Genomic DNA, 72089 nt, shown 5'->3' with positions numbered 1-72089 from the left:
CTGGGACTGAGTGGGGCAGTCAGGGAGCAGGAACCTCACAGGGTAAACAGCTCCCACTGACTTGTGCACCTGGCAGGGAGCAGGACAGCTCCCCCAGGTGTACACACCTGAGAATCAGCACAGCAGGCCCCTCCCCCAGAAAACCAGCTGGAAGGACAGGGCAAGACCAAGTTATTGACCCAGCAGCCCTGGAAAGATCCAGGGGAAGTCTAGGAACTTACAGTATATAAAATCAGAGGAAACCGTCTTTGTTTTTTGTTTGTCCCCGCCCCCCTTTTTTCCCCTTTTTCTCCTTTTTCCAGTACAACTTGTTTTTAGCCAGTCTGCACTGAGCAAAATGACTAAAAGGAAAAACTCACCACAAAAGAAATAATCACAGAAACAATACTCTCTTACACAGAGTTAACAAAATTTGGATTACAATTCAATGTCAGAAAGCCAATTCAGAAAAACAATATAAAACTACTAGTGGCTCTGGAAAAAAGCATAAGGATTCAAGAGACTTCATGACTGCAGAATTTAGATCTAATCAGGCCAAAATTAAAACTCAATTAAATGAGATGCAATCCAAACTGGAGGTCCTAACGATGAGGGTTGACAAGATAGAAGAACGAGTGAGTGACATAGAAGACAAGTTGATGGCAAAGAAGGAGGCTGAAGAAAAAAGAGAAAAACAATTAAAATATTACAAGGATAGATTAAAGGAAATAAATGACAGCCTCAGAAGGAAAAATCTACATTTAAATTGGGGTTCCAGAGGATGCCAAAAGGGACAGAGGACCAGAAAGTGTATTTGAACAAATCATAGCTGAGAACTTCCCTAACTTGGGAAGGGAAACAGGCATTCAGATCCAGGAGATAGAGAGATTCCCCACCCCCCCCAACTAAAATCAATAAAAACCATTCAATACCCCAACATTTAATAGTGAAACTTGCAAATTTCAAAGATAAAGTGAAGATCCTTAAAGCAGCATGAGACAAGAGATCCCTAACCTTTATGGTGAGAAGTATTAGGTTAACAGCAGACTTATCCACAGAGAACTGGCAGGCCAAAAAGGGCTGGCAGGATATATTCAGGGTCCTAAATGAGAAGAACATGCAGCCAAGAATACTTTATCCAGCAAGGCTCTCATTCAGAATAGATGGAGAGAAATAAAGAGCTTCCAAGATAGGCAGAAACTGAAAGTGTATGTGACCACCAAACCAGCTCTGCAAGAAATATTAAGGGGGACTCTGTAAAGAAAGAGGAAGTCCAAGGAAACAATCCACAGAAACAGGGACTGAATAGGATTCATATCTTTCAATAGTAACTCTGAATGTGAATGGGCTTCATGATCCCATCAAAAGGCGCGGGGTTTCAGACTGGATAAAAAAGCAAGACCCATCTATTTGCTGTCTACAAGAGACTCATTTTAGATGTAAGGACACCTACAGCCTGAAAATAAAAGGTTGGAGAACCATTTACCATTCAAATGGTCCTCAAAAGAAAGCAGGGGTAGCCATCCTCATATCAGATAAAGTGTATCCCAAAGACTGTAATAAGAGGTGAAGAGGGACACTATATCATACTTAAAGGATCTATCCAACAAGAGGACCTAAAATCATGAATATTTATGCCCTGAATGTGGGAGCTGCCAAGTATATCAATCAATTCATAACCAAAGTTAAGACATACTTAGATGATAATACACTTATACTTGGAGACTTGAACACAGTGCTTTCTACAATTGATAGCTATTCTAAGCACAACATCTCCAAGAAACAAGAGCTTTAAATGATACACTGGACCAGATGGATTTCACAGATATTTACAGAACTTTACATCCAAACGCAACTGAATACACATTCTTCTCAAGTGCACATGGAACTTTCTCCAGAATATACCACATACTGGGTCACAAATCAGGTCTTAAATGATACCAAAAGATTGGGATTGTCCCCTGCATATTTTCAGACCATAATGCTTTGAAACTAGAATTAAACTACAAGAAGTTTGGAACGATTTCAAACACGTGGAGGTTAAAGACCATCCTGCTAAAAGATGAAAGGGTCAACCAGGAAATTAGAGAAGAATTAAAAAGATTCATGGAAACTAATGAGAATGAAGATACAACCATTCAAAGTCTTTGGGATACAGCAAAAGCAATCCTGAGGGGGAAATACATTGCAATACAAGCATCCTTCCAAAAACTGGAAAGAACTCAAATACACAAGCTAACCTTGGACCTAAAGGAGCTGGAGAAGGAACAGCGAATAAAACCTTCATCCAGTAGAAGAAGACAGATAATAAAGACTCGAGCAAACTCAATGAAATAGAGACCAGAAGAACTCTGGAACAGATCAACAAAATCAGGAGTTGGTTTTTTTGAAAGAATTAAGACAGATAAACCATTAACCAGCCGTATTAAAAAGAAGAGAGAAAATTCTCAAATTAATAAAATCATGAATGAGAAAGGAGAGATCACCACCAATACCAAGGAAATACAAACGATTTTAAAACTTAGTATGAGCAGCTATGTGTCAATAATTATTAGGCAATCTAGAAGAAATGGGCACATTTCTGGAAAACCACAAACTACCAAAACTGGAACTGGAAGAAATAGAAAACCTGAACAGGCCAACAACCAGGGAGGAAATTGAAGCAGTCATCAAGAACCTCCCAAGACACAAAAGTCCAGGGCCTGATGGTTTCCCTGGGGAATTCTATCAAACGTTTAAAGAAGAAGCCATACTTATTCTACTAAAGCTGTTTGGAAAGATAGAAAGAGATGGAGTACTTCCAAACTTATTCTATGAGGCCAGCGTCACCTTAATTCCAAAACTAGACAAAGACCCCACCGAAAAGGAGAATTATAGACCAATATCCCTGATGAACACACATGCAAAAATTCTCAGCATAATACTAGCCAATAGGATCCAACAGTACATTAAGAAGATTATTCACTATGGCCAAGTGGGATTTATCCCCGGGATACAAGGCTGGTTTAACTCTTGTAAAGCAATCAACGTGATAGATCATAACAGCAAGAGAAAAACCAAGAACCATATGATCCTCTCAATAGATGCAGAGAAAGCATTTGACAAAATACAGCATCCATTCCTGATCAAAACTCTTCAGAGTGTAGGGATAGAGGGAACATTACTCAGCATCTTAAAAGCCATCTACGAAAAGTCCACAGCAAATATCATTCTTAATGGAGAAACACTGGGAGCCTTTCCCCTAAGCTCAGGAACATGACAGGGATGTTCACTCTCACCACTGCTATTCAACATAGTATTAGAAGTCCTAGCCTCAGCAATCAGACAACAAAAAGATATAAAAGGCATTCAAATTTGCAAAGAAGAAGTCAAACTCTCTCTCTTCACAGATGACATGATATTTTACATAGAAAACCCAGAAGACTCCATCCCAAGATTGTTAGAGCTCATACAGTGATTCGGCAGTATGGCAGGATACAAAATCAATGCCCAGAAATCAGTGGCATTTCTATACACTAACAATGAGACTGAAGAAAGAGAAATTAAGGAGTCAATCCCATTTTCAATTGTACCCCAAAGCATAAGATACTTAAGAACAAACTGAACCAAAGAGGTAAAAGATGTATACCCTAGGAACTACAGAACATTTCTGAAAGAAATTGAAGAAAACACAAAGAGATGGAGAAATATTCCATGCTCATGGATTGGAAGGATTAATATTGTGAAAATGTCAATGTTACCCAGGGCAATTTACACGTTTAATGCAATCCCTATCAAAATACCATGGACTTTCTTCAGAGACTTAGAACAAATTATTTTAAGATTTGTGTGGAATCAGAAAAGACCCCGAATAGCCAGGGGAATTTTAAAAAAGAAAACCATAGCTGGGGGCATCACAATGCCAGATTTCAGGTTGTACTACAAAGCTGTGGTCAAGACAGTGTGGTACTGGCACAAAAACAGACACATAGATCAATGGAACAGAAGAGAGAATCCAGAAGTGGACCCTCAACTTTAGGGTCAGCTAATATTCGACAAAGGAGAAAAGACTATCCACTGGAAAAAGGCAGTCTTCTCAATAAATGGTGCTGGGAACATTAGACATCCACATGCAGAAGAATGAAACTAGACCACTCTCTTGCACCATACACAAAGATAAACTCAAAATGGATAAAAGATCTAAATGTGAGACAAGAATCCACCAAAATCCTAGAGGAGAACACAGGCAACACCCTTTTTGAACTTGGCCACAGCAACTTCTTGCAGGATACATCCATGAAGGCAAGAGAAACAAAAGCAAAAATGAATTATTGGTACTTAAGTAGGATAAAAAGCTTCTGCACAGCAAAAGAAACAGTTAACAAAACTAAAAAAACAGCCTACAGAATGGGAGAAGATATCTGAAAATGACGTATCAGATAAAGGGCTAGTATCCAAGATCTATAAAGAACTTATTAAACTCAACAGCAAAGAAACAAACAATCCAATCATGAAATGGGCAAAAGACATGAACAGAAATCTCACAGAGGAAGACACAGACATGACCAGCAAACACATGAGAAAATGCTCCACATCACCAGCCATCAGGGAAATACAAATCAAAACCACAATGAGATCCCACCTCACACCTGTGAAAATGGGGAAATTTAACAAGGCAGGAAACAACAAATCTTGGAGAGGATGGAGAAAGGGGAACCCTCTTGCACTGTTGGGGAGAATGTGAATTGGTGCAGCCACTCTGGAAAACTGTGTGGAGGTTCCTCAAAGAGTTAAAAATAGATCTGCCCTACGACCCAGCAATTGCACTGCTGGGGATTTACCCCAAAGATACAGATGCAGTGAAATGCCAGAACACCTGCACCGCAATGTTTATAGCAGCAATGTCCATAAAGCCAAACTGTGGAAGGAGCCTCGGTGCCCATTGAAAGATGAATGGATAAAGCAGATGTGGTCTATGTATACAATGGAATATTCCTCAGCCATTAGACACGACAAATACCCACCATTTGCTTTTACGTGGATGGAACTGGAAGGTATTATGCTGAGTGAAATAAGTCCCATCAGAGAAGGACAAACATTATGGTCTCATTCATTTGGGGAATATAAAAGTTAGTGAAAGGGAATAAAGGTAAAGGAGAGAAAATGAGTGAAAATATCAGTGAGGGTGACAAAACATGAGAGACCTTAATTCTGGGAAAGGAACAAGGGGTAGTGGAAAGGGAGGTGGGCAGGGGGTTGGGGGTGACTGTGTGATGGGCACTGAGGGGGGCATTTGGCGGGATGAGCACTTGGTGTTATGCTATATGTTGGCAAATTGAACTCCAACAAAAAATAAATAAAAATAAATAAAAATATCCATTATTTTAAAAATTACTTATCTAAAACTAAAAAAGCCAGAGTATCAGCAAGATACTCAAGCATTGGGTACCCTCTTGAAATTTTTTCATTCACCTAAACTCTTTTTTAAAAAATAATGAAATTTTGAAAATTCACAAACAAATGTTTATAACAAACTGGTAAGGTATACATATGTCCACCATCTGTGCACCATCTGTACAGGATTTTCTCTGTATTATTGTACCAAGTAACCATTAGGTGAAATTTTGCCTTTCATTTTCTTGATGTTTTCTATGCAGTTTCAAAGGCATTTAGTATTTGTGTGCCTTTATATGTAAGGTATTATGCTACTTTAAAGGTAGCAGTATTGGTTAAATTCATGAATAACACTTTTAGGCATATCCTCTCTCTTTTTTAAAGATTTTATTTATTTATTCATGAGAGACACAGAGAAAGACAGAGACATAGGCAGAGGGAAAACCAGGCTCCTTGTGGGGAGCCTGATGCAGAACTCGATCCCAGGACCCCGGGATCACAACCTGAACCAAAGGCAGACTCTCAACCACTGAGACACCCATGCACTCCTATGGCATGTTCTCTATACAGTACATTTTATCTCATAACGCAAATCTTTGAAGATTAGAACCATTTTCGTGGATCTTCCTCTACTTCATAACGAAAGCCTCTTTTCTGCCCTATATTCATTGATTCTTAAAATTGTTTCTAGGAAAATAATTCAGGACAGCTAAACCAATTCTGGCATTTTGTAAGAGGCTGGCTATTCTTTACTAGAATTTGTCTTTTTTCACCTATACTTTACAAAAATAATTTATTAAGGTGTGTGATGTTTTTTATAATAAGAAATATGTATTTGATCTTTGTCTAGTTTCTGGCACAGAGTTCATAAAACCCTTAAAATTTCCTGAGTAAGGTGAGGGATAAAAAGTGTCTTTTGTTATGTCGATGAGGTGACGTTTGGAAAATACCTAAGTATGGAAGCAGGTTGCCAAGGGATGACCTTGAGATTAGAGGGTGGAACCTTCAATTCCATACCCAGCCCACCTTCAGAGAGAAAAGAAAGGATGGAGGTCGAAGCAAATAACAATGGCCAATTTTTTAATCAGTCATGCCCATGTAATGAAGCTTCCATAAAAACCCAATAGGATGGGGTTGGAGAGTTTCCAGATAGTGAATATGTGGAAGATAGGGAGAGTGTAGCCTTCAGATAGCATGGAAGCTCTGTGCCCCTTGCCTCATACCTTTCCCTCTGCATCTCTTCCATCTGGCTGTTCCTGAGTTTTACCCTTTTATAATAAACTGGATAATCTGCTAATTAAAATATTTCTCTGAGTTCTGTGAGGTGATTAAGCAAATTAATTAAGCCCAAGAAGGAGGCTGTTGGAGTATGTCAGGAGCATGTGTGAAAACATGGACCTGTGATTGACATCTACACTGGGCAATGGGGGAGGTTTGTAGGACTCAGCCCCTTAACCTGTGGAACCTAATGCTATCTCCAGGTAATTCCAGAATTGAGTTGAATCCTACGACACTAAACTGGTATTTCATAATTACTTGGTGCATGGGGCAAAGCCACATATATGATTGTGTCAAAATTGTAGTTTGTGTCAGTGAAGTGGGATTTGCAAGAATGGCCCTGGCTTATAGAGACATGTGCTTTGAGAAGAGAAAGGATGAAAAGATCAAGGATGTTTGATTGTTTTGATTTCTGGACGGTTATGTAGTCACCAGTGATACAGCATGATACAGCCTTTGCATTTTGTTGGTTTAATTTGTTTTATGATGACTGAATACACCCATTACTGAAGTTAGGGTAAATGCATGATTAAGGCAGCCCCTTTTGCATGGATACCCCATGTAACTTACTGCTGCAAAATCTAACATTTCTAGAAGCCTTCCAAAATTTGTTATCACAGATTTCTCACATAGGTCTTACTGATACCCAGAACATTAAGGCAATTAGCAAGAAAATGAGGAGAGATGAAGGGGAGAATCAAGAGACTGCGGGTGGAATTCTTTAGATAGTTCTTGAGAAATGGGATGAATAAAGCAAACATCAGTGGAGCTGAAACAAAGTGTTGATATGGCACTATCAAATATTGGGAGGGCCAATGGGACCCCCTTTGGGTCCCCTGACATCAAAGAGTCCAGAGTAATTTTTGCTATTTACTTCAGTTTGGAGCAATTTATAAGTAGGACGGCAAGGATTCCAATATGAAACCTGAACAGAAATCAACTGGTGTGATGGTTAAGCCAATGAATCAAGATAAAGACCTATGTAGAGGCCTAAAGCCATGTGCACATGTGTGGATAGAATAGCTAGGGTGGGGAGAAGAGATTTTTCTAGAGCTCTTTCACACAGAAGCCCGATGCACTGTGATTTTGAAGTCTCAGTGGGCAAAGGTTATACTGAGAATAAATAGAGATGCAATAGTTGATGGGATTAAGGTGAATATTTGGGTTAAAATTGGGATTTTTGAACAGATTTTGTGTGAGGTGGTCATATCTTTTTTTAGCAATAATATATTATTGAGGTGGAGATGATGTCTGTCTGGGTTGCTTCTCCTACCTAATACTGTAAAACAGAAGGCATGTGAGCCCACCCCCAGGCCAGTTTTAATTGGGCATGCTAAATGGAAAACTGCTCCGAAGCCCATATACGTGGTTAACTTGAAGAATTCTAGAATACCTGGTGGGCAAAAAGAAATGAACAATTAATGATATATTAGAAGCTGAAAATAGTGGTCTCGATGAATTTGTTGTCTTGTGTGGCCTATGGTAAAGATGATGGTTCATGGAGACTAACAACAGACTATCAGGGCTGAAATGAAATTGTACCACTCACAGCTGCAACAGCTTCGGGTGTGGTCTCAACAATACAGAAAACATAACTGGCTAACAGAGGCTGGTACTTAGTGATTGACCACATAAGTGCTTCCTTCTCTATCTCAGCCTCAGGAAAGGGACAGCTACAGTTTACCTTCACATGGGAAAGACCGTAGTTTACTTTTACAGTAGTCGGCCTATATCCATGGTTTTGCTTCCCACAGCTTCAGGTACCTTAGATCAACTGAGATTCAGAAGCAGATGATCCTCTTTCTGACACATTGTCAGAAGGTCAATGGTAGCCTAATGCTACATCATATGCCTATACCTCACCTTATCTCATCACATAGGCCTTTTATCCTCTTACATCATCATAAGGTGAAGAGTGAGTACAGTATAATAAGTTATTTTGGGTGATGGAGGGAAGACCACAATCACTTAAGTTTCACTATATTATTATAATTGTTTTATTTTATTACTAGTTCTTGTTAATTTTTTACTGTGCCTAATTTATAAGCTGAACTTTATCATATATATGTATGTACAAGAGGAAACTAGTATATATATATATGTATATATATAGTTATATAGTATATATATGTACATATATATACTAATTTCTTCTTGTACATATATATATGTATATGTTATACATATATATGTATATATGTATATATATATATATATATAGTGTTTGGTACTATGCATGGTTTCAGGGCTCTATTGGAGGTCTAGGATTATAGCCCCCATAATAAGGGGACACTATTGTATTGTGTGCCATAGTGTTATCTCAGCTTAGCAGTTTATTGTCATAAATTGGTCAAAAGGGATTTGAGTTTCATGCAGGTCTCAAGTGCAATAATATGCCATATTGGTGATAGCATGACAGTACCAGAAACTGAAGAACAAACCAGGACTGATTTGAATACAATGATGATACGCATGGTCAACTGGAATTAAGTAGTTACTGCAACCAGCAAGGGTGCAAGGACCTACCCAAATGGCAGCATTCTTAGGAATAACCTGGGCAGGAGCCACCCAGGATATTCCACAAGTGACAAAAAATAAACTGCTATTAACTAACCACCCCCAGGACCAAACAGGAAGCCCAGCATTTGTTTGTTGGATTTTGGAGAACAAATTTTCAACATTTGGGAATACAAATTAACAGAATGTTAGTTCCTATCTTTAAGATTACCTGAAAGAAAGTTGTGTTTAAGTGGGGGGCCTATATTTCAGGCCATGTCTGAATTACAAAAAATGGTAGCTGTCTCAAGCCATCTTGACCCCCATGCAGATATGATTTTGGAATTGTCTGCTGCGTTCTCATGCAGACTAGAGCTGCTTATGGTGAAAACCCATGAATGCTTCCCAGCAGCAGCTGTTGGGTTTTGGATGAGAAAATTCCCAGATGCTGCTGTGTAACATCATTTGAGAAACAATAACTGGATTTAATGGAGACTGCTTTGATGACTCATAAAATAATTGTGAGACCTGAGATAACTTTAATGTCTTGTTGGGAGATGTCAGAGAAACATTCTAATACAGAAGGTGGTACTCAGAAGAATTCCATAATACAATGGAAACGGTTCATACAGAAGCATGCTGCCAGGGAAATGCAAGGAGGCATCCACCACATCCAAGAGCAGGCAGCTATTTTCCCTCTAGGACCAACATTAGAGCTACTTGAGGAATTGCCAGAACTGAATGTGCTATGAATGGCTCTCAGTTGAACAACAAAGAGGTGTTTGTTTACTGAAGGCAGTTCCAAGGTGAATGAGCAGTATTCTGTTTGCATTAAGATCAGTGTATGGGTATGTGGGGGAGCACCTGGGTGGCTCAGTAAATTAAGCTTCTGCCTGTGGCTCAGGTCATGATCCTGGGGTCCTGGGATTGAGCCCCACATTGGGCTCCCTGCTCAGTGGAGAGTCTGCTTCTACTTCTGCCCCTGTCCCCCACTCATATGTGCACTCTCTCTCTTTCTTTCTCTCTCAAATAAATAATTAAAATCTTTTTAAAAAGACCAGTGGATGGAAAGACTGATTAAAGAGGGTAAAACTAAATTAACTCGATAAGTTGAATTGCATGTTGTTTTCCTACTAGTGATGAAAGAATTGAACAATGATAAAACCCTTATGGTTAGGTTTTTACCAACTTATGGGCAGTAGCCAATGGCCAGGCTGTATGGTCAGGTAGACAAGTAGTAGAAATCTGAACTATTAAAGAGATGCCCATAAGGGGCTTTTGCACTGTGTGACCATAGCCATGCCACTTTTCTGGGCCTCAGGATTCTCATCTGTAAATAAGAAATTAAGACAAGATGATGACTAAGATTTTTTTCTAGATCCTTTGATCTGGATCCTGGAATCCAGTTTAACATACAACTTTTCAGCCTGCGTTAGAATGGATCTAAAGGCACTAAGTGGCTAGTTGTTTAGACATCGTAATGACTGATTAAATAGTAGACAGTAAATTCTCATTATTTGAAGTAGTTATGTTCTAAACACATAGTTGTGTTCTAGTTATGTTCTAATTACCACAAACACTAATTTAGTGGAGACAAAGCATAGCTTTTAGGGGAAATACAGGGTCAGGTTCCTGCAAGACTCTAGTCACAACATTTTATCAACTGGTTGATACATTAACTTGTTTTTTTTTTTTATTTTTTTTCATTAACTTGTTTTATACGTTCCCGTCTATTTTTTATTTTCTAATTTTTAAAATCTAAATTCAGTTAATTAGCGATAATGTATTGTTAGTTTCAGAGGTAGAGGTCAGTGATTCAACAGTCTTATATAATATCCAGTGCTCATTACATCACATGCCTTCCTTAAGGTCCATCACCTAGTTACCCCTTTCCCCAACCCTTCTCCCCTCCAGCAACCCTCAGTTTGTTTCCTATGATTACGAGCCTCTTATGGTTTGTCTCCCTCTCTGATTTCATCTTAATTTATTTTTTTCCCTCTTTTCCCCTATGATCTTCTGTTTTGTTTCTTAAATTCTATGTATGAGTGAGATCATATGATAAGTGTCTTTCCCTGATTGACTTATTTTGCTTAGCATAATGCCCTCTAGTCCCAACCACATTGTTCCAAATAGCGAGATTTCATTTTTCTTTTCTGATGGCTGAGTAGTATTTCATTGTATACATGTACCACATCACATCTTCTTTATCCATTCATCTGTCGATCAGTTCTTTCCATAGTTTGGCTATTGTGGACACTGCTGCTATAAACATTGTATATAGGTGCCCCTTCAGATCACCACATTTGTATTATTGGAGTAAATACCTAGCAGTGCATTTGCTAGGTCACAGGGTATCTATCTTCAACTCTTTGAGTAACCACCATGGTGTTTTCCAGAGTGGCTGCACCAGTTTGCATTCCCCTCAACAGTGTGAAAGAGTTCCTTTTTCTCTACATCCTCACCAACATCTGTTGTTTCCTGTCCCATTAATTTTAGCCATTCTGACCATTGTGAGATGGTGTCTCATTGTAGTTTTGATTTGTATTTCTCTGATACTGAGTGATGTGGAACATTTTTTCATGTGTCTGTTGAACATTTGTATGTCCTCTTTGGAGAAATGTCTGTTCATGTCTTTGGCCCATTTCTTGAATGGATTATTTGTTGTTTGGGTGTTGAGTTTGACAAGGTTTTTATAGATTTTGGATACTAGCCCTTTATCTGATAAGACATTTGAAAATATCTTCTCTCGTTTTGTTGGTTGTCTTTTGGTTTTGTCCACTGTTTACTTTGCTATGCAAAAGCTTTTCATCTTGATGAAGTCCTAATAATTCATTTTTGCTTTGTTTCACTTTGGAGGTGTGTCTAGTAAAAAGGTACTGTAGCTAAGGTCACAGAGATTGCTGCCTGTGTTCTCTTCCAGGATTTTGATCGATTTCTGTCTCACATTTAGGTCTTTCATCCATTTGGGTTTATTTTTGTGCATGGTGTAAGGAATTGGTTCAGTTTTACTCTTCTGCATGTGGCTGTCCAATTTTCTCAACATCATTTCTTGAAGAGACTGTCTTTGTTCCAGTCGATAGTCTTTCTTGCTTTGCTGAAGGTTAGTTGACCATAGTTGAGGTTCCATTTCTGGGTTCTTTGTTCTGTTCCCTTGATGTGTGTGTCTGTTTTTGTGCCAGTACCAAACTGCCTTGATCCTTATAACTTTGTAATAGTATATATTTTTGCTTAAAGATAATTTAATGGGGTTCCTGGGTGGCTCAGTCAGTTTAGCACCTGCCTTTGGCTCATGTCCTAGGATCAAGCCCTGCATCAGGCTCCCTGCTCAGTGGGGAGTCTTCTTCTCCCTTTGCCTCTTCCCTTTTCACTTCCCTCCCTGCTCATGCTCTCTGCTTGTCTTGTAAATAAATAAATAAAATATTTTTTAAAATAAAAACTTATTTAATGTATATTATTGATTTATTATCATTGAAATCACAGCCAACAGCACCATAACTCATGCCTAAACAAAGCTTATATATCATATATATTTTCTTCCTAAGCATACCACAGCCTTGTCCTGAGGGACACTAGAAAACACTTCAGCACTATGCACAGGGAATATTTTAAACAGGAAAATTAAAAGCACAAAAATGCAAAACAAAACAAAACAGAACATTTTAATAGACCATGAAGAAGACACTTATTTGGAGTATGAAATTTGAAACAAGAAGGCAGAGAGTCACCTTGTTTGACCTCATTGGGAAGGCACACATCAGGTAACTCAAATGATTTGCACCTCTATACGCATTCACAAATGACCATAAAAGTGCTATGACTATTGATTTGGGTGTTACAGATAAATTTAGTGAATAAATGCATTCACAAATATGGATTCCACTAATGAATATAATTGGCTGAATATCTTTATAAATATCAACTTTATCAAAGAAAAGAAAAATAAATAAAAAGGCAAGGAAAACAATACTACCTCATCTGAGGATGTAGGCAATAATTGACAACTATAATTTTATTTTTATAATATTGAAAATTGAATAACATTAAATACACTGGATTAATCTTAATCTATAGCTGATTCTTTGTATTTGTCAGACAATTGATTATTTCAAAGCATTAGGATCCATTTTGTATGTATGCATCTATTCTTGTTGAACACCTGTCAAGTGCTATCTTCTTTGCTAGAAATGAACAATATTGCCCTCACAAAGCTTACTGATGAGCTAGTGCGCTATAGGGAAGTTTCCTGAGGTTATTTCCTCTGCTGATAGCCACTTCAAAGTATTGTTTATTGGTCTCACAGAACACAGGATAGTCAAGATTTTTAGGTGTAAATAATAGAGGTCAACTAAGGTCACCTATATTAGCTTATGTTGTGTAATAAATCATCCTAAAACATAGTGCCTTAAAACAAGAGTCAGATATCTGGTTCATGATTTAGTGGCATGAAAATTTGTGCTAGGCTAATGTTGATGGGTTTCCTAGTTTCCACTAGACCACAGTCAACTTCCATGTCTAGGTTGCCTGATTGGGAGGCTCACCTCTGGATTGCATGACTGCTCCAGGGTAGTTGCCAAGACCCATTGAGATGATGGTTGGAAATAATTCTAAAATATTTAGTGGAAAACTTGTAAAGCTTCTTGCAAATAAATCTGTCTGCAAAGTGATAATTTCCTAATTTCTAAATATTATTTTTGCCTAAGCAAGTCAGAATGCCAGGTCAGATTCAAGGAATGGAAAATTAGATTCTACTTTATGATGGGAAGAATATATATTATATATATATTATATATATATATATATAATATATAATTCATATAGTGGAGACATAGATATGGGGAATGAGGTGTAGATAATGAAGCATAATGGGGTAGGATAAAAGATGACTTGACTGTCAAAGTCACAATTAAAATCACACCACAGAATCAGTTCAATGGCAGCATCGCTATTGCTGACCACTAGATGCTGAAGCCAGTGTATCTCTATTGATGGCATTAATTATTATTGCCACAGTTTGGTTTAAAACTGTAAGTTACTTTTACCTTGATTCTGCAACTCCCAGAATAGATGTTTCACTGGTCTTGCCACACTTGCTGGATTGAGACTACTTACCCTCGCTCTGGATGCAAGGGGAGTTGGGAAAGTAATTACCTATCTTTTTTGCTTCCATCATGGGAAATGGATGCTATATCCTAACAATACCATAGGTGGGAAGTTGCCAAACATAGACAAAAGGTTCAGGTTCAGGAAGGGCAAAGAAATTATAAATATCTACATATGTAGTCTTAGGATGAGTAGAAAGGGACTGAGGGAGTAACCTAAGATGTTCTGTCCTAAAGTTTTCTTTGTTTGTGACTTCCCTTTTCCTCTTAGAACCTAAGGCCTTACACCTACATGTTCATCAAGGTCCACAGTGGATTTTAAGGATGAGCATTTGAAATACAGTTAGAGGGAGTGTGGAGAAGTCAAATTCCAACAATGGGACTTCCTGGTCAAACCATATTTTACCACATTGTCACCAGAATAAAATTCCTTGGTTTGCAGGATGGTTCTCTGTGAGGTATCTTTAAAAACTTTTGTTCTCCTTATTACTTGACTTACAGATGCAGATGAAGAAATCAGACAACATAAGGCAGATAGTGCAGAATAGGTGGTGCTGTGATTGAGATGAGTGGAAGATCCTTTGTAGTACATGCAATGAGCATATTGTTGCTCAGGTTACCCATGAGCTATGCAACAGGAAGACTCACCACCTCATGCCTATGTCATCATCAAGTGTTAGTAACAATGGCATGGACCTTCTAGCTTATCATGAGGATTAAATACGTGTGAAATATGTAGCCAAATGAATGCTATTCTTATTATTTTTTATTCCTAGAGAAAGGCTTAATTATATGGGTGAAGAAATCAGTGTAGATAAATTTAAGTCCAGGAGACATAGGAGATATCAGCAAAAGTCACTTCAAAACTAAAAGAAAAATGTGTATTTTTATTATTATATGAAGAATATACTATTCTTTATGAAAGTATTAAATTTCATTGTAGCAGAAAATAATTTTTAACATTTTTCTACAATCCTATGTCAATAATAACACCTGCTGTCATTAATTTCTATTAACTAGCATTATACAAAGGGAGTAGACCAACATCCCAATTATACTCCAAATTTATTAAATGTTTTTTTCATTTAATATACCTTTCAGTAATTGTGCTCCTAGTTTTGTCAAGGTTAGACTCTTGACAGGAAATATGCCCCTAATCCTTATACAGTATTATTATTAGTCTCTTGAGTTTACAGATGAAAGATCTAAGCCACAAAAGTTTAAATAACTTGCCTAATGCTATTAAACAGTAAGCCCCGGATTCATACCAAGAAGTCTCACTCAAAGACTCAGCTTTTGGCTCCAAAATTTAAATAACACCCACTTTAAAAAAGTTTGGAGTCTAGATGACATACAATGTTATATTCATTTCAACTGTAAAACATAGTGATTCAATAATTGTATGCATTACACTATGCTCATGACAGAAAGTGTAGTTACCATGTCACAATGTTGTTACAATATTATTGACTATATTCCCTATGCTGTAGTTTTCATCCTTATGATTTGTTTATTTAACTGGAAGTTTATACAAATTGATCCCCTTCAGCTTTTCTACTTTCTCTCCAATCCCCTCAGCTCTGGCAACCTCCAGTTCTCTGTACTTACGATTTTAGTTATGTTTTTGTTTGTTTGAAGGTTTGTTTCATTTTTTAGATTCTACATGTAATTGGAATCGTATGGCATTTATCTTTCCTAGTCTGATTTTTTCACTTAGCATAATGCTCTATAGATATATCCATGTTGTGGCAAATGGCAAGATCTCATTTTTTAAATAGCTAAGTAATATTCCTGTGTGTGTGTGCATGTGTGTGTGTGTGTGTGCGTGCTTGTGTGTGTGTGTGTGTGTGTGTGTGATATCTTATTTAGCTATTCATTTATCAAAAGACACTTAGGTTACTTCCATATTCTGGCTATTGTAAATATTACCACAATAAACATCGGGGTGCGTATACCTTTCCACATTAGTGTTTTGGGGTTTTGGGGGGACAGTAAACACTCTTGTTTTGAAGCCATGGACTCATCCCAGAGTTCAGAACCCCAGAAGATCCCAAGTCCCAAGCTATCATTGATCAATAGATAGCATATATTCAAGCCCTAAGAACCTATATCTAAGGGGGACCCCGTTGCAGACCAGTTTCTATCCTCAGACCAGCAGTAGAAAATTTGGTGTAATTACTCCCCAAATGGACACGTGGCATTTGGCTGGCCCTATGTCTCTTCTTTACTTCTACTAAACATTTTTTCTGGAAATCAGTTGTTGTATAAAGAGGGCATAGTGCCTTTCACCTTAGATTATTAGCTAAGTGGGTAAAAAAACAAGAGGTTGTTTGCAGAAACCCATACTCTATTAACCCAGGAAATTCAGGGAGGTGAGTTTGATTTTACATCTGATTTTCCATCACAACATTAGTCTATTTTAAATAGTTTTGTAAAGGGAAGTTATTTCTGAAGATTTGGGCCTCAATCATGTGGAACAGGTTGTTAGGTTCTAGGAAAATTGTGAGTAGGTCTAAGGTCATGTTTAAATGCTCCCCTTCCCTGTCTCTAATTAATGAAGCTGCTAGTTATAGATGACTTTTACTCATAAAGTACAAGATTATTAAAATTTTAACCTGAAAATTACTTAAGAAAACTATATATGTTTACATGTGTATGTATTATGTGCATGACAATCTAGGTGCATGCATTATTTGTGTCATTTTAGCTCCTTAGTCTTGGTGAGAACTAATGTTGAACCAGCTTTTAGCAGTTTCGAAACCACTTATTTTGAAATAGTGCATGATCCTCTCTTTAGACCTATCTTTTTGAAGCTAGCACCCTGGTATCATGCCCAGTGATCTAAGAATGAGGAAGTCTGAAGCACCAATGGTTCTAATGTAGGGAAGTAAGTTCAATGACCAGCTTCTAGGATGCACTGAAAATGCAGAGGAGGGATGAGTAACCCAGCTGGCCCATTAGAGGTGGATACCTGGACAGCTGAAGTCTGAGCTGAGGCTGAAAGTCTAAGTAGGAGCTATCAGACTGGATCACACAAAAAGTCATTTTTATAGGTCAAAAGTGACCAAATAGCCGTAATTTGTATAGTTCAAACTAATCACGAAGGTAATAATACTCAGACAGTGGACACCCCACACCCCACATTCATAAAACCTAGAGGAGGAACAGGACATGTGCATGTCACCACTGTCTCTGTTCCCACTGTGTGAGTCTGGCCGGCAGGCCCATGGTGACACAGTCTCTGCAGTCCCAACAGCCTGACGTTATCTTTCTCACCACAGCATGTGACCAAGAAAGCCACTTGTCCTGTGTTTTCTACATTTGGAATGCTTTTGCTCTTCACTGAGCTGTGATGGCAATGAGCCTTTCTTTGTAGTTATGGGTCTGGGCCATAGGAAAGGTAGAAATGGGAGGAAGTAGTTGAAAGGGTCTTACCCTCAACAGTTTCCTTCTGGGCAGTGGGTGAGTATTTAGTCATAAGATATATTTTCTAAATTTAGCATTCCTGAGACCTCATAGAAGATTCAGAATGTACCAAATATCAAGAAGCAGGTGCTGGTGAACTCAAATGTGAAGCACTAGGTAAACATATATCTATACCCAGAAGGCAGGTAAGCACATGTAAACATTTTTTTCCCAGGGGCTCTATAATACTAAATTAATCTTCTCGCCAAAGGCATGATTATATGCCTTAGGTTGTGATTGGAATTTGAATAATTCTAATTTCCAACTCTTATGTAACTGACCCTTTACTGCTTTTCATTTTATAAACTCAATTTTTGTGTTCTCTTTCCTTAGGAATTGCAGCTTTCCTTCATCCCAGGGGCTGCTATATTTCCTTGTATCTGCACCTTCTAAGAAAGGAGAATAGGAAATAAAGTTTCATACCAGCATTGAGTAGGTAATTTATATACCTTAATCTTTAAATTCTTATAAAGATCTTTGGAAGTCAGTATGTTATAGTTGCAGATAGCTGGGATTCAAGAGATAAAGCATTGCGCTTATCATCGCAAGTGGTAGAACCGGGATTCAAATCCTGTTCTGACACCAATGCTGCTGCTCTGCTGTCTCTCCCACACTGTCTCTAGTACAAATCCTCCTGTACAGAAGATGCTCATTAGTTTGCTTGCCATGTGATTCCAAATTTCCTTTTATTTGCTTCTTGGATAATGATATTTGAACCTTGCCATGTGCACAGATTATCTTGAAAGCAAAGGCATAGCAAAATGCACCATATCTCTATGCTTAGTCCATGATAAATATAAGGCTAAAGTGCTTATAGTCAAGTGAATAAACACTGTGCTGGCTTAGACAGAAAGAACAGGAGAAATTCCAGCTCTGAGAGCTACATTATCAAAAGCTTTTCTTGGCTTATTAACTTTTCGAATATGATGAAGTACTCCCAGTGCATCTGTATAAAGTAAAAGTTGTTGATATTATCAATAGAAGTATGCTTTCTCCACAAGTCCACCAGCAGCCCTCTATAATGAGGACCTCAACCGGGGGGAAATTTGTGGGGGAAACTTTGGGCTTTCAAAATGGCTCAGCAGATGGGCTTCATTTAGAATAACCAGCCAGCCTTTTTGGTCTGATAAAGTAAGCCTGCCTTCCTTCTGAGACTGATGGAATGGACGTCATCCTTTTATGTGGTGCTTTGCTAATACCCAGAGGAGAGTGACTCCTTCAGAACTCCATAAGAAGCAGACCTAGGAAAACCCAGTAAAGGACCCAAACCTGACCAGTGTGAAAAGGTGGTGCCTGTTGAAAATAGGTTTTGAAAATCATCTTTGAAAAAGATAGCTGTGTTTGAAAGGTGTATTCAAACTGACCCCTATAATTCTTAGATTCAAAGAGAAACAAACCAAGCTCCATCCTTCCCCACACAAAGAAAGTCCTGAAAAAAGATTCTAAAGTAGTCTGGTAAGTAAATTGTGCCATAATATCCTCCAGCCCCCTCTAAATGGGGTGGAAGATAAAGCACGTGAAGAGACATGAACAGTTTCCCACTATAGACAATTTCATCTGTCACACTTACATCACCTGTGTCAACACAAGTATCTTAGCACTGAACTAATGTGCAACGTTTTCTTTCTATGCTTCCATGTCTACCTGTTAGCAATCATTCATATCACAACCTTTTCTATCTTCTCTTAAATATATCCTCTCTTATTTGTCAGTATATCTTCTTTTAATAGGCTGAAACATATTTCCATTACATAAGAGGGTAGATATTTTTGCCCTAGGGAACCCAGGTATTTTTTAAACTAAAAGGTTTCTAGTCTTTTAAGAGTGTTTTTGTAGTTGGAAAACTTTTTTGGCTTGTCAGCATCTCTAAATTTGGAACTGTATTGTGAATTTCCAAATACATCCGCATGTACATCTCATTTACATAAGTATGAATAAGTGAGGCCTCTTGGAAAGAGAGCTAGATATTTGAGGATAAAAAAGCCACCTTTCCACTATGTTTTTCAATTTGATCATGATGGATGAGCCATTCAGCTGCATTAGTATCTGGCTAAATTTGGATTATGGTCAGAGAAAAAACATAGTAATCATAGCTATCATCCTTCCAGTGGCTGAGATAAAGCCACCTGGATATGGGATGTGGCTGGATGCAGAGGTTTGCTAGGGTTCTTTCTCATCATTCATGCATAGGAGTGTGTACGTGTTTCTGTGTGCATGTGAATACATGTGAGTATCTCAATTTAAATGACAAGATTAGTAACAAAAATATATTTCTATTATATACTGTAGTATATAACTGTCTAGCTAGGGCATTCAATGACTTAGCCACCAAGCAATCTCATCCAAGCATCTAAAATGATAAGAAATAGAAAAGAAAAATTGTTTTAGAATCTATATCCTATTTGACTTATGATATTGAGAGATTATAAGTTTCATGTCTTCTGGCCATAAGATATTAGGTCAATCATCATTGTTCATTTGGATGAGTATCACTTCATGAATTGGGATTTTAGTAATGGGTTGCTTTAGCAGAATGTAGTCCAACTAATAATGGTTGTAAAATCTATAATGATGCTCTTCTGAGCTACTTACTTTAGGAGAATTATAGTGGTACAAGATGATAAGCCCAAGGCAAGTATTTTTAAGCAGAGTGATCAACACTGAGACAGAGACAGAGACACTGGCCTACAGGCTACTATCACCTGTTGGTTAGGAACCCCCTCCAAGGGATCCCTGGGTGGCGCAGCGGTTTGGCGCCTGCCTTTGGCTCAGGGCGCGATCCTGGAGACCCGGGATCGAATCCCACGTCGGGCTCCCGGTGCATGGAGCCTGCTTCTCCCTCTGCCTGTGTCTCTGCCTCTCTCTCTCTCTCTGTGTGTGTTGTGTGTGCGTGACTATCATAAATAAATAAATAAATAAATAAATAAATAAATAAATAAATAAAGGAACCCCCTCCAAGCAGCCCCTTGCTTGCACAGGTTATGCAGGAAGGTGGGCACTCACTGCCATCCATCATGATGGTGCCAGAAAGTAATAGGATGATGGAGCTCATGTGGGTGCTGTTACTTTATTCCTGGGGTTCTCAATCCAAGAGAGTTGTTGTGTTCTCCAGGGGACATTTGCAGTATTTGGAGACATGGTCAGCCCTCGTGATGGGAGGGGGTACTAATGGCTTTCAGTGAATGGAGGCCAAGGATGTTGCTAAACATCCTGCAATGAGAAGACCAACCTTCAACCCTCAACACAGATTTATCTGGCCCCTATGTTCATAGGGCCCTTTTTCAAGAGAATATTTCAAAGAAGCTATAGCTCTGAATTGGGAAAGCCTATACTGAGATGAAATGTTTGCCTTCATATATGAGAGACTGAGAAGTTGAGAGAGTGACAGTGGGCAAGAAACAAAAAGAGTGTGTGAGGAACCCAGAGGCAGTAGGCCTTCACCAGGAGACTTCTGACCAGATAAGAGTGATTCTGTTAGACCCTTCCGTTTGAGTTTAATGAGGAGGAGCTAACGTTTTATGAGAAATCACTATGTGGTATTCATGGTTATTGTGTATGATTTATTCTCACTTAAATAGAAATATTTAGCTAACCTGTGTGAGTCCTGAGGCAGAAGCCACCACAGGTATGGTCATTGAAAACCTGTACCAGGTAAGTTGGTGTGAACAAATCAGCAGTTCTGTGTCACCAGGATTTTATCTTTTAAGGTAATTAGGCCTTGAAAGACTGTTCCAGCCAATAATCCTATCTCACTATTTTAAGGAATTATAATTGAAGAAAGTATTTAATATATTTGAAGGTATGAAGCATAATTACGTTGAATTAGAAGTGTTTTAGAAGTATAACTTTACTAATCTTTTTCTATTTGAATTAACACAACAAATTCAGTAAATTGTATATTGAAGTGATTTGACAATGGCACATGCTCTGGGGGTTTCTAATCTTCCTCACTGAAAAATCAATTTGAGAGGTAAAATTCATCCTGCTGACATTATTTCCCCTGCAAAGCTCTTTACTCTCCTCATTTCCATCACAAGTTGGGCTTCTCTGTGCCAGAAGAGCATTCACAGATGTTGCAAAAGCAGAAATTTTGAGACTGGGATTAGCAGCTGGGGCTTGGATAGGGGGTGCAGAAAGCCAGGGAAAGAGGACCAGGCCAGCAGGTTTGGAAGGAGAGAGCTAATACCCTATTTCTAGAGATATGTATATGGGCAGGCTATCCTTTGAGTCCCAGGAAGTTTGCTGGCCACAATCACAACCTGTGTACCTGGTGACATTGGTCCTCCAGTGCCCTTTCTACAGGTGTTGACAAAAATTTCTGGGGCAGACAAATCCTAAGGAAAGGAAAGGAAGATACTTTCCTGTTTGGGTTAGGATAGCAGTCAGGGCAAATGGAAGTGCTGGTTCTTGGCATAGTCTCCTCAGGCTGAGCACCTATAGAACCATGCATGCACCATGATAGGAAGACCATATTTAAAAGTACAGAAAAATTAAAAGTGCAATTTTGCTGCAATCATCCAGAATATGATGAAAATTCTGGGTGCTACTGGTTCTGCAGCAGTGGACAGAGACAGTGCCTTCATTTTCAGTCACTGATAGCCTTGGAGCCAAGGAGTAAGCATCTGGAGTCCCTGAGTCTAGGCAGCAGGAGAGGACACTTGGACAGAGTAGCTCTTCTTTTGCTTCAGGAGCAACAGGTATGGTCATGTGGATCCACTAGATTAAGAAAAACAGAAATTTGGCAGGCATTGTGTGGTTGTCAAGAGAATCAGATGTAGTGCCCTGGGGCGTAGCCTGGTGCCCCTTGCCTGCTCACAGTTTCTCTCTGCACCCTAGTGTGGGCAAGCCACTCGTATCAGGTCAGAGCAAGTAGGAGGATTGACTTCTGGCCTCATGTTTGCTTGAGACAGACATGTAGCTACAGAGGTGGATAGATAGATAGATAGATAGATAGATAGATAGATAGATAGATGATAGATAGATGATAGACAGAATTTAGTAGAAAACTAGCACCGAGTTAATATGTATAAAATTAGGTAGACAGCAGGAAAAAGCCATTGTTTTAATTGTGCATATGCAGACCAATGTCAAATTGACAGATATTTGCTCAATATACAGGGTATTTAGAAATTTAGAAATAAGCATAATAAAACTGGCACAATTTATTAACTACGACTATGGGGAGCATATTGCAAAATGACTATGGTCAGACCACTTAAATTTGTCATTTTCTTATTTTAATTTAGAGAAATAGTATTTTCCATTATAGAGTAATATAAAATAGACTTACTCTCACTTTTCAATGTTAGAAATCATTACCTTTTGAAAAGTTAGCTTAAAAATAATTTGAAGTCCTGGTCATGTTTCCATTACAGTGTAAAATAACAAGAATTGGTCTGTATATTGTTTTATATATTTCAGATCATCAAATGGTTTCCTCTGAATTCTGGTATTGAATTTGTATTTCCTCAGACATTGTAAACAGATCCAAAGAAAGAGCCCTTAAAGATACAATTATTAAATACTAATTATTATTTATATATATTCATGTGCTCTTCTGAAAACCTTGAAGTACTTTGCTCACATTATTGTTGCTACAATTTTTGATGAGTGCTAATGTGAAACACAGGTTCCGTTTTTTTTTTTTCTAGTTTTAGAGACAGTGCAATATTTTCTAATTGAGTCACATCTCAGTTTACAAGGTAACTAGTCAAACTGGTAGGATTAGAAACGTGTCTGCTTCTAAGGGAGATCATATTTCCAACCCAAAATTGCACACTTAGTCATAAACATCACCTGCTTATAAGACATTCAAAAATTTAACCACTGAAAAAAACCCAGAATATATGAAAACACATTTGTTTAATATTACTACTTAATATAAAATAATTTTAGATGGATAATACATAAAACATGGAATTTAAAAGCATAAAATATCTACATAAAATTATCTTTGCAAACTTGGGATAGGCAAAAATTTCTTTAGTGAAAATTCCAAAGACACTACACATAATTTTTATTATTTATTTATTTATTTTTAAATATTTTATTTATTTATTCATGAGAGACACAGAGAGACAGAGAGACAGAGACAGAGACAGAGACAGAGGCAGAAGAAGAAGCAGGCTCCATGCAGGGAGCCCTATGTAGAACTTGATCCCAGGGCTTCAGGATCATGCCCTGGGCCAAAGGCAGGCGCTAACCCACTGAGCCACCCAGGGATCCCATACACATAATTTTTAAAATTTTTGATTCATTATCCTTTGACAAAATTAAAAACTTTAGTCCATCAGAAGACATCATGAAGAAAATGAAAAGGGAGCACACATGTAGTAAAAACATATTCACATAGAAGATACATACTTAGAATAAAGACCTCCTACAATAATTAAGGACAATAATTAATCAATAATTAAAGACAAATAGTTTGTCTAAAATGGGCAAAAACTTAAATACATCACAAAAGAAAATATTTGAATGGCCAAGTGACACATGAAAAGGTGCCCAACATCATCAATTATTATGGAAATACAAGTTAAAAGAATAATTAGATACTACTTCATATCCAACAGAATGGATAACAATTAAACCCTGACAATTAATACCAGGGTAGATAGGAGGCATATACTATCCCATGACCTAGTAATTCTATCCCTAAGTATCTACCCAAGAGAAATGAAAACACTTGTCTGCATAAAGACTTGGTTGTTGTTGTTGTTGTTGTTTTTAAGATTTTACTTATTTATTCATAAGAGACACACAGAGAGAGGCAGAGAGCAAAGCAGAGGGAGGAGAAGTAGGCTCCTCTGCAGGGAGCCTGATGCGGGACTCAATCTCAGGACTGGAATCATGATCTGAGCCAAAGGCAGATGCTCAATCACTGAGCCACCCAGGTGCCCCTACAAAACGACTTGTAAATGAATGTTCATAGCAACTTTACAAGGCTAAAAAAACAAAAACGACCCAAACGTCTGTCAACAAAAGAATGGATAAATAAGTTGATTAACTCATATAAGGGAATATCTACTCAGCAATAAAAAGCAAAAAAACTATACATGCAACATGGATTATATATCTATGTGTGTGAGTGTATGTATGTATATGTGTATATATATATAGTGAGTGATAAAAACATTCACAAAGGAATGCTTTATGTATATTTCCACTTATATGAAATTCAAAACAGGCATAACTAATGGTGATGTAATTCAGAGCAATGGCCATTTGGGGAGTATAGGGGTGATGAAGTGTTATATGCCTTGCCTGGAATGGTGCTTACACAGGTGTATACATTTGTCAAAACCCATCCAATTATACACTTAAGACATGTGTCTTCCACTTTATGTACATTTTACCTCAATAAAAAGTAGTGAAAATATAAATAATAAAAACAACATGTTATTTCAACTTTTCCCCAACGAAAACTATTGAAATTTTAAAATAAGTTTGAAGACATAATTATAGGGGATCCCTGGGTGCCTCAGTGGTTTAGTGCCTACCTTGGGCCCAGGGTGTGATCTCGGGACGGAGTCCCACATCAGGCTCCCTGCATGAAGCCTGCTTCTCCCTCTGCCTGGATTTCTGCCTCTCTCTCCCTTTCTCTGTGTCCCTCATGAATAAATAAAATCTTAAAAAAAAAAGAAAACATAATTACGTTCTTGAAGCTTAGATTTAATAGAAGTGAACGTTCTTCAAAATACCCTCCTAGGGACAGGAAGTGAATTAGTACTTCTTAAGCATTTGTGCACCAACTACTATGGTAGAACTGTCATCTACATTGTCGGAAGTAAAATTTACAGGAACCTAGTGAAGTTTAATGATCCTCACTCCACAGATAAGGAGAGCGAGTCAATTGCCAGTGACTCTACCAGAGAGAAAATCAGAATTCAACCTCAGATGAGTTTTTCAGGATCTATCTCCTTTCCACTACATTGAGCTTATAGTTCCTTCATGCTCAAATAACCAGTATTTGTTGGAATTCTGTGTTCGAAAAGAAACTGATTTTTGAGAAGAAGGTATATATTAATACCCTTCTAGAAGTCCTGCCTTTTCTTTCTCTTTTTACCACAGCGGAAGGAACTGTAGATCAATCTACCTGTTCTTCAGGCACATATTTGGAGCCAGAATGAAGAAGTTTGGGAAAGACTAAGATAAGGGAACTTAAAATAACTTATCACCATTCAAGAAGCATATATCACATATAAGTTAATTAATTCTCTCAGCCTTCTTCTTTCTGATTTTCTAGGGCAGGCTCATTTTGTCCAATACAATCTTGCAATATTGGTGTTGGTGTTCCTTAAAGTTCTATTTTTTTGTGTATATCTTTTAACCCTGGCTTGAGGCCGTTTTCCAGTTTCTTCACAGCTCCATGTATGTTTCAATATAAATTGAACCTCAATATAAATATGTTTAAAACTAAACATATAAAATTTTCCTGAAATGAGATTCCTTGTGTTTTTTTCTTTGTTTAGGGAATAGCACTGTGGTCTCATTCTGCAAATCATCCTTGACTCTATGGTCAATTGGCTTCTGAGTTCTATTTTATAAATAACCTTCATGTTATTTCCTTCCTGTCCATCCTCATTGCTATTCTGTTGTTTCGGTTACTGAAAGCTCTCATCATATTTCACCTAGATAGTCTGTCAGAGTTATCAGTGGCTTCCATATTGCAAATTAATGGATTCTGTTTTGAAGTAATTGACAGAGCTTACTCCTCACCACCTTGATCTTACTTTACTCCTCAGATGCCAAATTTGTAAATCTGTACTTTTTACTCAGACTCCATTTCTTGTGCTGGCTCCTGCTCTTCTGCTTGATTTCTAAGTATTGGTTTAGCCTGTCATGGGCTCAGCCCTCCACGTTCCCTTCATGTCTCTGTATACCGTATCACTAGGTCATCTCATGCAGGCTCTTGGTGTTAACTACCATGTTACATTAGTAATGCCCAGGATTGGAACACCCAGAATTGCAACCCCAGTCCTGGACTCTATTCTGAATTCCAGATAACTGTGTTCATCTCCACTTGATTGTCAAACTGGCATTTTGAATTTATCAAACAAGAGCCTTTAGTCTCTATGCCCTGACACACAAGACATCAGACTCAACTTGTAATCTACTCTATTTCAGTCAATGACATCATCAGTTGTTCAGTTGCTAAGACCTTGAAGTTGTTTTTGTTTTGTTTTTAATCATTTATTCCTTATGCTAATAAGCATATTTTTATCAGTTCCACCATTAAAATATGAAATCTGAGCTCCAACACAATCATTTTTGTTTGTCCAAACTCATATTTTCTTTCTCTTAGACATTTGCAATAACTTCCTAACTTACTACTTTCTTCTACTTTGACAACTTATATCTTTATTCCATAGAACAGCTTTTTAGATACAAAAATCAGATATATCATGCTTCTATTGAAAACCTATAAATAACTCCCCATCGTGTTCACAAAAACAAAATCAATGTTCTTGTAAGTCCACATATGACCTGGTCTCCACTCACCTCTCTGACTGCATTTCCTATTACTTCCCTTCCTTTTCTCTATCTCATTCATCCAATTAAATCCACAATGGTTTTTCTTTCTGTTTCTGAGATCTGCCTTTCCTCAGAGCATCCGTACCTGGGGGTTGTCTGGAATTTTGTTCAAACTGATGTAATGTATGAGTTTGCTTCTTCATTTAGAGTTCACCTGAAGGAACCCTCCTCAGAGAGGCTGTTTCTCATGACCATATCTAAATTGGTTTTCCCCCAACACTCTTTCTGCTTGGTTTATTTGATTTGTGGCATGTTTTCCTATTGGAGATTATATTACTAATTTATGTACTAACTAGAGTCTAGGAGATCAAGGACCTTGTCTTATTAACTTTAGGTATCTGAATGATAATAGGTCTTGGTATATAGTATACACTCAAAAAATACCTTTAAATGAATGAATGGATTGATGATCATTAGTATCTGTGTGGTAAGGGACTCAAATATTCAGTGGGTATTGAGAATTTACAGGTAGAATATTGGCTTTCACCATGTTTGTAGAACAAGGTCCATGAAGCAAAACAAAAGCAAACAAACAAATGACTAATGCCCATGAATGGTAAATAGCAGATGTCTATTTCAAAATGCACTTAGGATTTCAATCCTTACCTTCCCATTCTATTGTAGATAGGGATATGACATTCCATTAAATGCTGATATTCTTAGTCTACAGGATTCTTAGAGATAAAAATAGCAGCATAATGCCTGCCACATAGCAACCACTCTATAAATAACTATTACATTAAACTACATGTTGGAAAATTTGTTCTTAGTCTGTCATCTAATGATGCATGGATCCATGATTTCTAGATTATATATCAGTTCACTACTACTGTTTCAGGATATGGTAGTTATTGTCTTTAAACTCATTATGAGAATTTTGTCTTTTTCCCTCAACTTTTTTGAAAGATTTTGACAAAATGTGGGAGCTATGAAGCCATTAGTATTATTTCTAAAATGATAATGGTATCTCAAGCACTGTTGATCCTCAGTAGGCATTTGTAATATATGTTCTGAAGGAATAAAACAAAAACAAAAAACTAATGCTTGCCTACATATGCGTGGTTTTAATTCATGGATGTTCTTTATTGTGGCTCTTGAAAGAATTACAAAATGTTTCATTTTGTAATCTTGGTTTTTGATGAAATATCCATAAACTCTTTTATGAGTCTGAATGAAGACTTGTGAATTTTAGACAATGAACTTTCATAAATATTCATTGAAAAATCATAAACACTCCATCCCTTGTCTGGAAAATTTAATTAATTAAAAGTTAAAACAAACTCTTTCAGAGTATTCTTATTAGGTATGAAAGAGTGGATTCTGTTATATTTACTCTGAACTCATTCCAGATTATATTTTATAAAATAATATCAGTGAATTTGAAGTCATTATGATATGTTGATAGCATAAACACCGTGGAAGATATGCTAATTCTGTTAATTCTAAATCAAATCTCAAATTTCAGTGTAGGATGCTTCACAAAAGGGCTACATTCACCAAGAAAAGCTGCTACAAAGGCAAACTGTATTTTAATGATCAAGGGAAGTTAGTTTTAATGAAGTGCGCTGAAGGAAGCCATTCATGTCCTGTAATATAATTATAAACTCTGGTAACCCAACTCCAGGAGATATATCCCTCTGGGGATTTGCTAAAAGAGGCTGCAAATAGTTCATGATCTTTCACAGATGTCTAATGTACAAGTAGAGATTAATTTAAAAGTAAAAGGAGAACACTAATTGGGTTAAATTGGTAACAAGTGGTATAATGTGTCATGCTTTCTAAATGCATACAATAATTTAAAGACTCCTATACATAATACTTTGAAAGATATTTAAATTTTAATAGCTCTATTTTCGCAAGAAGAAATAAAGACACAGGGTAGTTATTTGCTGTCTTGCTTACCCCAGCACATTTAGACAAAATCCAGACCAAATGGATTGGTTTCTGAATTTCATTAGCCCTCTTTACCAACAGGTATAAATGAAAATTATATATTGTGGGGATTAAATACAATGATATTTGTCTTCCTTTATGTGATTAACTTAAAGTTCAACCTGGAACTGGAGATTGCCCGGGTAGAGAATTCCTATGGGCAAGAGCGCCGCTGCCGGCTCATGTGAGCCCTCAGGCTTTGGGTAGCTGCCTTGATTCTGCCCCTGGCACTTGCCAGACTCCAGTGGGTGTAAGTCCTTAGGACTTCACGGGTATGGTTGCCAGCTGTGTCCCCAGTCCTCTGGTCGCACAGTGTGGTACCTTCATGTTTGCACACTTTTCCAGGCTCCAGTGGCCTGGTTGTCAATGTTTACAATGGGGCAAGGATGTCTCATGGGCACTGGCCTCTGCACTGGTCCTCTGTTTTTGCTAAATGAATTGTTATAACCTTCAAGATTGGCATTTGAGTCCTAAGCATTGTTTATTTAGGGCTCAGTCTTCTGTGCAGGTTTTGGGTGTTGGCTGGATGAAGCTGGGGACTCCTGAAGTGCAGCTGGCTCCCTAGTGTGACAACGTATATATGCAAATAAACTGAGAAATCTTAAAAAAAAAAAAGAACTTCTTTCAATCCTGAAATCTGAATTATATTTTTTCCTAATTCTGTGAAAGGTAGTCTTACTGAAAAGATCATCAATTTATAATTAAATAGTATATTATACATCATTTATTACAATTTGTGATTCTATGATGTGTTACTCAAACTCTGTGTTTAGATATTCTTCTGTTGCTTGAGGGTCCTCATTTGGAATATGTGAGAGATGAAAACAGTGAAAGCATTCCAAGTGCCATCTTAGAAACCAAAAAGTAAAAGATCAGCTTGCTCAAGGTAAATAATCGTTCTTACTGAGCATATTAAATATGCAAAGAAAAATGTGTTTTAATTACAGCTTAAATGCAGTCTGAATACTAATATGACGAAGATTGAAGCACTTTCCCGTAGATCCATATTTTACAGTTAGCTCATTGCTTGCAATGGGATATCTAAAAAATTACTTTAGCTACAAAGATTTCTTGTTTCGCCATAAGAAAACAGAAGCAGAAAAAATCATTGGTTTATTTATTTATTTATTTATTTATTTATTTATTTATTTATTTTGATGATTGGTTTATTTATGTAATCAAGAGCCTCAAAGAAATTTTAACCTTAGAAATGTTACTCCAGGAAATGTACTAGGTCAGCTCCATGCTGAGACTCTCCCCCTGCCTCTCCCTCATCACCAGAATGTTACCTCCACCTCTTACAAATTCTTTTCTAAAGGATCGTCTTTCTGGGTGACTGTGTAAAATGATCTCCACTGATTGGACTGTAACAAAGTAATATCAGGGATGTTTCTTTTGTTTCCAGACTATGTTTGAGAAATACTGTAGAGTCAAAATAATGATGTGGACTGAACAACTGCTCTATGGCGCCATTAGAAATGGACACATTTGCTGGGTCGTAGGGCAGGTCTATTTTTAACTCTTTGAGGAACCTCCACACAGTTTTCCAGAGTGGCTGCACCAGTTCACATTCCCACCAACAGTGCAGGAGGGTTCCCTTTTCTCCGCATCCTCTCCAACATTTGTGGTTTCCTGCCTTGTTAATTTTCCCCATTCTCACTGGTGTGAGGTGGTATCTCATGGTGGTTTTGATTTGTATTTCCCTGATGGCAAGTGATGCGGAGCATTTTCTCATGTGCGTGTTGGCCATGCCTATGTCTTCCTCTGTGAGATTTCTCTTCATGTCTTTTGCCCATTTCATGATTGGATTGTTTGTTTCTTTGCTGTTGAGTTTCATAAGTTCTTTATAGATCTTGGAAACCAGCCCTTTATCTGATAGGTCATTTGCAAATATCTTCTCCCATTCTGTAGGTTGTCTTTGAGTTTTGTTGACTGTATCCTTTGCTGTGCAAAAGCTTCTTATTTTGATGAAGTCCCAATAGTTCATTTTTGCTTTTGTTTCTTTTGCCTTCGTGGATGTATCTTGCAAGAAGTTACTGTGGCCAAGTTCAAAAAGGGTGTTGCCTGTGTTCTCCTCTAGGATTTTGATGGACTCTTGTCTCACATTTAGATCTTTCATCCATTTTGAGTTTATCTTTGTGTCTGGTGCAAGAGAGTGGTCTAGTTTCATTCTTCTGCATGTGGATGTCCAATTTTCCCAGCACCATCAATTGAAGAGGCTGTCTTTTTTCCAGTGGATCGTCTTTCCTCCTCTATTGAATATTAGTTGACCATAAAGTTCAGGGTCCACTTCTGGGTTCTCTATTCTGTTCCATTGATCTATGTGTCTGTTTTTGTGCCAGTACCACACTGTCTTGATGACCACAGCTTTGTGGCACAACCTGAAATCTAGCATTGTGATGCCCCCAGCTATGGTTTTCCTTTTTAAAATTCCCCTGGCTATTCGGGGTCTTTTCTGATTCCACACAAATCTTAAAATAATTTGTTCTAAGTCTCTGAAGAAAGTCCATGGTATTTTGATAGGGATTGCATTAAACGTGTAAATTGCCCTGGGTAACATTGACATTTTCACAATATTAATTCTGCCTGCCCTATGACCCAGCAATTGCACTGTTGGGGATTTACCCCAAAGATGCAGATGCAATGAAACGCCGGGACACCTGCACCCCGATGTTTCTAGCAGCAATGTCCACAATCACCAAACTGTGGAAGGAGCCTCGGTGTCCATCGAAAGATGAATGGATAAAGAAGATGTGGTCTATGTATACAATGGAATATTCCTCAGCCATTAGACACGACAAATATTCACCATTTGCTTCAACGTCAATGGAACTGGAGGGTATTATGCTGAGTGAAATGAGTCAATCCGAGAAGGACAAACATATGTTATCATTCATTTGGGGAATATAAATAATAGTGAAAGGGAATAGAAGGGAAGGGAGAAGAAATGGGTAGGAAATATCAGAAAGGGAGACAGAACATAAAGACTCCTAACTCTGGGAAATGAACTAGGGGTGGTGGAAGGGGAGGAGGGTGGGGGGTGGGGGTGAATGGGTGACGGGCACTGAGGGGGACACTTGACAGGATGAGCACTGGGTGTTATTCTGTATGTTGGCAAGTTGAAAACCAATGAAAAATAAATTTATCATAAAAAATATACCTTGAAGTACATCTTCAAAAAAAAAGAAAAAGAAATGGACACATTTCACAAGATTAGAGTCTCCATCTCTCTGTACTTTAACTTGAAAGAAAACACTGCAGATAAGTAGGCAATAGTTTCTGTCTCACTCTTACTTTTACACCAACCCCATTTAAAGTTTTTATTTCAGATAAATAATGTACAATCTAATGCTTACAACATATTGGGTTGAATTGGGCTCTTTGATAATTACAAGAGGTTATTAAAATGCATCTTGTATCTCTACCTCTAAAGTTCATTTTTTTTCTGATTTTAATTCAGGAAAGAAATTGTTTTGTGTAAGTTTAGTTGAAAGATCAGTGAAAAGATGACAGCAGTGTGTGAAATTTTATGCAGAAACTATGTATATTACATTCCAGCAATAGCAATGCTTATATTTATGAGTAAAGATAGATAAAATTGTTATAATTCAGGACATTCAATTAAATGGATGGTTCATGTCCAATATCAAAATTTTTACCTTTTATTTACAATTGGTATTTGAGATCTTACTTCTATTTAATAAGTTGTCTGGGTGATATTATAATGTAATCGATGAAGAGCTAGATGGTTTGAACAGATGATGCTTAAGGCTTCCCTCTGGCATGCCCCATAAACCTCCCCAAATGCATCTCAGAGTCTGCTTTCCAGGGAACCCAGCCAAAGATAGTATGACAGCAGAGCTGAGATTTTGGAGCTGGATCACCCTTCAGCTATCAATGTGGACCCTGTCCTTGGTGATAGATGGCATGCTAATGGTGCATGCTCTCAGTAGATTGTTATAGGATGGACTGTGTTTCCCCCAAATTGGAGCTCTAATCCCTAGTACCTCCTAGATCCTAGAGATAGGCTTTTTAAAGAGGTAACCAAGTTCAAATGTGGTCATTAGCATGGGCCCCTAATATAATATGATTGGATTCATATAAGAGAGATGATCAGAACACAGACACATACAGAAGTACATATGAGGACACAGAGAGAAGACAGCCATCTACAGGTCAAGAAGACAGGCCTCAGAAGAAACCAAGTAACTAGACACTTTGGTCTTAGACTTCTAACTCTATAGTTGTGAGAAGGTAATTTTTTATTGTTTAAGGCACCCAGTCTCTAATACTTTGTTACAGTAGCCCTAGCAAAAGAATACACAGGTCAACTGTTAAAATGTTTACCAATGGTGAACTGGGATAGGATAATGGTAGAAGGGAATGCACTAGCATTTACATCTCAGGTGTTGAGAGGGTCAGAGGAAGTAGCAGTTTATAGGGCCGTAGGATGAGCTGTCTGTAGCTGGATATTGCTGATACAGTGCAGAAAATCTGTGAAAGGAGGAGAGTGATTATTAACTGATATAAGGGGGGGAGAGAGGGAGAGAGAGAGAGCACTTGTGTGCAAGTGGGGCAGAGGGAAAGAATCTCAAGCAGATTCCCCACTGAGTACAGGGCCTGATGAGGGACTCCTTGCATGGCTGCATCTCATGACCCTGAGATCATGACCTGAGCCAAAACCAAGAGTCTGATGTTCAACCAACTGAGCCATCCAGATGCCCCTAACTGAAGTAAGGTAAATGATGAAAGTCAAAGGGCTCCTTGGCAGCATATAAAAGGACTATCATCTCCTACAACTAAAAGATACAAAAAATGGAGGGTTAGTCTCAAAGACTTAATTAGAAGGGGGTTAGAGTTCAAAGAAAGTTGAATTCTCAACCCTGGCAAGTCTGCTTCTCCAAGCTCAGGGATCCAGTTGGAATGAAACTAAACACTGAGAGTTGTTATAGGGATAGCTGAACCAATGCACTAAAAAAATGTTGACTGCCATGATATCCCAAAACTCTGTGTCTATGGAAATGGCCAACACTTCTTTGTTAAAATCAGAGTCACTCTTTTTTGTGAAGGTGATTCATAGGCCTCTGGCTTGCAAGATACTACATACCCCATCAAGATCTCTCCCTACCTCTTATTCTAGTAATTGGATAAATAACTATGGTCAGTTATGTTAGCTAGATGAGGCAGTTGGACCAGCTAAGGTGAAAAGTAAGTACAGAGGAGCTGCAGGATTTTCTAACATGTACATGGGCGAATACAAATGTAACTAGGTCTTTATGGTGCTGGGTCAGGGAATACTAATTATGAAGTTGGCTAATGGGAAAGTTTATTAATAAAGGTGACATTTCCAATGATACAGGATATAACACCCTGGCAAGGCCACCATGCAATGCTAATATATTGTCAGGATGATTCTTGGAAGCAACAATGGCCCCTACAAAGTAAAAGAGAAATTCAAGAATTGCTGTGGAAGATGGTTGAGATAGAAATGGTCATGCTAGAGTGGCTATCCAACTTAAGGCCAGAAGACCGAACTGACTACATTTCCCAGGAGATAATCTGTCTTCACAAAATGAGAAGGAATGCATGGGAGAGAGGATCACCAGCTTCACTAAGAAGTGCAGTGAGGACTTTTCTCTATAGTTCAAGACTCAGAATAAAAGGTGTTCTTATATAATTGTCTTCCTAATTGCAATGGTGGTAACAAGATCCCCAAAAGGAGACCAGGTGATAGCACTTGACCATTCGAAGCTCAGTGAATACAACAGCAAATTCTATTCACGGAATACAATCAGAATACAGCAAATACAATCAGAATAGGTGGTAAGGTCAGAGTAGCCACAAAGGGAGTCTTATCTACAGTGAGATGGCTTGTAGAACATGGTGGTCCTAGGGCCAATATAGGTAAGCAGTATCAAGAACATTGCTTAATTTATACAATTAAGGCAAAATCAATGATTGTAACAGCAGCTCGTCAATAAATACTCCTGATTCCTATGGACCCTAGACAGTTATCACACCTGGAATTCATTGATCTAAGGAGGGCTGGGTTCCCATGAGTTAGGATTCTGTAACATCATGGAGTGTATATTTGAAAATAATCTTCCAGGTCTTCCCCAAAAGGACTTAAGGGGCTTTCATACATGGATGGAAACACATAGGCATTTTGAAGACTCCTAAGCAAAGGACTATATTAAAATTGATTCCCAGGAATCAGAAACATCATTCATGACATCCTTATTAGAGTGAAAGCTATAGAACTCAGGTCATGAATGTAGCCCTGACCCAGGTCTGGATCACATTCCTCTGTTCTCTGGACCTAATGGCCATTTCCTTGGTTGACAGAAACACCATATTGGTCATTATCCTGTGGTATAGGATTGACTAGTAGGAAAAGCCAAGTGGAAGCCTCCAAAACTGGCTCCCCACACACCATGCCTAAGAGAGCAAAATTTTAAAACAGTATCTTGGGAGAAATGGTTGATATTAATCCTACTTCTAAAGCTATGAAGAATGTATAAGTGATGGTCACCATCATATACCTATTTAGTCTAATTGCCTGATCTCTATAGAAACCAGCTAGATCCTGTAGGTAATGATGGACTTCCAAAAATTCCCCTGGTTGGGATAAGTCTGGAGAAACCAGACATAAGCTTCTAGGTGTTCCTTCTCATAGTTTCACTTGGTACATACTAAATCCTCAGGAAAGATGTGACAACATGTGTGAAATGTTATCAATTAGGAAAGCTCATCTCAGCTTTGGAGTCCAGGGTTTTTATTGAGAGCCAGTCACATATAGTCCCTGCATGACTTACTTCAGTTACTGAAACCCCAGACCCTCATAAATCACATTATTAGAATAAATCCTCCAAACAACTGGTGCAGTTTGGCTCAAGGCCAAAGAAATGCAAAAACACTCTTATGAGACAGAACGTTCCAGGAGCTCAGTTCTCAGGAGCCAGCCAAGAAGGGCCAGTCATAAAAATAGGTCTTTCTGGGGAATGTGCCATCCCCACACAAACTTCCTCAGCTTAAGAAGGGCATAATGCAGACTGGCTCATTAAACTCAAAGATGAAGATCTGGATCAGTCTTCCAGGCAGATCACTTGGACTAGCAGAGTCGCTAGCCAAGAGTAAGGGAAACACAGGATGCACAGTAAAGGATGGGAGCATAGCTCCCTGATGTGACATAAGTCTAGCTTCCCTGGTGGGAATTACAATTCATTCCACTCACCTTTCTCTTGTAAGTTTTCACAGTAAAAGAAGCCCCAAACAGGATGAACTTAAACTGGAAAGCACTTGATTCAAGCAATGTTAGGGGTGGCCTCTGGGGACCTGGCTGTGCTTCCTAGATCCCCTTTAGGAGAAAGGTGCTCATCCCCAACAATCATGACTTCTTGCTGGCTGGCAGGTTGCAGCTGTTCTCCAAGGATCTTTGTCAGCTGAATGCACTCACCCTTCCACTGGCATGCCCATTCAAAGACTCGCTTGATATATAGGGGCAAAGACCTGGTGCCTTACCTCAGTTAGGAACAATGTAGATGCACTACCCTATTTTCTTCATGAAATCAGCCTGCAAGGTCACAGGTCACCTCTTCTCACTACTCCCCTTCCATTCTTTTGTTTTTTGGGGAGGAGAGAAGTCTCCAGAAAACTGTGTGCAGATGTATCTGTTTTCCTAAGAACAGAGCCTAAAACACCTCAGTCAGATCAAAAGGTACTCCAAGCATTCAGATTAGGATATTTTTTGCATATCAAAATAAGCAGACTCATATTTAGATTTGGAATTTGCGGGAAATGAAAGTAATTAGATTAAGGCAAAGAAAAGTGATGCTTAGGATTTTGATCTGATATCTAAAAGCAATCTAAAATTAAAAAAATAATAATCCCATGATTTCTTTTCCATCTTACAGATGCTGTGGGAGATATGAAAGAGAAAGTGTGTTCATGTCTCCAAACTGTTTCACTCGGCTCCAAGAAGTTGTTATACTGATCATTGCCGACAGCCAAGTACCTAACTCAGCAGGCATAGGATTCACAAGCCAGAAACACTGACTTAGATAATTATGAATATTTATCTATGTCTCAAATCATAAAAATAAGAGAAAATTGAAATGAAATTCTTTTGGCTCTAGCATATTTATTACTTCCAGTGTATTTGCTTACCTAAGTATCTCCATTTAGGAAGACAAAGCAATTGTCCTGAATCTCTTCATAAGTTCTCCATATTGTGCCATGCCAGGCCTGATGAATGTAGGGTGCTGAGCCTTGGGGGGTTCAGTCAGTTATTATGTTCATTTAGATGCCTTGTCACAAAAAAGAAAATGCTGACAGCAGTTTGGAAGCTAGCAACTAAGAATCCTGAAGACATTGCCCACTGAGAAATGGTCTTTGCACCAAGAAAGACAGCCATCTTCTCCTGTCTCTGAGTTAGCACTGTGGAAGGAACTGGTTGCTGCCCTCACAGATTTGGCTACCACTCACCTGCCCAGTGGCTTTGCAGATGGTAGGAACCTCAAGAATCAAGATCAGTGTTTATTAATAAGTGATCAGTGTTTTTGCACTGTGACTAATGTTTGGAGCCTGATTAGGGAGGATGTGGCCCAAAGGTGAGGAGGATAAAGACTGGGACTTTTTTTTTTTTTATGTTTGACTATTTGTATGACTGGCAACTGACTCATTATTCCACCCGGCAGTTACCCAGACATAAAGAAGTCACTGAACTTAATTCTCCTTTGCTTCAAAGGATCAGGGAAAAGAGTAGAAAGACTTGTAGGTCAGGTAAACATGTAATAAGAGCAGGTGGTGGGGTGAGATTTCCATAGTGGAAGAAAGTGCCTAAAACTGTTCAATACCAGTTGCATGTTAGGAATAGGGACAACGGCAGTCAATTGGATACCTGGCAGTCCAGCATCTGAGGACACATCTTATTTTGGGGGATCTGGTACTCTGTACCACTCACTACAGAAGTCAGAGTGCCTTTAATGGTCAGGATGTAGTATAAGTTGAATAATAGTAACAGGATACAATGACAGGATACAATGACAATAAAAAGAGAATTTTATTTCATTCTGATGTAAGAACAGTTGCACCAGGCTTTGAGGTATGACCTTTACCTCTGTGCAAGAAGTCCAGGGCAAGCGAATTGATCTTTAAAGAGATGACCCTGAGGATGAACCACTCAATTCTCACATTTCACTGGCCCACACTGATTCCTAGCCACAAGAGAGGTTGAGAAATGTAGTTCCCAGTTGGGGGGACTATGCCCAATAAATATTACAAAGGAAAGAAAGAATAGTTCCTGAAGTATGGTTAGCAGTTTTTGCTGCAAGGATATGTTGTCTCTATATGGAGCCTGATGTGAGTACATGACCTGGACTTAACCAACAAGGTCAGTTTCCACTGGGCGCTTTGGATCGGAGGGTTGGTCATAGCTGACAGAAGGCCTCTCCTATTCTGCCTAGGTGTGACCTGAGCAGGTGCTTCCCTGCTCAAGTTTAATTAGTTCCTGCCACATTCTAAGCCTGATGCCTTCTGCATGGCTTCCCAGAAGTCCAATAGCTCTCAGGACAGTGCATACATATTGCATGGTTATGGATTGAGAAATAGGATTTGCTGGGAAAGTTTGTGAGCAAAGGGTCAATGAGAGAAAGCATTCCTGGCCCAGACTCTCACTATTCCTGTAGGGGCAAACAGGTGAACATGTATTTCGTTCTAGCAGCTCTCCCTTCTCAGGGAATGGGAACAACTTCCTCAGTGCAGAACTAAACCAACTGCTTGTTGGAAGGCAGACTGGATTTGGGTTCCCACTTTTTAGAGGAATTGTCTGGGAAAGTCAGCAGCTATTGGGATGTATGCCTTGGCAATGTTAGCCCTTGTGCCCTGGAAAGCTCAGTTTGGTCACAAACTGAGTTTCAAATACACAGAAAGCTATTTTCAAAAACTATCTCAAAGAATGAATAAAAATGAAACATTCTCTCTTGACAATACAGTGGGCTTAGAAATAAACTAAAATATATTTTTTAAATGTATATATTTGGAAAAAGAAAAGCACTTTTAAATCAAACATTCAAAAAATGTCATAATTGGAGTTAACGAAAGTATTTTGAAATAAATGACAGTAAGAATAACCCTAAAGTGAGTAAAAGGAAGAAGAATAAAAGCAAGACAGAAAATAATGAAATATAAAATCAAGAAATAGAAGAGTAGTTCTTTGACAGATCTAGTGTAATAGGGAAACCCCTAGCAAAACTAATCAAGACAAAAAGAAAAAAATGTAAGTAAACAGTACTTGCAACTTACAGGAGCCATAATCAGGTAGACTAGATGGTCAAAAAGAACCATGATGGCATACTAAAATCAATGTTTTGAACATAGATGACATGAATAATTTTGTGTTTTAAGCTGGTAAAACCAATAGCCACTAAATAAATTGAAACAATAAATTGAGAATCCTCCTACCCCCTCAATAAGGTGAGCCACAATTTGATTCATGACAAACTGCAGGAAATGGCAAACAGCTCACAGAAGGGATGGTACTAAAATGAGAATATAAATCTAGCTTTTGACTCAATAAGCAATATCGATACAATGTCATACAGTCACTAATTTCCCCTCATTACCCGTGATTGCCATCTGTCTTTTATCATTCTCCCTGGAAATTCTGATTCACCGTCCATAAATTCCTGTAGCGCATGTCCTTTCCCACAGGACTTCCTAATTCACTGAGCTCCTCCTTGTGAGCTCTTCCCGTGGCTCCGCTTTGTATCACTGTGTCTGGGGCATGAGCAGTTCTGTGAGCTGGCCTGCAGTGACCCCTTCTCCCAAGGAGCCTAGCAAGGTGCGTCCCCAGAGCTGGAGAACATAGAGAAGGCTGAGGGGGGATGCGTGGGCGTCAGCCTCCACTCTGCAGAAACCAGAGTCCAAGCTCTGACCTGACAGTCTGTCCCTGCTGCCGCAGCCCTGCTTGGCATCTGGCCCAGGGAAGGGCAGACAGGCAGAGACCTTTACCTCCCTTGGTGCTGTGCCCACAGCTCAGGCTTCAGCCTTCTAAATGTAAGGTGTGTCAGGGGTCCCAAAGCAAGCCCACATTCACTGCAGAGTGCTCCTGGCCTGCCTGCTGTCCTTGCTGGGTCACGTCCACCCTTCCAGTGTGTGCTTTCTCAGGAAACCTTAGAACATGTTTATTTTAAAAGAACAGATTGGAGAAAACAAAAAGGTGAGTGACTATATCATGGCTGTGTTAACACTATTTTGACTGAACTTTAGATTTGTTTCAGATGGAACAAGTTGTGGGCATTGTCTGTACTTGGATAGTTATATATATATATATATATATATATATATATATATATACACACACACACACATATACATATATATGTATATACACACACATATCCGTATATATTTGTACATATACATATAAGTATACATATATATGTTTTTTCTTGCTTTTCCAAACAAAAACCACATTAATTGCATTTTTTTTGGTTTATTGTAGAATATTTGATCACAATTTTGTGTAAGCTTTTCAATTTTTTTATCGGTCATAGTCAGGCGCTTGTTCACAGGGAAATCCATGGCATCAGTACCTTCCATTGGTTGCCTGCTAGCCAAAAATCAGTATTATCGAAGTAAGTTATAGCATCACTGGAGGTTATTCCTAGAGAATGTGATTTGAGGTGATGTTGGTGGGATATTATTGACATACCTATCATGTCCTGGTCAGAGCTTAAGGGAGGAAAGTTGACAATTGTTTGTAACAGTGAAGAAAATAGGACTAGAGATCATTCAGACCTCTCTGAATGAATATTGTCAGGGCTCATCTCTTTGTTTTAAGTATGCCGTATTATATCATATTAATGAAACCATCAACACTTGTAAATAAGTGAAAATAATCTTATATTTCATAATTATGTTTTAATTTCATGTATCTTGCATTTAATAGGATATATTAAAAGCTGACAATTTTACATGAAGAAAAGACTGTTTCTTAGAAAAGAAAGGATGATATGACTGCTTCAAGGATTATTTCATTTCCATTTTCTGCTATGGATAATAGGTCAGCTTCTATTTGGCCAGTTTTATTTTTATTTATTTATCCACTTGTGAGTATTCATAGCTGAATAGAAAATTATTGATTCTTAAGGAAAATTTGGAAATTTCATAGAATGAAACAATCATTTCAGAAACAAATTATCGTTTATTGAAAATATGCCCACATATAGAAAATTCTAATTTCAGGGATTGTTTGTAGGTAAAAGTTGGAAGTGTCTATTAACTTATTATTTTTATAAAATTGCTAAACTATTTGCATTTACTAGTGTTATATCCATAGAAGTTATTTTTATATTTTGACAATTTAAAAGACTTATAGGTTTAAAATATACGTATGATAAAACAAAACAAATGTTTATTATTTAAAAATAATTCCTTTCCTTCTAAACTTGTAGCTTTTGTAGAACATTTAAATATATGCACATGTAATATTTCTAATGTAGTACAATAATTCTGTTAATGTCATACCTGATGACAAATCCCAACAAGGTATTTGGTTTATTTCTTATCAGCATCACTCATTATTTTCTTTGTTTCTAGTCTTCCAAATGTGTTTGAGAAGGGAGTAATATGACTTTTAGTTGATAGGGTTACTAAATGTGGCAGAATCTAGCTGGTGGTTTAAATCCTTTTTCCATTCTGAACCTGTGCCTTCAGATGTAAGAAGAAAAGATCTGTCTGCTAGTGGGTATGTTTTAGTTTTTCTCTGATAAAGATATTTCAAAAAAAATATATATTTCCTTACCAGAATGAAACAATATAGGTAGTAATTACTATGTTAACCATTAGGGATAAAAAATAGTTATTTCTTGAGGGTGATGAAGGCTTTAATATAAAGCATACTTAAGGGATTGAGATGGAGAAGATATTTGCTCACCCGTTTTGTTAATCATCAGTCAATTTGTGAACACTTTTTCTAATTCTGCCACTGAAGAGAAACTGAAAAGTCACATGGCAATTTTTGTCATTGTTTAGTGATAAAACAGACTGAGAGTCAGAGGCAAGGTTCTAAATTTGTTTTTATGGTACTTTCAGGAAACAACAATATCTACTCTAATAAAAGGAAACATGGCTCCTTGGAGAAATAGCTGGAACCAGAACAGTGAAGGAAAAGAAGAAGAAAAAAAAAAAAAGAACTTGGACCATCTTATGGTGTGAAAGAGAAAGAAAGAAATAAATGCTCAAAAAGTGAGGAGATATGTCAAAATGACATACGACCCAGTTGGCCAAATCTGGGACAATTTCAGCAACAAAATAATGATAGTAACAGATAATTGCCCATCGGAGCAAATAAAATCTGTTAATCATTATTGATATAAATAAGTAAATGAACAAAAAAATGAGAGAGAAGGGAAAGCTCTTTATTGTAGTACTCTAATAAATGTAGAAGGAATGATGGAAAAAGAGAATTACTACTTGACATATATTACAGTAATAATTGTTTCAGGCAAGGATTATCATTGGGTGCTAAAATAAATGGGGACAAGTATGAGAAATGAGTTCTTCTCAGAGTGTCTCCCCCCAAATACTTATTCATTACAAGGGAAAATAGTAATTTTCCAATGGACAAAACTATCAGATACCACCTTAACAAAAACAAACAGAAAACAATTATTTAGTCCCTGTCCTGGACAACTTATTTCAGTCCCACTGCTGACTTTGACTGGCTTCTGTATGATGCCAACTAGATAGAAGATTGAACTGGTGGGTTTGCATACAAGTGTTTCTACATATTTTGAATCCTAACACACTGAATAGTACAGTTGTTATTCTAATGGTTTCTAGAATACTTATTTTAGTTTTTTAGACACTACTAATGACCAAATGGAATAAAAAGAGTAAATAAGAATGGATTTCATAGATCCTAATAAAACATAAGGGCTTTTATGAATTTTTACATATAATAAATTTGAAATAGAATTAATTAAATATTGATATTTTTAAAAATCAAAGAGAAAAATCAAAGTGGAGTTAATTGTTGAAAACATGTATCCTATATGCTATCAAGTATATTCATTTGAATTATCTAGGTAACTGTTTCACTCATTTTTCCACTTTACTCTGACTATAAAGACAACTTACCTTATAGCTAAGTATTTCTCAGCTATCTGTGTATGGAAATTCAATGAATATTGTTGTAATAGCTGACTATTTTATACAGTGTTAATAGATGACTCTGATAATCAAGAAGATTCCACCTGCCGAGGTGCTATATTTGTGAACCACACCCTTCAGTACTAAGCTATTCCAGATGACTGTTCTTCATTATAAGAAGACAGAAACCTGCTGGAGATCCTATTTATGAGATAGTATCTCTGCAGCCACCCATACAGCAAAAGATTAGGCATTTTCCTCATTATACAGACTATTGCTGTGAGTGGTATCAGCAACGTGGAGAATATTGGAAAAGTATGCCTTTGAAAACATGTACCTTTTTAAAGAAATAAGTCTTCAAATGTAATGATTTGTATGAAGTAGCTTTTTTCCTATCCACATTATTTTTCAAAAAGTTTTCAAAAGTCTTTATATTTTTCAAACAAATTTAGACTCCCTAAATGTCTGTTGAATAATTTATTATGCCTTAGAAAGGAAAAATTGATGCCTAACAATGGTTTAAAGGGAATTGAATTCAGAAATGTAGACAACAGTGGCAAAAATTGTATTTTTAATCATGAACATTGGAAATATAAAAACACCCCCATAAACATACTGCTTGTTAAAAATATATTGCTATACGTGCAATTAATTTGTTATTGTGTACACTTTACAATGCACGATTTTAAATAATATTTAACAACGTGGAATGATGTATATATGGTGTGATTTTAGTTGTGTTAGATATATATATATATATGTTCATAATAATAGATTGAGAATAAATATTTCAAAATGGCAATAGTAACTATTTCTGGAGATGGAATTATAGGTGATTTTCATTTTCTTCTTTATATTTTTTCTGTATCTTTTCAAATTTTCTAATATGATGTTTTTGTGTATAATTAGAGAATAATAAACATTATGACAAAAAGAGCAGCCCCGGTGGCTCAGCGGTTTAGCGCCGCCTTCAGCCCAAGGCCTGATCTTGGAGACCCGGGATCGATTCCCACATCGGGCTCCCTACCTGGAGCCTGCTTCTCCCTCTGCCTGTGTCTCTACCTCTCTCTCTGTGTGTCTCTCATGAATAAATAAATAAAATCGTTTAAAAAAAAAAGCACTGGACACATTTTGTGAATGTGAATATTCCCTACCTTGGCTAGAATATTCCCTACTTTCCTCAATACGGGGTAGATAATATTAAATGAGTTTCAGTTAAAACTTTTCCGTATACTACTAGCAAATATTTTTCAATGTAAGATGTGAGGCGTTAGAAATTAGGGATGGTGAATTCTCGCAGATCAATGTCACTAGTCTTATGTGAGTATTGTTGCATTAAACATCCAGGATAGCACACATAGTTGTTAGTAAGACTGTATTCTAACCCAACTGCATAACCATAAGAAAATATTAGGAATAACCATTTACAATGATGAGCACAACTGACTATTTACTACTGTTTCCAAATGAGACATACATATTTGTGTTTCTCTAACACTTTGCTGTCAATGAAGGGACTCATATATCATGTTGGCCCACCCAATAGCACATCATTATTTCATGTTACTACTTTTCTGGTGGTTGCTTGCATTTATATTTTTTATAATTTATAGAGGCTGATTAAATTTTTGGACTATCCCATTTGGCTTCAGTATAAAGATTAAATTATAGTGATAGAACACTCATTTTTTTCTAAAGTAAGAAAAAAATATGACAAAACAAATATGGTAAGTTGTGGGAGGTTTTGGTTTTTCTTTACGATTATAAACAAATTCTTTTTTTCTTAGCCACTAGGTATATGTGTAAACATATTGCTTGTTTAGGTTATTTGATGAATTTTCCCAAATAGGTTATCAAGTTGATATTCACTTTGTTTACTCAGAAAGATAGCATTTATTAAATTACATCATTTGCCTATGTATTTGTATATTTTTAATGTGTCAAAAATACTGCTTTTATAGTAGTTTAGTGTTACTGTTGCAAAAAGTTATTATTTTTTAAAGTACTTGGATTTTACATGAGATTTTTAGTCAAACATATTATAATGAGTATATTTAGATATTAGGCATTTTAGAGTGGCTAATATACAATACAGATGTGAGAATAGATGGACGGATGGAGGGATGGTTGGAAGATTAGAAAGATGATAGACTAGATAAATAGAGATTCTGAAAAAATATGTAAGGAATCTTTCAGAAAAGTAATAGTGAAGTGAATTTTTTAAAGATTGAAAGGATTCCTGTGTGCTATCCAGAGTTTGTATAGAATGAGGATGATAGGGATCCCTGGGTGGTGCAGTGGTTTGGCGCCTGCCTTTGGCCCAGGGCGCGATCCTGGAGACCCGGGATCGAATCCCACGTCAGGCTCCCGGTGCATGGAGCCTGCTTCTCCCTCTGCCTGTGTCTCTGCCTCTCTCTCTCTCTCTCTGTGTGACTATCATAAATAAATAAAAATAAAAAAAATCTATAAAAAAGAATGAGGATGATATAAGTAAAGAGAACAAAATGCCTTCCAGATAAATTCTAGTTAATTGCTTTTAACATAATTTTCCTACAGTTTAGTTTGGGGCTGTGTTTAAAAAGTACTTCACACATAGATAGCAGCATAAGTATGTTATTTTAGTTCAAACATCCCCTACCTGTCTTTGTTGCCTACTGGTTAGATAACAAATAGTGGAGGCTGAATGTATCACAGGAGTGTCACAACTCCATATGACTTGAGATGTGCTATAGTTATTCTAATTTGAAATTATGAAATATTATTTGACTTGGTTGGATGTCTGTATTAAATGCAACTAGGTTTTTAATATTTCTGCTCAAGTTCTATGAAATTATATGTGAAGGTTCCAATGATTTTTTGATGTATGATTTTGATAGCAGGTTCCAAGTTATTAACCCACATTTTTTTACAGATAAAAAAAACCAACAACCAGTTCATCAATTCTCACTAGAGTTAAAGTCCTCTAGCTTGATTTTAGGACTACTTGGTGCTTCATACATTATGCAGAAGTTTGGGTTGTAGGAAATAAAATTCAGGAATACCATTTGCCTATTAAAAAGTAATGATGGAAAATAATTAAGTTGAATGGAGTAGCTAATCTTCTCACTCATAGAAATTCAAAAAATGTAGTCATAATTTATCCATCCTCCCAATGACATCCTCCAAATGAACATGCCAAAGCCCAGCTCATGGTCAAATAGCTCACAATATTTCCTTGTTGCTTCTGCTTTCTCAGAGAATGGCAACCCATTCATCCGTTCAAACAAGTTCATTATCCATGATAATTATAACCAAGCCAACACCGAGTCCTTTTGATTTTATTCTTTTTATTTTTTGCATCCACCTACTTATTTTCTCTCCCACCAGCACTTACCTGAGCCCAGGCTTTTATCATTTCTCCTGAGAAAAATGGCCATGACATCCTAAGTGGTCTACCTGCACCCTTTTTTAGATCTCTCCAATTGAATGTCCTCTACAGATCAATCACAATCATCCTAACAAAACATGATCTGATTATACTCTCCTGTAAACACACATACTCCATACACTAGCACATGCACAATATTCAATAGTTCCATCATGCTCAGATTATAGTCACGATTCATACAAATCCCCACATATTCTAGCCCATGCAGATCTCCATAATCTATTCTTGTATATCACTATCCAAAGCTTCCAGTGTTCCAGCTATGTCAGTCAGCTCTCCTTCAGTTTCTCATATGTGTCAGCTTCTTTCCTGCCACATAGTCTTTCCACAGTCTGTTCCCTCAGCTTGTACTGTCTTCACTTAATTAACATCTACTCATCTTTAAAATCTTGGCTCAAAAATCTCTTCCTCAGAGAAAACTTCTTCGATCTACTTAATAAATTAAATTTTTCATTATAGGCTCTCATAGCTCCTATTTATCTCCTTTCTAGCTCTTATCACACTTATAATTTTACATTTGTTTGTCTAAGTATTAGTTTTCTCTGCTTTTCCAACTGCAGCATAAACTACACGAGGGCAAGGATTATGTCTGCTCTACTCAACATTTTATACCCAGCTTCTGACATATCAACAAATATTTGTCAAAAGAATGACAATGGTTCTTTAGCTGGAGCTGGCCCCTCTCTCAAGAAGTGTTAAGCTTTGGCAAAGAAGAGTAAACACTAAATCAACAAAGACAACCTTTTCCAACAGCGGTGAGCACTGTAAAGGAAATGATATACTTTTGTTGGAGAGTGATGGAGGTGGGACAGAGGTGAGGGAGGGCTTTTTTAATTGGTATACTTAAGGAAAGCCTTACTAAAAAGTGGATTTGGGGCTGAATCCTAAAAAGGGGAAGCAGCCAGTTTTGTGAAAAGCATTCTAGGCAGAAAAAATAGGCAGTGCAGTTTACCACACTCTATGTGGTATATCTAGTTTCCTGTTGCACTATTTTCAAGAGAAGAATTTGATATATTCTATATAGGGGTCAGATTGTCTGCTGTGTTTCTTTCCAACTAAAATGGGGATGAGAGATGGTCTGGTCAGTTTTGGGGCTGTGTACTTTTTTCTTAAAGTTGCTCAGGGTGACCTACGAATTGTCCAAAATCACACTGCATAGCAGCATGCATGTAAAGTTGCTGGACATCTCCCACAGCTCTTGTGAATGCCTGGAGTTCTGTAGGGCACAGCCTCATGAGCATCTCCTGTCTCTGATATAATTTTCTGAATACAAGGTCAGTTTTATTACATCATTTCTACCCTGCTTCTTACACTAAATGGATAAACAAATGGCTATTATTTTAAAGATTCTTTTTGAGTTTCACTTAAAAAATCGTATAAAACAAAACATAAAAACAAAACAAAAACAAAAACAAAACAAAACTAGAGAAAGAGAGTGCTGCATAGTTAGTCTCCTTTCTCAATAGTTTAGAAGGAATGCATTTCAGCTTAGGTGTCTAAAAAAATGTTCTCCCATTTCAGTGTAAGTATCTGGCTTCCAAAAAGCAGAGAGGGAGAAAAGTATGTGATTCTAATACTGTGCTTCAAACAAATTTCATTCAACATTTTAGTACATTTTAATTAAATTTATTCTAACCAAGTATGTATTGCAGCTATTCGGGAAAAATGACTTGTATTTTTTTGTTATAGCTTTATATAAATAGGTCAGATATAAAGGTTTTGCTTTATCATTTTTAACTAGATAGATTGAAATTTATTTGGGTCCAGGTTGTAAACCCAAAATATGTTAAATCTTTTGCATTATAGTAATTATTTGGTTAACGGCCAGCTGGAATGTGAGTTTCATAAATGTTTTATCTTTTTATCATTCCTAGCAGAGTTTTTCTAATCAATGAATGAACAGTTAATGGAAATAAGATTTATATGTTAAATGACTACAAACATTAGAAGTTTGAAATTCCTTTGTAAGGAAGAATGACCAACATTTTATTTTCAGATAAACTACCTTTGAAAATATTTATACAGTCTTAAAAAGCTCTAAAGAGAGCTATCTTCAAATTTCAAGATGAATTTTACCACGAAGAGAGAAGACAGACAAAGCTCATAAACTGATTCATGTTGCTTTTTCTTAATCATCTTAGATGGATTTCACATATCCATTTATTTCCTGTTACTGCTATTACTGCTTAATATTCTGGAAGGACACAATATTATTCTTTCTATTGTGGAGAAAGCATCCTTTTAGCTTCCTCCCATCTGGCTGACATTCTCTGAGGTCCCTAAGATAGAAGTACATTTGAGTGTGCTTGATGGCAAATATAGGAGCTCAATCTGCTCAGCATCCTGGACTCCAGAAGCAGGATCCCAAACTGAAAGCAAAGCAGGCTTCATTCAAAGCAGCAGAGGAGGATTGAAACAGAAATTTGGGGTAATGTGGAGGTTGATTAATTTTCCTTACACATATCTTAAACAGTGTAACCAATCTGTAACTGACCAATTAATTCCAATTGAACCGATAAATATTTTCCTTTTGAAAACTACCTTTTAACACTATTCCATAGTCCTTGTTCTTTCAAAATTCCAGAAAATATTAAATTTCAAGAAAAATCTCTCTCCAGCTAATTATTGTAATTCATTATTTACAGTGCTTAGGTGAAGCACTTTGTGTTTCCTCTAATGGCAATAGTAACTTCTCTAGTGCTAAGTAATGAAAATGACAGATACACGGAGAATGGTTGGAGGTGTATTGTAATAGTGCAACCTCTGTGACAGCCTTGATTGGTGCCTAGAGAAGAAGATACTTGTTTTAGCAAAGCTGAAGCCCTGCAATTCTGAAAACTCAGTGTTCTTAGGATCTTGGGATCTCCACATGGTTCTTAGGTTCTCCAGATGAATCTCCAGATGGATCTCCAGAAATCCTAAATCAATGGTCCTGAGCTGAGGCTTAGAAATCTCATTCTTTAATAAGGGCTCCTGGTAAACTGTATATGATATCTAGAGTAATTCTTTATTACACCGGCAAAAGCTGCAACTGTCCCTCTCCCCAAACTCGGGAAATAAGCCTATGGTTTGCTGCCGCTGTAATTTTAGATATGAAAAGGTCAATTGGCCTGAGAGAGTATGTGCGTAATTCTTGAACCAAAATAATATGATATAAAGAAGTAATTTCAAGTGAAAAGGAGTTAGAGGTGAACATGCATAATCAATCAGCTTCAAAGATTGAATAAAGAGCTGGAATTTGGAAGGGTTTTCTACTTTTATAGATAGTTTTCTTCTGCATCCTCAAAGGTTAATGACAGCAATATGTTAATTTTTGTGCTCTTTCTTAATTTTTATTTTTTTCAATAACTGCTATTTTTTTATTACATGCACTTCTTGCAATTCTTGTTTTTCAATTCTTAAGTCACTTATTGCCTCTGTTAGAGATAAGTACAATCCAAAAGAATGATAATTTTTCTTTATCTGCATTGCACTTCTGTCACATAAAATGCTTATTGTACTTATCTTAATTTTTTCTGTGATTCTGTGATAGTACTATGGCTGTCAAAATACATATAGAAAACCAGCTTATAAAATCACTCAATTTTCAAAAATCACAGGACATGGACATGAATTATATCATTGTAGATTAAGAAGATTACACACAATGGAGATGTGTGTTGACTTTGCTAGACACATTCCAGTGGAAATATTTGTTTTATTTATTCAATAGTTATTTTTGTCTGTTCACCGTATGACAGGTACTCAACTAGACTTCAGTCTTCCAAATTTTTATTTCACATGAGTTCAGAACATTCTATCTATGACTCTTGCGCAGACTGGAAATCACACTCGTTCTCCTGCAGAGCTGAGGGAGTGAGTTCATAAATGCCTGCTAATGAAGTTTCTGGATTGTGGAATGGTAGAGGGAAGAATACGTAGTATGTTGAAGTTAAAAATAACCACTAAGGCTTTAAACTTTAAGAAAGTAGACAACAGTGATATTTAAAGTAGCTTTAAAGGAGGAAAAAATGAAAACATACACTTACAAGTTTTATTACTGAATTCGTTTTTGTTACTTTTTTTGCACAAGGATTTATATGATGTATTTTATATTTTAATAATGATCTTCTTTTAAAAACTCTAATTGTTTTGCATTCTTCCCAAAAGTATAATTCCTAAAATATACCATGCTCATCCAAAGGTTCCTAAAAATGGAATAAACTTTTACAGAAATTACAGGAAATTAATATGTAAAGAATTTACTTTTTATGTTGGAAAGTGTTCACACAAAGTTTTAAAATTTCTAGGTTTGTAAGCAACCAATAACTTATTTCCATCTCTATAATTTTGTCATTGAGAGAATTATAGATAAATGGAATCATATAGAGTATATATGCAATATAAACTTTTGAGATTGGGTGTTTTCACTCATCATTATTGCTTTGAGATTCATCTAAGTTGCTGCATGTGTCAATAGCTCATTTCTTTTATTGATGAAGCTTAAAACCTCAGCTACAAATCTATCAGTTTGTCTAGCCATTCACTCACTGAAGGGCACCTTTCCAGGTAGAGGTATTATAAATAAACCTGCAAAAAAACATTGGTGTACATATTTTTTTGTGTGTGAGCATGACTTCATTTCTTTAGAATAAGTGCTCAAGTGAAATTGCTGGGTCATATGGTAGTTATTTGGTTTTATGAGAAACTAAAAATCTGTTTTCCAGCCTGGCTATACCATTTTATATTTCCACAGGTAATACATGGGTGATTCAGTTTTTATATCCTCTCCAAAATTTAACATTATTACGTTTTTGTTATTTTAGTTGTTTTGATAGGTGTGTGGTACTAGTTTTTGCTTTAATTATCAATCATCATTTAGAAAACTCAAGAGAAGGAAAGCCTATTGAATCCTCCTTTTCCTTTCAAATAAGCCAAATCTAGACCTTTTGTTATAGTCCAACAGATTCTTGAGACTATATCCATTTTTTTTCATCTATTTTCTCTCTGTTGTTCATGAAGGGTAGTTTCTATTGTTCTATGTTCAAGTTTACTGATGCTTTCCTCTGCCCCCCTCATCCTACTGCTGAACTCACATCTGAGCTTTTAATTTTGCTTATTGGAACTTCTAGTTCTAAAATTTTCATTTGATACTACTTTATATCTTCTATCTTTGTTGAGAGTATGTTTTTTAAAAACTTGTTTGAAGCATGTTGTAAATTGCTCACTGAAGCATTTTTATAACGACTGCTTAGAAATCCTTGTCAGATAATTTCAACATCTGCTTCATCTCAGTGTTGACATTTGTTGACTTTTTAAAATTTTCTCATTCAGTTTAGGATTTTTCTGGTTCTTGGTATTACAAGTGATTTTTGATCAAACCCTGGGCATTTTGAGTATTACATTCTGAAATACTGGTTCTTATTTAGTTTTTTTTTTTGTTTTTGTTTTTTTTTTTTGTTTTTTAGCAGACTCCTCTAACACCATTCCAAGAGGTGGTGATAGAGTGCTTCTTCATCACTTCATCACATTCCCATCAATGTGGGAATCCAGGCTGTCTACTAGACTTTTTTTGACACATGGGAGGAGAGGAGCTCCCTGTTACTGCACAGTGGGCCCACAGCCCTGATTCACCATCTGGCCTCAACTGGCAGCACCCAGTGGGGAGCAAGAAAGCCCCCTTGATACTGTTGATTAATGTTGGAAGTATGGGCCCCCTCATGACCTTCACTGACAAGAGTGAGGAGATTTATCAAAAGCTGGTAGGGATGACAGTCTATGGGGAAGTCATTGATGGGATGTGACTGATGGTTGACCTATGAGGTGGACCCTGGGCAATTTGGACACTCCCTACCCTTCCACCATCCTTGTAATTTGCATTTTACTTGCCTTTCCACCCCAGAAACTGTCCCAAGGACACAGCCCTGAGACAATGATGTGATATGGAGGCTATCTGAACGGTATACCTCACTAAGCCCAGTTAAGGCCATATAAACTTTAAAGGGTTGGACAGCTGGTGCAGACATCCACTCATCGAAGTAAGTCAATAGGAGAAGGACAAACATTATATGTTCTCATTCATTTGGGGAATATAAATAATAGTTAAAGGGAATATAAGGGAAGGGAGAAGAAATGTGTGGGAAATGTCAGAAAGGGAGACAGAACATAAAGACTCCTAACTCTGGGAAACGAACTAGGGGTGGTGGAAGGGGAGGAGGGCGGGGAGTGGGGATGAATGGGTAACGGGCACTGAGGGGGGGCACTTGATGGGATGAGCACTGGGTGTTATTCTGTATGTTGGCAAATTGAACATCAATAAAAAATAATTTTATTATAAAAAAAGACATCCACTCATCTCGCAGCTGTACAAGACAAGCCTCATATGTAAGTTCCCTTTGCTCATTAAAACTGGCTCCTACCAACTGGAGTGGACTGCTTCTTTCTTCGTCTATCCCTGCCCTGAATACTAGGACTAGTTTCAGATTACACCTGGGAAATTCCTGAGGAGCTTGTGAATCAGTACTTGCTAAGCCAGCCAGGAAACAGAAGAAATAGGTCTTGGGAAAGAGGTATTCATGGGGAATTCAATTCTTGAGTTGGCAGTGACCTTTATGTGGGGAGGGATGACTCATATGTGGATGATTGTGAACTGTTATGTGAATACAGGGATGCCCTGAAAATGTTAGATGACCTAATGCGCTTGTTCAAGGAGCTGCACATAGCTCCCATGGCAAAGAGGGGAAACACATGTCTGACACAATGAGCTGTCTTCTCCTGTGGGCAGTTCCCACTGGCCACTGATGCTAAACTAGAAGCTGAAGCTCAGGTTACAAAATTGGAGGAGCTGAGGTTAATAAAGTGTGTCTACGACTCTGGTAGTACCAGGGCTCTGGTAGAGGTAAAGACCTTAGCATGCTATTTTGTAAAGCTAAGAAAGTACAACCTGCCTCAGATTAAGGTCTGAGTCCTTATAACAAAGACTGATTGGGAGGTTAAGCAGTGGAGTCTCCAGAAAAATGAGAACAAAGTGAATGAGGTGATGAAGAAAGACCAACTATTTCATGCCGTCACACACTTAATACAAAAGAAAATTTTAAATAGCAATTACTTCAAAGTTCCTAGGAGAAAACTTGACTTTCTCTGTCCTTTAAAGTTGTGAATCTTGTCATATGTTAAACACTCCAATAGATAACAAAAACACTGTCCACAGAGTTAAAAAGAAAAAAGAATTTTAATACCAAAAGTATACTGGGGCAAGTTTAGAACTTGGTTTTCTCTCGGTTAAAAGAACAAAGTTGCCTTAGATTACTGGCCTGCTACTTAATTAAAAAAAAAAAAAAAACAAAGCTTTTGTTTTGTTTTGTTTTTACCTTTGATGTAATCTGCCTAGAAAACATAGCTTCTGCACCTTGTTTTTATCAGCTCTTTAATTACTCAAGGAACTGAATCTTGAATAAAAGAGGAGTTTTATACAACTGTGTAATTTTTAATGTAATTTTTGTATATGTTAAATTTCATGGGAAACATTGACAAATAAAAATGATAATTTTTTTTAGTTTTTATATAAAATTCCAGAAAAATCTGCTATATCTTGGTATAATGTTACCATTTATAAATTTAAAGTGTATATCACAGACATAAATTCTGTGCTTTATAATAAGCTTTATAGGGATCCCTGGGTGGCGCAGCGGTTTGGCGCCTGCCTTTGGCCCAGGGCGCGATCCTGGAGACCCGGGATCGAATCCCACGTCGGGCTCCCGGTGCATGGAGCCTGCTTCTCCCTCTCCTGTGTCTCTGCCTCTCTCTCTCTCTCTCTGTGACTATCATAAGAAAATTAAAAATATATATATAATAAGCTTTATAATAAACTCTCATCATAATTTTAACCATAACCATTTTTAAGACCTTTGCCATTTGATGACACTTACTGTTTTACTCCAATGCTTTGACAGAAAGCATTCCCACAAAAGTGCTTTATTTTTAAGGAAAAGACTTTGACAAGTTTTTGATACAGCTAAGATCAAGTTTGTGTGTGTGTGTGTGTGGGGGGGAAAGACAATAATAAATCTTTCAAGTGCTTCCCCAAAGCTACCTGTGCGTCCCCGCAATATATCCCCTTGCTTGCTCCCCACATCAGTAAAATGGGTTCACCACATTAATAATATATTATCAACATGTGAAGACATCCCCCTGTTGCAAGACATTCTGCAGACTTTGCTGAAACATCTGTGAAGGAGAGGATGAGTGGTAAAACCACAGAAAATCCAAGGCTCATGCACCACCACAAGGTTTTGGGAGTCTCTTGGTTGGATAAAACTCATGCAGTCCCAGAAATTGGGCTTGATAAGATACAAGCCTATCCAAGCCCTAAAATTGCAAAGAAGATACAAGCCTTTGTAGGAATGTTGGGGTTTGGAGAACTTTTATTTCGTATGCTTCCTGGTGCTCCCATTCCTTATACCATTTTGTAAAGAAAGTAGGGATGTGGGAGTAGAGATAGAGCAACAAACTACCTTTGAGGAGGCAAAAAATACCAGTGAAGCAGGTGAAAGCCCTGGGCATTCACCCTGGGACTACCATTTGAATTAGATGCATCTGTGACTCTGGAAGTTGTGGGTCAGGCACTGCAGCTGAGGCAACAAAAGGGAGAGTGCTCTTAGAGTTTTGGTCCTAGCTTTGGAAGGTGGCAGGAACCTGATAGACTCCCACAGAGTGACAGCTCCTAGCAGAGTGCACAGTGCCACTTCGGGGTGGGGGGCGGTGGCACTCAGGAAGGAAGAAGATACAGCAACCAGTGGACTGAACTCAGTGGTTTGACTGGTGATCCCTTTGCACTGAGAGTTGGGCTGTTCTAAAAAGATTTACTACTGACTTGGACAATAAAAAGCCAAGGGGTAGATGATTATATATAAGCTCTTAAAGGGTCAAGATATATGAAAAAGCATTTGAGTCCATCTTCAAGAACCTGAGGCAGTCCTCACTGTTTTGCACACCCTAGCTCATAAGCCACTGACACTCCCTGGCAAGCAAACATCTGATGCCCTAGTTCTGGTACAAACCTTAGCAACTGACCCTGCAGTAGATACAGCAGATTGGGTGCATAGAAAGAGTGGCCAGTGCAGTGCCCAAGTGAGATGGTGTGTTGCTAAGCATGATGATGTACCCTTGAAGTATAGTGACTTGGTTAATGCAATAACACCATGTTCTGTGTGTTTTAGACAATGCCCAAGGCAACTGCCAAAGGAGATTGGGACTATCCACTGTAGTTCCTAACTGGTAAGGGAGTTACAAATGGATTATTTTGGCCCCCTGCCTCTGAATGAGGGTTCTAAATGTGCATCGGTTTGTGTGAACACTGCGTCTGGCCTGACCCAAGCTTTCTCCTGTGGATGTGCAAACTAGGCTATCACCATGAGGGGATTAGAGAAGCAGAGTTTAGAATGGGTACCCACATGGAATAGACAGTGATTGGGGGGTCACATTTCAGAGGTCATGATATATAAGATGAGGCAAAAGAACATGGCATTAAATGAGTTTCCATCTCTTCTAAATCTATACGCAACAGAGTTGGTAAAAATGAAACATGAGTATTAAAGCAGCACATTAAATTGTTAACATGTAAAACCACCTTAGGTGGGTGGACTAAAGTACTGTCCCAGGCTTTAATACATTTGAATGATCAAGCGGAGGGCCTGTTGCTCCCTGTGACAGTCTGGGGACCTCTGCTGAGACGCTTAACATCATAAGTGTATAGCAGTCACAGGAAACGAGTGCCCTGAGTTTCATGGATTACCATGCTATGCTACTGAAAACACCGAGCCCCATTACACCTGGGAAAGGAGTTACCTACTAGAATTTGCAATGGGTTCATCACTTTACACTGCTGGATGAGGGGCAACTACTCAGTCTCTCTTGGGATCCCACTGTCCTGCTACAAACTGGACCCGTTGAAATGCACTATCCCTGGAATGGAACCTGCACAACTGAAAGAGAAGATGGGGGTCCTGGTACAGAATATCCATTCCCAGGCCATCTCATCATACCTAATTGTTCTACCTCCCCAATATATATGGTGTGCATAGCCTGGTCACATTCCAAAATCTGCCAGCCTCCCGCTCCTCAAGGCCAGGTGGGTACACTCTCTTTTCTACTGGTTTATCCTATGGTTGCCATCTTTTTTCCCTCCATTGGTCTGGAGAATATTACAAATACATGGAAGCCCTTAATAAATTTACCTAGTAAGTCTTGAATGATAGTAACAAAACCTATCCTTTCTGAACACTGGGGCCACAGATGAAAAGGGCCTTCTCCAATATAGGGTGGCCTTGGACGTTATAACTGTCTCACAAGGAGATACCTGTACTATTATTTGAACAGAATGCTATGTGTTCATATCCACAAGACTGCTAATACATCGTTTTATAAAACCACATGAGTACATAAGTGAATGCCCTAGTGTAGGAGACTTAATAAATCAGTGGTTCAGATCATGGAGCTCTTGGAAAAAGTTGTCACTCATTTTGAGAATCATTGTCTTAATCTGTGTTTCTCTTGCCTGTTTTGCTGCTAAAGGGCCACTGCCATGCTCATGAAACTCCTGCTGACAGCTTAGGGCACAATGCAGAGGGCTTTGGGGGGAGAAGATGCATATGAAATTGTAAGAGTGGGTCACTGGGGGGTGAAGTTGTGGGGGAGCTCATCAAGAGGACATGACTGCTATTTGATTTGCGAGCTGGGAGCAGAGTCAGAGGCTTCCCACTCCTCCTGTCTTCAGATTGTGTATCCTGCTTGCCTTTCCATTCCCAGAGGTGCTCCAAAGACACAGACTTGAAATGGTGACATGGTGCTGAGATCTGAAAAGGTTCGTGACTGAGCCCGGTCAAGGGCTCTATATAAACTTAAAATGTGGCAGGCGGGTGCAGAGATCTTGCTTTGCACAGCCCAAGACAAGCCCTGTGCATGAGTTCCCTTGCTTACTGAGCCTGCCCCCTCCCCATCTTCCTCTTTCTTCCTCTCTCCCCCCTGCAAATAAGGAGGCCAGTGTCAGCTCACATCCAGGAAGCTCCCGGGAGCTTGGTGACCATCTTATCCTGGCTTTGCACTGGAACACCTTTTCCAACACCGGTGCTGGGTATTCGGGCTCCCGTGACTGCCTAACAAGGGTGGGAGGGAAGTGGGGGCCACAGTTTTTCTGTGGGGTTGGCTGCAGCAGGATGGTTATTATCAAAAGAATTCTGGTCTTTTGATCTGACTCTGCAGACTTTCCTTCGGCTTTTATTTTTGTCTGCTCTTTTTTTGTTTTGTTTTGTTTTGTTGCCCATTGGTATTTCCCGGTTGTTGGCTTCTCCAAGTATTCAGTTTGAGATATATGTAGGAAAAATAAAATCCAGGATCTCACCACCACCACCACCACATATTTCTTTGGATCTAAGGCCCTTAGATAATATAAGAAGAGACTGCTTATGTTTGCTTTGTATGTAATGTCCAGAGTTGTTAGTTTTAATTAGTGGGAAGAATGTGTCTATTCCATCTCCTCTGAATCACTTTTCCCTCCATGTATTTTTCTTCAGAAATGTCATTTTTGTTTTGTTTTCCTTTTCTCTACATAAGGTTTAAAAACCTTGCCCTTTCCCCTCTTCTTTTTCCAAAATGCTGCCATTATTTCATTGTGAATGCATTAACTTTCAAAACTTCGGGAGAATTTTCATTTTTATTGAATTATTTCCCCCAAGGTCAGGTGTGTCTATCCACAGCTAATGGCCTCATTTGTGTCTCTCGCTAGTGTTTCAAACTTTTACTCACAATGATCTGGATTTGAGGGGTGGTCTAGTCATAGATGTTTTATATTATACATCCTCCCATCTCCTCTTCTAATTGTTTGTGTTTGTGGATTGCAGACTAGTGATTCCTTCATTGTAATTTTCTACCTAGATATGTTATGAACTCTCATGTCATATAAGTTTTTCATTGATCTTTTTGTGATTACAAAATAAATATATCATCTATAGACAAAGTAATATTTTACCATCTACTTTCTGATTTTTATACCTTATTTCTTCTTCTTGCCTAATTGTACTGGGCAATTCATTCAGAGCAATGTCAAATATAAAATGTCCAGTTAAACTGAGTTTCACAAAGTGGGAAGAAGACATCACTTACATTGTATTCCTTGAAAACATTCCTCTGCTTGCAGTGCAATGACCTTATAGCAGTGATTGAAAACCCTTGTCTTGTGTCTGCCTACAACTGGAATATTTCCAATGCTTTCCGTTAAGCATTTTGCTTTGGAATTCATCATGATAAAGCTTTTTTAAAAAGCATATATCTATTCCTATATTTAAGAGCTTAGGGCGGCCCTGGTGGCCCAGCGGTTTGGAGTGTGATCCTGGAGACCCGGGATCTTGTCCCACGTCGAGCTCCCTGCATGGGGCCTGCTTCTCCCTCTGCCTGTGTCTCTGTCTCTGTCTCTCTCTCTGTCTGTGCCTCTATGAATAAATAAAAAAAATAAAATCTTGGTAGAAGGGGAGGAGGGCGGGGGTGGGGGTGAATGGGTGATGGGCACTGAGGGGGGCACTTGACAGGATGAGCACTGGGTGTTACTCTGTTTGTTGGCAAATTGAACACCAATAAACAATAAATTTATTATTAAAAAAGAGCTTAACAGAGCTCTCTTTTTAAAAAAGAGAATGGATGGTGATGCTTTAAGTGCATTTTAAATATCTACAGAGTGGAGCATGGGACTCCATTGTAAACTGGTTCATAATTTTCTTCCCTTGTGAGATCATGTTGGAGTCTTGCTTTAATGTTGGCCCATGTTGTAAAGGAATTTGCAGTATTCTTTTTCTAAGTTCTGGAAAATATTAACAGCACTAGCATTATCTGTTCCTTAACTGTTTGGCATAATTACCTAGTAAATCCACCTGGAAGCACAGCTTTTTAGAAACAGCATGAGGTTGCAAGAGGGCAGCTCTTTGAATGGCTTTTCTCTCAGATATTATCATCATTACTCATTTTATACAGGTTATTACATTTATTTGCATATAATTGATCCAAATAATCACTTGGAATTCTTTTAATCTGCTATGTTTTCATGATATCTCCATTATTTTATTTCTTGATTTTCAATATTTTATTATTTTTTTATTCACTGGGTGTTAAACATTTATGTATTTCATTGTTTATCAGAAAAATAACTCAATCTTTAAAAAACTTCTCTTTTTATTTTTTTTTAAGATTTTATTTATTTAGTCAGAGAGAGAGAGAGAGAGAGAGAGAGAGAGAGAGGCAGAGACACAGGCAGAGGGAGAAGCAGGCTCCATGCAGGGAGCCCGATGTGGGACTTGATCAACCTGATGTGGGACTTGATGCCAGGTCTCCAGATCACACCCCAGGCTGCAGGCGGCGCTAAACTGCTGTGCCACCTGAGCTGCCCACTTCTACTCTTTTTAAAAGTGATTTTTAATTTATAAATTTTGTACTTATCTATCAATTTACTTTCCTTAGATTTACTTAATTGCTGAATTGTTTTAAATTCTTCAGTTGGAGCTTAAATTATTTTCATTCCATTTGAAAATCGTTACTAACATGAGTGTTTCAGGTCGTTTTTCTGTCACTTCAACTTTAGTTCTAGATCCAAAGCCCTGGTATTGTACTGGGTGCACAGGAGAGCACGAGCACCTGGCTCTGACCAGGTTCAGCCACTGACAAAATCCAAAGACAGAGAAACAAGCTGTGGACAAACAAGAACGTTTATTTCAGTGACCCCAACTCCTGGAAGACTGACACCTCAAAGACCGTTCCCTAAGTGCGGAAGACACTCCCAGGTTTACATAACAAGGAAAATGTGGGACATAGGTTGACGGGTCTGTGCAGGTAGGCATCGAAGGTCCGGTCAGTCCATCAATGTCTAGGGCTGGGTCACAGTCAGGGTCTTCCTGGCTCAGGGCAGTTCCTATTGAAGGGGAAGTTTGGGTTCCCATCAGGGGATGCTTTGCCCACAGGATCTTCTGCCTGAATAAGACATAAGCTAGAAAGTAGAACTTAATTACAAAATTTGAGATCAAAATAGAGGTAGTTGAGTCTTCTTTCAATACAGAGTATTTCAGTTTTGGTTACTTTCAATATTGTCTATAACTTTTGTTTGATTTTCCTTCTGACTCAAAAAATATTTAAGAGATTTTTAACTATTTAGTTAAAAGAATACTTGCTGTTTTTGTTTTGTTTTCCAGTTATGTAATCAATTTCCAGTTACATCCCATTATTACCAGATAATGCTGTGGATTAATATATCATCACTTTTTGTGAACATCTTTATGGATGCTTGTGGGGAAAAACATGGTTTAACCTTGGTTTTCAAGAGCTGTGACTTAATGCATTTATTTCTATGATGTTGCATGAAACTTACCACAAGTTTGCCGGCAATACAGTCTTGTGACCTCACAATTTTCATGGGTTAGGGGTGGGGGCATCTTAGCTGGGTCCTGCACCCAGGAAATCACAGGCCCCAAGCCATGGGTAGATTGGTCTATCTTCTCTTCTGGACTCTGTGGTCCTTTCCAAGCTGATTCAGACTGTTGGCAGATTCAGTTTGTATGGCTGCAGGTCTGAGGGCTTCTCTCTTTTCTGACACCCCACACTTAGGCAAACTGTGATGAAATCCTGGGTACCATCCCCTTGTGGCACTGGCAGGAGATTCAAACCACCCAAGCCCCTGCCCCGTGAAGTATCCTCATCTCATCCCCACCCCTAATCACAAGAAAAACCCCAGGTCTATCTAGTCTGTCTCTTTCCCCTGCTGTCTCAAGCCATTTTCCTACCAGCTGGGGCAGCTCACTTGTTGGGAAAGACTCCATTATATAGGCAATAAATCTTTTCATACCCTCTTGGTGTGTGTGTCATTTTGTGACATAAAAGACAAATTTTGGATGGGGGCCTCCATTCTCCTCTTCCAGGTGGTAACAATAATCAGTGCTGTTAGCAGGATGCTGAGTCAATGACCACTGCTGCCAGGATCTTCTTGCTCTTGCTGCCGCTAGCTAATTGGTCCTGCTGGCCTATGGCAAGCTTGGGATTGGGCTGTGCTGTGCTACATTTGCAGAGACCCACCAAGCCTCTGTCACAGATTTAGTCCACTTATACCAGAGGTTTCAGGAGTTAATTGGTATTTAGGGACAGGAGTATGGAACTGGGGCCTCCTTAAGTAGCCCTGAGTCATGTATATTAGTTTGGACTTATCTGTGCATCTGTGATGGTTAATCTTATATGCAACTTGACTGAACCATAGGGTATTTTATGTTTAAACATTATCTGGTTAAACACTATTCTGAAAAAAAAATATTTTGGAAGTGTCTGTGAAGGTGTTTCTGGATAACATTAACATTTTAATCTGTAGGCTGAGTAAAGCAGAGAGTCTCCCACGTGACTGTGCCTCGTTCAGTTCCTCGAGGGCTTAAATAGAACAAAAAACTGAGTAAGAAAGAATTTAACCTCAGTCAGTAGTCTTTTCCTGCCTCTGGTGGCAGACTTAGACTAGAACTTACATCATCAATTCCCTTGGATTTCCAGCTTGCCAATTCATGCTGCAGATCTTGGGGCCTCTCAACCTCCATAACCACATGAGCCAATTCCTTATTATAAAGAAATTCTATGTATTTTTATTTTAAGACTTTATTTATTTATTCATAGAGACACACACATAGAGAAAGAGGGAGGCAGAGACACAGGCAGAGGAAGAAACAGGCACCATGCAGAGAGCCTGATGTGGGACTTGATCCAGGGTCTCCAGGATCACACCCTGGGCTGCAGGTGGCACTAAACCGATGCACCACCAGGGCTGCCCAGGAAATTCTATGTATAGATAGGGAGACCTCCTAGTTATTCTGTTCCCCTGGAGAAACCTGACTAATGCAGTATCTCAGAATGTAACTTTGACTAACACTAGGCTTAGGGGAGAGACCCTTAACCAGTGACAACTGGCTGTGTGTCTTAGCCAGGTGTTGGCCCCAATGTTCATAGTGACCAGGGAAATGTCTTCACCCTGTGTGAGATATAGGCCTGTCCACTGGTGGTTGCTTGTGAAAATGCAGTCATTAGGTGGTGTGCTGAGGTCCAAACTCCTGAGAGCACTTGACTTACCCAGACCCTACGTATTTTGACTACTGCTGCTGCCCACGTCTGGATCCTGATCCTTAGGGTTATAGAGGGAAATACCCATGGCATCCTATGACATAACAAAGGGATTAATGAAAACCTGACTTAACTCCAGCGTCCTTCAACCCTGTAAAGTAGCCATTGTCATGGGGGACACCCATAACCCTTATGATACTCATTTGAGGCTCTCTGGATGAAGAAACTCATTCGTAGAGTAGAGAAAAACACTCTGAAATATTTCCAACCCAACATTTATTAAAATAATCTACTAAAAGAATAAAGAGGGGATCCCTGGGTGGTGCAGCAGTTTGGCGCCTGCCTTTGGCACAGGGCGCGATCCTGGAGACCCGGGATCGAATCCCACATCGGGCTCCCGGTGCATGGAGTCTGCTTCTCCCTCTGCCTATCTCTCTGACTCTCTCTCTTTCTCTCTCTGTGACTATAATAAATAAATAAAAATTTAAAAAAAGAATAAAGACATGAAAGGTCTTTTACTGGCTCCTGCACCTCTATGACATAGATTCTGAATTAACTTTAAAATGCATCAGTTGGCAAACCTGTATGACCTTAATTAGTATCCACACCCATTCCCCTAAAATACCCCATAGTGGGCATGGATGCTCTCACCTAATGAATAATAAGGTAAAATTAAGTGTTTGACACTTACAAATTGGCATGGGAAAATGAGACACTATGGACCTTCCTCCAGTAAAACAGTTAGTATGGTGTGATATAAATTACAGAAGGTCTTCAAGAATTGAAACCCATTATATAAGACCTCTAGTAAAAAGTTGCTGTGCCTATGGCTTCTCTAACAGCTCAACTGGCCTGGTCTTAAACCTGGGAAGAATAAACAGTGCCTGATAGTGCAAGGCACTAATGCAGTATCTAACTTGGTTAAATTCCTAAAAATTATTAGGTAAATCAAGAGCTACTCAATCTCTGAGACTGTCAAAAAATTAGCAGTTGACCTTCTCAGCATTCACAACTTCTTTTTAGGCATTTGGGTTCTGAGGGGAACGTATTCTTCATTTACAAATTTTGCTTAAACCCATTTATGTTGTTATCTGCAAATCAGCCCACATTAAATGAAGGCCCCTCCAACAAAAATTCTTGGCCATGTCTAAATTGCAATACAACAGATATTCCCATAATCCTTCCCCCACCAAAAAAAAAAATACTTCTTCATAATAGAAGCTTTTGCAAACTTCTCTCATGCCTCTGGGGTTTTTACACATCCTGTGCTGACCACAAGTTGCCCAAAGGCATCTGATGCAAGAAACTGCAGTCCTGAGTCCCTTGCTACACATGATTAAGGTGTAATTGCTGTAAACATTCTGGTTTCTCTTAGAAATACAGGTTCCCATAGACTTTGAGCCTGTGAGCTTCTGTGTCCAGCTGCCCATACACCTTGAATCACAGAAGTATCTCACAAGCTCAGTTAATATGGCCTCTTGAATACAGGATGGAGCCACACCTGAGATGTCTGACACATGCCACCTGCAAGAGGAGGTGGCTTCCTCTGTCATCAGTCCCTTGCCAGTTGCCATAGTTCAGGAGGTTGTTACTCATCATCTCCCAGAATCCTTGTGTTCCTGGGAAGACCCTTAGGATCAGTAGAGTGAATACCACTAGGCATTCACACACTTTATTACACAGGAGGGGCCTCACTGGAAAGCTCTTGCTTTTCATCTCTTAACTGAGATGTCCCTGATAAAGGATAAATACCAAAGATTAGCTCAAAGAACCTGAACATCTTTTGCCTTATAGATACCCAAAGGTTCCCACATGTCTCTATACTTACTAAAGTCACAAAACAAGGCCTCAACAGGACACTCCTTTTTCCTTCTGGAGTTACAGACATTACTCAGATCAAGGTGTTTGTATCACTTCTAAGAACATACAATATTGGGCTTTTAAAGTATTCAACAGATCCTGCACCTTCCTTTCTAACCTCAGGTTATAGGCCCCATAGAGCACTGTGATGACCTACTTAACTAAGTTTATTAGTCACATAGTAAACATAGTACTAGCATGTTTCAATCATCTGTCAAATATCACAGGTGAATTTTAATAAGTCTGACTCCAGTTTTTTGAGGTTTGCTGACAGCTTTTAGCCTCATGCCTACATCATTCCTCGCTATCCCAAATCTGAGAAAGCCGAAAGAAAAGCCTGCATGTTCCATCTCCTGCCACCAGTGGGAGAGTCAAACCATGCCAGGCCCTTCTCACAAGTGGGAAGACTTTCACTGCCCTCATCCCAACCACATTAAAAAACTCTCAAGCCAGCCAGGCTCCTTTCCTCACTTTCTCCAGCCATATTTGGACCAGCATGGGAGGCCCATATTTTTTTCACCATAAAGCCTCAATTTTGTAAGTAATAAAACTTTTCATACTCTCTTGGTATGTGTGTGGTGTTACCAGTCTTAATATTGGAACCAAATTTTGAGCAGGGGTTTATTCAGTTGATTCAGGGTGGCTAAAACATTAATCTCCTATGGGAAGTTCATAGCATGCCTGCTTGCCTTTTCAAAGCCAGAGGTAGAGCATCTTTGTGCCTTCTCTGTTCTCTGACCTCTAAACTCTTTGAAGGAGCTTGCCTGATTAGGTCAGGCCCACCTAAGGGAATCTGTCTTTTGATTAACTTGAAGTCAATTGATTTGGGACCTTATTCACACTGGCAAAATAATTTCACCTTTGCTATATAAGGTAACAAATCACAGGAGTGATACTCATCACATTAGTCACATATTATCATTAGAAACAAGTTACATTACCATCCACATTCAAGGGGGTGCTATTATACAGTGGTGTGGGCCACAGGGGGTTATGTTTGCATTTGCTTACTGTGTTGATTAAAGTTATTAGATTACTAATTATTGTTTGGTTTTCTATAACCTTATTTATGATCACTTATATCTGCCAAAATTGAGAGGTAAATTTGTCTCCTCCAATTAATTTTTTTTAATTTTCCTTGTGTCCCTATGGTTGTTGCTTTTATAATATTGGTGCTATGCTATTCTCACATAGACAGTAATGACTTTTGGATCTGCACTGTGAATACAAAGTTTATCATTATAAAGTGCCCACCTTTGTAATAACTATGGGTCTCCTTATGTATATAGTCCTGGATTCGATCACACATCTTAGTAAGGCTATAATGCTTATGTTTTTGTTTGTTTTCATTTGTCTGGAATGTTTTTTGTACAAACTTTTTGAGTTTATTTGTTTTGTGGATATGACTTATCTACAACTTTAACTTATATTTACTTTAAATTCCATTTTTCATTGTTTACCATGAGTTTAGTTAATTTATATCTATTTATATATAATAGATACATTTGATATTATTTCTTTGCTCAGAGGCTCCCTTTTTATGGCTTTAAAAATATGCTTTACAAATGTTTGGCTTTCTGGATTTCGTTCCTTAAAATTTTGTTGTTACTACTTACTCCAGTAAATGTCTAAGCTAATCACAACTTTAAAAAATATCTTTAAGCCTCTTTAATTAATATCTATTTTTTTCTATTCTATGTGATGATGGAATTAACATAAGCCTTTCTCAGGCAAAACCTTTGGAGCCAAATGTCCAGAATTCAACATTTTTAGAATTTTCGAGGGGTGCCTGGTGGCTTAGTTGGTTAAATGACTGACTTGATTTTGGCTCAGGTCGTGATCTCAGGGTTTTGAGATTGAGCCCCAATGTGGGGCTCCATGTTCAGTGAAGAGTCTGCTTGTCCTTCTGTCCCTCCTCTCTCTCTCACTCTCTCTCTCTCTTTCTCTCTCAAATAAATAAAATCTTAAAAAAAAGATTTTTAGAAATTTAACATGGTGCTTATAATACATGCATTACATACTAACATATAATTGAGCACGCTAATATTACTTTAGTATATCACTGATCATTCTGTGATCATTCACACAGTGTAGAAAAAGATTATAAGTAGACTCACATTCTGATTAAGTCTTAAACTAAATGATTATTGAAGTGTTGCTGTCTTCAGAATTTCTAGGATTTAAGGTTTTCAGAAAAAGACCATTGTATAAGGTTTTCTCTTTTTTCTCCATCAACATACTTAACCGATTATATTGTTTTTCTTTGGTTATTAATCTTTATAATTTCAAATATATCTATAAATCTAACATATAGCTTAATAGCTTTTAATTATATTGGTCAATCAGGTATTTTTTTAAAAAATTGAGAAAACTAGAGATATACAGAAAGTCCTACCTTCTTTCCCCTTCCAATTTAAAAAAAAATTACATCATTTTTATATTGTCAGGATTTACAATTTTTCCATTTTTTGGTAACCATAATTACCATATTTATTTTAGGTTTTAGTCATACAGTTCATGTGCTCAATACTTAAAGCTGGAATTTTGTCACACTAATTAACTCATAATTTTGGCTGAGGTTCATTTTCCAATAGTTTCCTCAAGAATGACTTATAAGAGCAATGCTCCCTGGGCACTCATATGCCTATGTGTGTGTGGTTGTTTTTTTAATTTTGATTTTGTGCTTGTAGTATTTGGCTAGACAGGAAATTCTTTGATAAGTCTTCCTTTCTCTGAAGATTTTGTGGACATTGCTCTAAGGTAGTCTAGCCTTGAGAATATATGGTGGCTATGTCCTGACTTTGTCTTTCTGTACACAAAGTATAATATTTTATATAACTCTTCAAGTGCTTATTTTTAAAGTAAATTCATGAAGCTATTTTAGTGTTGCTTGTTTGGTGTCATTTCCTCCTCCTTATATACATGGTGTTTCTTTTAAATATCAAGATTTAAATAATTAATTTTTTTTTTAAATTTACTTATGATAGTCACAGAGAGAGAGAGAGAGAGAGAGAGAGAGAGAGAGAGAGAGAGAGAGAGGCAGAGACACAGGCAGAGGGAGAAGCAGGCTCCACACACCGGGAGCCCGATGTGGGACTCGATCCCGGGTCTCCAGGATCGCGCCCCGGGCCAAAGACAGGCGCCAAACCGCTGCGCCACCCAGGGATCCCAAGATTTAAATAATTATATCTGGAAATTTTCCTTTAATGGCATATGTAAGTAGTGTTTTCCTGTTTCATTGTTCTAGGTCCTTCAACAGACACGCTCGACTTCCATTTTTCCTATTTTCCTATTTTCTCACAATACACTTTAAAAATTGAAATATAATTGATATACAACAAAACCTACTCTTTTAAACAGTACAATTCAATGAATTTTAGTGTAGTCACAAAGCTCTGCATGAATCCCTTATCTAATTCTAGTCGTTTCATCACCCATACACATTTACATTCATCTCTCCTTACTAGACCCTGGCGACTCAAACCTACTTTGTTTCTATGGATTTGCTTAGTTTGGATATTTCATGTGCGAACTCATACAATACATGAAATTTTGTGTGTAGCTTATTTTACTCATAATGCTTTAAAGTTTCATCAGTTTTGTTAAACATATCTGTACTTTCTTACTTCTTATGACTGAATATTATTCTGTTCAGGAATATGCCACAGTTTGTTTATTCATTCATCAGTTGATGCACAATCTGTGTGCATTACTGAGACATATGGTAACTCTATATAATTTTTTGAGAAATTGACTATTTCCAAAGTACTGAATCATTTTGTATTCCTGTTGAAATTTTATGAGGGTTCTAATTTTTTCACATTCTTTCCCAACACTTGTTATTGTCCATCTTTTTGTTTATAGCCATCCTAGTGGATGTGAAATGGCATTCATCTCTTTGTAATTCTGATTTGCAATTCCCTAAAGACTAATGATGTTGAACATCTTTTCTAATGCCATTATTGTATCTTTTTCTAAGAAATGTCTATTCAAATTCTTTATACCTTTTAAAACTGAATTGTTGTATCTTTTTATTGTTGAGTTGTCAGGGCTTTCTTTTTTTTTTTGGTCAGTGCTCTTTGTATATGTCCATTACGAGATCCTATGTTGTGGGTTGTCCTTTTACTTTATTGATGATGTCCTCTGAAGCACAAAGTTTTTATTTTTATTGAAGTACAATTTATCTTTTAAGAAATGTTGGTTTCTTATGGTTTTGGTTTCACAGCTAAGAAACCATTGATTGATGAAGATTTATACCTGTGCTTTTTCTATAAGTTAGTATCTTCTCAGGTCTTGCCTGGCCATGTGCATATCCCTAATATATACATGACCTTCTAGTAAGTTATTTCTAAGCAAGTTTGTTTTTGTTTTCTTTCTAAAAGATTTGGATGTGGAATAAGTCAGAGTTGTGTGCTGTGGGCAAATAGTAATTCTCCTTCACTCACAGGGCTTAGTATATGTCTGTGAATTCTTAACACCACATTGTTCCAATTAAATTGTCACTGCAGCATCATTTGCAACAAAAAATTTTCTCCAACCATGTTTTATATATATTGCTCTTTCAAAATATGGCTTTTCCATATGAGTTTTAATTCCTCTATCTTCTCTGCTTTTTGAGACTCCGTTTAACTGGGAATCAAAGACATGTTCCTTGTGAACCTCACACAGATTATGCAAACTTAAGCTGGACCATTTCCTATTCATAGAGGTGATCCATTGACTCTTTCTGAAATCCACAACCACAAGCATATTCTCCGAGAGCCCCAGGCACTTCTATTTCATCTTCATTCTTTTTATTTTTTACTTTTCCTTTTTTCATATTTTGTGGTCCATGTTTTAAAAATTCTCTTAACTTCACTGGAGGTTGATTATTCAGTTCTTTTTCTCTCTCTCTCTCTCTCTCTCTCTCTCTCTCTCTCAGTTATTATCTTAGATGAATTCTAGAAGAAATGTAAAAGCATAACTTGATGTTGCCATATTAAAGCTGGCATTTCCAGTCCTAATTTGTGCTAACTTCATATACAACTAGAGAAATAATAATTTATTTTAGTATTTGCAATAAACATATGCAATATCCCCATACTAGAATGGGTACTTTGAACTTTATTCACCATAGGATTAATTAATTCAAATTATTTGCCTAAAATATCTTGCGAGGGCCCTTGAGAGCAAGTAATAATTATTTACCTATCATCTTTTTCTGGATAGAACTTAATGTTGTAATTAAATAGGTGGTTTGCATGAAGATAAAACATAAATCTTTGCCTATCGTTACAGTGTGGCTTTGGAGCTGTAAACTAGACTGCATGTGTTGAAAACTCATCTTTAACAGTATCTGTATGACTTAGAGTGATTTACTGAACTTAAATCTCACTTTTTTGATCTTTAAAATAGGAATAATTGAAGACAAAGTCCCAAAATATCATTTGGGTGTATTGTAATTATGTAAAAATAACATTCATAAAACTTTTATCATAGTGGCTGGCATATAATAAATGGTTAATGCATATTAGCTATTTATTTTATAGTTAGCTATTTTAATACATGTGGAACATATATAATAAGCATATATTCTAACCAAGTGGATTAATCAGGTAAAGAGATTTTTATCTATGGAGGTTTCTAATTTTAGAAAATTTTCCACTTTTTAAAATGCCATAGAATAACATGAATGTCTGAAGGAAAATAATATTGTTTTATGACTTGCACATGCATTTCCCATCACCTTTGAAAGTCACAGCAATCCAGTGAGGTATCCATAGCAGGCTGGAAGAGAAATAGTAGGAAGAACAATATATTTCTCCATTTCTCTTTGTAAAACATCATATAATTACAAATTTTTACTAACACTGTCATGAAGTTGGAGTCAGTGTGGTGAAGTGGCTGGCATTCTATTTTTGGAGCAGATAGATCTAGATCTATCTTTGTGAATTACTAGCTGTGTGATCATTAGCAAGTTATCCAACACCTCTAAATTCCTTTTATTATATGTCAGTGTTGACGACTATCTCATTCCAAAAGGTTGTTTTGGAGATTGAGGAAACTAGTAGTTACTTTCTCTCACTTCTATATGTTTTGCACTATTGATGGTTTCAAAGCAAACATTCTTAAGTAACTATTTTCTTTACTGATCCTAAGGCTAGAGAAGCCATAGTTGAAAGGATTTAGCGTTAAATGAATAGTGTCAGAGAATGGGAGAGTCACTAAATGCTCTTTTAAATGATATTGGCAATATAGACTGTGAGCTTTCTGAAGACCTTTTATTATCTTACGCCGGAATCTAGCAGAAAGCTTGGTGATACCAAATGAATGTTTGTATCTAAAGGCCAAATTTATTCACTTATAGTTCTAGAACTCTGAGGTCCAACACAGAGTTAAAAATCAAGGTTTTGACAGTATTACATTCCTTCTGGAGGCTGTAAAATAGAATTAATCCCCTTGCCTTTGCCAGTTTTTAACGGCTTATGTCCACCTTCTCCTACCTTCAACTTTAGCAACAAAGTATTGAGTCCTCACAATGTATAATTCTGGTCTCCCTCTTCTGCATTTTCCAATTTTAAGGACCCTGTGATTCCATTAAGATCATGCGAGTAATCCAGGGTAATTTCCCTATCTTTAGGTATTTAACTTAATCACATCTGCAAAGTCCCTTTCTGCCATATAAAGTAGCATATTTAGCAGGTTCCAGGGATTAGAGTGTGGATATCTTTGGGGAGTATATTATTCTGCCTACCACAAAGCTCTCTGGCAAAGATAAATTACAACAGAATATGGCCTGGGTGCAGGGCTAGGGCACTTTCCTGCTCAAAAGCAGGTAAGGCAAGCTAAACTGCCTTTCCTGGCTTTCTGGAAGATCTTCGATTATTGACTTTCTTCCAAACCAAAGCAGCATTGACAAAGCTCTGAATCTCCCCATGCACTTAGGAATTCATTTTGGTGGCACCCCTCACATTTCAATTTATTTCTTCTAGTTGCTCCAGATTTAGCAAATGGTTAACGCTTAAAGTGAATTTAAAGATTATCGGAAGCAATCATCACCTTGTAGTGTTTTTCAGAAATGTAATACACTGAAAAGCACAAGAGTGTGTGTAGAGGGGTGCTTGGGAAAATAATTACATTTTAGAGCAGATTCTTCTGGTAGCACATTTTACTTTACTGTAAATAATTGTCTCACACTGTGTTCTGGATGGCTTGTCAATTGCTCTAAATTAAACATCACACTGAGTGCCCACTCCCCCCCAAAAAAAACTGTCAATTGAGACTAAGTTTGGTAGCTGTGCCTCTATGTGCTTCCTCCTCAGGACTGCACTTCCCAGTGATTAAGTAGGGTGAGAGAGTCAAAGATGTTTCTTATTTCTGAGTATTCAAGCAAACAAGTAGGAAGCAAG

This window comes from Nyctereutes procyonoides, unplaced genomic scaffold, assembly GCF_905146905.1.
Source record: "Nyctereutes procyonoides isolate TBG_1078 unplaced genomic scaffold, NYPRO_anot_genome, whole genome shotgun sequence".
Taxonomy (NCBI): Eukaryota; Metazoa; Chordata; class Mammalia; order Carnivora; family Canidae; genus Nyctereutes; species Nyctereutes procyonoides.
Note: the sequence above shows the minus strand (reverse complement) of the source record.